Source organism: Cornus florida, unplaced genomic scaffold (assembly GCF_030987335.1).
Source record: "Cornus florida cultivar Cherokee Brave unplaced genomic scaffold, ASM3098733v1 CherokeeBrave_3.0.0_Hap2_Chr06, whole genome shotgun sequence".
NCBI lineage: Eukaryota > Viridiplantae > Streptophyta > Magnoliopsida > Cornales > Cornaceae > Cornus > Cornus florida.
The window spans coordinates 81,106,318-81,178,406 of record NW_026775576.1 but is presented as its reverse complement, the minus strand read 5'-3'; the positions used below and the strand labels follow the sequence as shown (position 1 = coordinate 81,178,406).

The 72,089-nt window shown below is 34.4% G+C and overlaps 2 protein-coding genes and 1 pseudogene across 4 annotated transcripts; 2 read left to right on the top strand and 1 right to left on the bottom strand.

The window, feature by feature from the left end:
• Positions 1-16,829: 16,829 nt before the first annotated feature.
• Positions 16,830-23,642, bottom strand: LOC132314964 (putative 4-hydroxy-4-methyl-2-oxoglutarate aldolase 3; annotated as a pseudogene).
• Positions 23,643-45,142: 21,500 nt separating this feature from the next.
• On the top strand, positions 45,143-52,565 carry LOC132312312 (receptor-like protein kinase BRI1-like 3). 2 transcript variants are annotated; one of them, XR_009483243.1, is made up of 3 exons: positions 45,143-45,590; positions 45,759-49,845; positions 51,964-52,565. XR_009483243.1 is itself a non-coding variant. In XM_059810640.1 (2 exons), exon 2 carries the CDS (start codon positions 45,977-45,979, stop codon positions 49,613-49,615), a length of 3,639 nt encoding a protein of 1,212 aa, XP_059666623.1. In that variant the 5' UTR covers positions 45,143-45,590; positions 45,759-45,976; the 3' UTR covers positions 49,616-49,916. The 2 variants fall into 2 exon arrangements, 1 of the variants encoding a protein (XP_059666623.1); XM_059810640.1 differs by lacking the exon at positions 51,964-52,565 and having other exon boundaries at positions 45,759-49,916.
• Positions 52,566-60,473: 7,908 nt separating this feature from the next.
• Positions 60,474-67,479, top strand: LOC132312311 (probable WRKY transcription factor 2). 2 transcript variants are annotated; one of them, XM_059810638.1, is made up of 6 exons: positions 60,474-60,729; positions 61,880-62,426; positions 65,082-65,270; positions 65,564-66,405; positions 66,508-66,666; positions 66,771-67,479. In XM_059810638.1, the coding sequence occupies exons 2-6, from the start codon at positions 61,971-61,973 to the stop codon at positions 67,342-67,344; spliced, it is 2,220 nt and encodes a 739-aa protein (XP_059666621.1). In that variant the 5' UTR covers positions 60,474-60,729; positions 61,880-61,970; the 3' UTR covers positions 67,345-67,479. The 2 variants fall into 2 exon arrangements, with proteins under 2 accessions (XP_059666621.1, XP_059666622.1); XM_059810639.1 differs by lacking the exon at positions 60,474-60,729 and adding an exon at positions 60,755-60,886.
• The last annotated feature ends 4,610 nt before the right edge of the window (positions 67,480-72,089 follow it).

The following is a 72,089-nucleotide window of genomic DNA, read 5'->3' as shown; positions in this document are numbered from 1 at the left end:
TATTTTTAAAAAAAATTATACATGCGGTGCACGAATAACCAAAGGAGTCACCAGTTGGCGACACATATAGTGATTGAAAAAATTGGACTCACTTTTGGCGATTTACAATGGAGTAGATTGGGTAGTCAAATTGGACCCAAATCTTGAGGACCGTTGAAGATACTCTAACACTGTTATATTAAAAATGTACACATACCAATCGATCTTAGTTCAACGCTATAACCTCTCTTCATTCAAAAAGAAAAGTGAAGAGTTCGTAAGATGAGGTTTTTGTAAATTTAGTAAGAGTAATTTTAAAATTTCATAGGTACTTGGTACAAAAAAGAGAATTTTATAAGAAGATACGAAATTATACCAATTTTTTATTTCAATGAGAGCAGTTTTCCCCTACTACCAAACAGGTATGCGCCTGTGTCTTTGTCAATTTAATAGATAAAGTGTTTCAAAGTAACGTGTTGCATCAAGCATGTGCATTAAAATAATATATTTTTTTATATACTTAAAATTTTTGAACCTCCTTTTATGCGAGAGAGGATCGTGATTTTATCACACGAATCAGAATTTTCTCATGTGCACCAGAAAATTTGTGATGTTATAAATGTGAACAAATCCATTAGCTAATAATGCATGCTCCTAGTGAGAGTACCATCGTGATAATAGCATACCTCATGAATAATTTATTATTTATTTTTATTTTTTGCATTAGAAAATATTCATGAATAATTTTAGCAAAATTAGTTGGTGGTATTCAACCAAAAAAAAAATAGTTGGTGATCTTTTAATACAGTGGTGCCAAATATTTAAAATTAGAGTTGCAAATTTGCCATGAATTATTTCTGAATAACTCTGATTAAACACAATAAAAAGTCAACCTGTATTTCATTAAAAACAAGTCCAGTTAGACTCATTATGATTCTAAATTATGTGAGAAAATTTTCACTTATTACTGAATATTTAAAATTTTGATAAGTATTAAAAGTTAAAACATTCTCAATTTATAATCTTTATTTAAAATTTCATAACTTAAAATTAACTTTTACAATTTACAATTTTATAAAACATCGTGCGTGTCTTATTTCTCATTACCTATAAACACATAAAGTAGAGAAATATGTGAATACACACATTTATTTATATATATATAGAATAGAAAAATAAAATATCAGAGTGTAAGGTCGAGATAGTGGATGCCTTAGTCAGAGAGATATATAGGACAAAAATTTTTTTTAATGGGATATGATAGTTTCTTGATGGTCTAACATTCTTGCTAATACATTATCCTTATTTTGTTCCGGATTGTAATCTCTAATGGGTATAACCATCGAAGACTTAGGAGGCGTTGAGAACAAAGAAATTGTTGGAGTTATCATTTCGATCTAGTACCAACACGTTTGATGTTAAGAAACAATAACCTAGAAAAAGGGGAAAAAAAAAAAAAAGAAAAACGAGTTTGAACTACGATTTCATCAAATTCAAATTTGATACTTACACCCACTAACTTAAAAATGTTTCCAATTCGGTAAATTGGAATAGTCTCTTATTTATGGCGGGTGATATTGGCATTCCACCAACCACGAGCCAGTTTTGGGTTGTGTAACAATTTTTTTTAAACACTTTTATTATTAATTTTATAATAATGTCTTTCATTACGATACTACGGTATGTGATAATAAACTTTATTAAAGAAGCGGCTATCATGCCAGAAGTTTGTGGAGGACCCATTACCAATCCTATGCTTGATGATATGCCTAGCATGGTGTCTTTGCTGCAGTATTTTCTTCCGGCTCGAAGAATAGTATGTGGGATACCCAATGTCCAGAAGATTTTGTTCACCTCCCCTGTTTGGAGGGTTTTTTCAAGCAAAATGCAGGTCCTTCACTCCAAATCAGGCATGGCCTGATCTAATCTCACAGTTCAGTGACCAATGCAAATCAAATTCCCCAAGAAACACGGATGGCAAGCTTTGCTTCTCTGCTCTGGTGTATCACATATGGGATGAAAGGAATGCTAGAATTTCCGAGGAAAATCTTCATATCAAATCGCGATCCTCAACAAGGTAAGTGATTCCATTACCTCAATTATCAAATTAGGTATTTTGTAGAACTCTACCGCTGCTCACCAAGTGCTCGAAGAGTGGAATCTTTCCCCTAATTGCTGCCGCCCACCTCCGGATTAAGGCCGAATGCTTATAGCAGTGTCAGCCACCCATGGCGTGGTCACCGGAATTGCTCCATAAAGCCACCACTAACGGTTGCCATCCGTCCGTTATTTTTGGCTATCTGTTTGAATTAGGTGATGTTGTATGTGCCAGTGCTTGTGGGCTTGGCCTTCTATTGCGCTTTATTTAGTTTGCCGCCCTTTAAAGGTCTTTACTGTTTTGTAATATATTTGCTTTATTTTTCGAAAGAAAAAAAAATAAAATAAAATAAAATTTATTAAATAAGGAATGTAATTGTCTTTATAACCTCTACTCAAAACGTAATTTTAAAAATTCTAAATTCATTCTAACGCTTTACTAACTAAATTTCGTAATAATAAAAAGTATTTTTAATAATTACCAAACCCATCTAAACACAATTTTTCAAAATAAAAGTGCTTTTAAGTTGTAGAGAAGTAATCCCAAACAGACTCGTCAGCTTGCTTCACACTCTAATTATTCTAAAATAATATTACAAGAAGATCCAGAGTCACACAAATCATTTTTATTATCATCTTTGCCCCTCTCTGTTAACCTAAAATTCATTTGTCAATCATCTTCTCTACCACGCTCTCTCTTCCTCTCTTGACAGAACAACACTCCATCCCTCTCATCAATATTATTTCGCATTCTTTACATCATCAAAGCTTCTCACCGAATATTCTTTACTTTTTTCACTCTAAGACTACAAGGTTACCGTATCACATCACATCTTTGGTACTCTTTTAAGTTCCAAAAATTTATTGGGTCTTCTGTTGGATGTTATGGTTACGTTGAAAGTGGGATTATTTGAATTTGTTTTTGGATATGAACAATACTTGATCTACACCATGCTGACCGCTGATATAGACTAATAATAAATAGACATTTTATTTTAATTATCAAATTATAGATGGTAATCAAGTCACCATCTCTGATTTGGTAAGTAGGTATATACTCACCATATTGAATTTGGTAATTAAAGATGACATGTCCATTTATTATTGGTTTGCATCAACAATGAGATGGTGTAAATCATCATTAGTGAGTACTTAAGTATTGTTCTTTGGATATTGTTTGTTGATTTAGAGTTTGAATCACATGGAGTAGTGTGACAGTATACTATTTTTGATAAAGTTAAAGTATTTATGAGCTCTATTGAGCAGGCTATGTGTAGCTGCTCGGGAGAAATTCGCATCGATGAAATTTCTAAAGAAAAAAAAAAGAAAAAGAATTCTATTATTCGAGGAATTCTTAGATGAGGCTTAAAGGATAAATTTGTTATTCTGGTTCATCTTGATTTATTTGGTTAGATTATCTATCCCAATTTTTTCTTTATTCTTACGCATTAATTCTCGCAATTTATTAAAATTATAGATGACGCTGAATAATTTTAAAGAGCTGTAAAATCAGAACATAAGCTATGTTATTTTTTGTCCTCCCTTCCATTCTACTTTCTACGTATGATCCTCACAAATTGAATTATAATTAAATTGCTTTGAGTCGTTTACCAATATCGGTAATTGACTATTCCACGGTTCGAACAATTTGGAATTGGCCTCAAATAAAAAATGACTAAACCTCTTGATTCAAGAGCAATTCCCAAGGGTCTTTACAATGAGCAGAACAAAAGAAAAAAAAATGCAAAAGGAAAATCAACGTAAAAGGAAAGACATTGAAAATTTTAGAAGCCAAACATTGTGTATATTAAGATTTTTTAATAATTTAATTTTAGGAAAGTAAAAAAATGGAGCGCTAAGTATAATAGTGAAACGCCAATGTCTTCTCCCTTATTTATTTACTGGTAATTTGCACTAACACTTGCACTAATACTTTCTCAGGTTTGCAATAAGGACATGTAGATACAATTTAGGGATAGTGTGATCCAATTGTTCCCTCAAGTTTTCAAACTTGAACAACACCACCACAACCGTGATAAGAGTATCTAATTGCCCTTTAACTTCTAAATTGATCCATTTAAATTATTAAAGTACAATATTAAACTTTATAGGTCTTTTTATTTGACCAAAATGACCCTTAGCAAAAAAAAAAAAAAATCAAACTCCACCACTATATCCGCCAATGCCATATGAATACAAACGGGTGGATCCAGGAATTTTTAATTGGTGGGGCTAAACTAGTAATGTTAGATTAAAATTTTAAAATAATATAAAATCATTGTAAGAAATTTTTTTTGTACAAGTTTAATGTATATTATTAAAATGTGTCTATAAATAATATGCAATAAAATTGAAGAGAAAAATTGTCAGATTGAATCATTGTTGTTGTCAAGTGAATAAATTTTTTTTTTTCTTTCTAATTCGTAACAAATAATATTTATGTTTGTGTGTGAATGTGTGCGAATAAATATAGTATGTTGTTATAAGGATTACCATAATAATTAATATATATATATTTTTACTAAATTTGATCTTTTATAGCAAGAGGTTTATTGGAATTTGAATGGGTTAAAAGTAATTTCATTATTAAACTATATTTAATATCAGGAAAACATATGGATTTTTTTTAAAAAAATTAGAGTGATCAACTTTAATTTTTATATAAAACACAACTATTAGTATTTATGATTTAGTACCATAAATAGAGTGTTACAAATTTTTTGAGGGGGCCAATTCTAATTTATTTGTAAAACATTACCATAAATAATTTTAATGTAATACTATTTTTTTTTTTTTTTTGACAAGGGTCATTTTGGTCAAATCAAAGGACTTTTAAAAGATTAATATTGTACTTTCAAAATTTAAATGGGTCAATTTAGAAGTTAAAGGGCGTACTCTTATTATGGTTGGGGTGTTGTTGTTCAAATTTGCAAACTTAAAGAGGCAATTGAATCACACCCTTCCTAAATTGTATCTACCTATCTTTATTGCAAATGTGAGGAATTGTGAGTGCAAATTACCCTTTATTTATTGTGATATTTGACCATTTTTTATTCATTTTGAATCGAATTTATCAGTATGAAATTTTGGAAATTTATTTTTGAAATTGTCCTTATCCATCTATCAAATTTAAAATATGTGATACATTGATGAAATCAAATTAATGTATGTTGAGTGTTTCATTAAATGAAACCAATCTTGATATCCAATTATTTTCCCTCTTTTTCAAATTCCATTTTTTATTGGCAAGAGTCAAGACATGTAATTTGAAATTTTGAACATGCCATGTACCTAATATCTAAGTAATTATAACAATGACAATGATGGTAGTGATATCTACCTATGAAATCGCACCAATTAATGACTTAAATTAACCAAAATCTAATCAAATCCTAAATCATAACATTTGTATTCACTACCAAATTTCAAATTTTGTCAACAATTGAAAGTCCCCCCCTTAGATTCAAACTTAGAGTAATTAACCAGTAATTGCACATGAATTGCTAGTGGATTATAGCTTTTGCTTTCACCTATTATGTGGTGGGCTAGAAATGTCAAATTTTCAAAAAAGCAAAGTAGAAAAAGAAAAGTAATCAAAAGCCTCTTGGAAGAGTTGGTGAATTAAAGTACGCAAGATTGGACCAAGACCAACTTTAAATAAAGAAAAAACGTGGTGGCCACAACATAAGTCATCCCACAAACTATACTCCACTGAACCACCAGTCTCCTCTTCCTAAGCTTATATATATATATATATATATATATATATGCAATTTATACACACAGTGACACACATGTTTACAGAGGAGCCTTCAATGTATCTCAAAAAGTGTATCCATGTCTCCATGACAGAACATATTTGTAGCTCTAAAATCAATCTGTTGACACCCATTTTGGTAATTGGGTTTGGGCTCCAATTGAGCTTGACGAACAGTGTCATAGTAGAAGTTTGGGCCGAGAGGGTATTGGACTGTAAAAGCATTGGGTTGAAGATAGGCAATAAAGGAAGATTGAGTTTTGCATGGATAATGATTGGAAATGCAACAAATATGGTTGGTTTGGATGACTGGAAGAAGCAAATATTAAGGGAGTATTTATTTAGTTACATAAATATGGGTTATAGGCAAATGAGCAATGATGTGGCAGATTTTACACAAAGGCAAAGCTACATGCAAGGGGACCACAGATCGGATAGAAGATTATTTTGAATTTTAAATACAGTAGATAAGAGTTATATATTTATCCTGTATTTGAATTTAGTTAAGAATTAGTATTCAGTTGGGATTAATTTGATTTGAATAATTATTTAGTTGTTTGATATAGTTTTGATGTAATTAGAGTGTTTGTATTTAGGAAGTTGATTTACTATTTATTCTATAAATAATAAAGGAGGCATGCTGAGATAGAGGTCCAACACCCTCAGAATCATTATTATTATTTGTTTGCTTTCTCAAGCTTTTCCAAGAATAACATCCTTATTATTTCTTCTTTCTTTTTATCCCTATCTTCTTATTCTCGTTCTCCCTCTTTCCTTCTATCTCACTTTCTCTCTCTCTCTCTCTCTTTTTGTAATATCCATTTTCCTCTCATTTCTATTCTCTCAATCTTTTACTATAATTTTTCACTGATAAAGTCCTTTTAACTAAGGCAATTCTGAACTCAAAGAGGAGTTTTTATTGTTCCCTTTTTTCCCCGCAATCACTTGAAAGTCAACTTTCTCAAAGGGACTATAGTTGACAATTTACATTTGAACCATATATTTGGTTCTGGCACGCCCGGTTTACATCAAATTAAGATCGAATCTTAGGAACTGATTTTAGCGTCAACATTTTTGGCACGCCTGGTGGGACCCATCAGGTGAGCAAGTTATAGTAAAGATGCCTCCAAAGCTAAGAAATTCGAAAGATGTGATTACATGTGACAATATTGACGAGGAGAACCAGCAACTTGGCGTTGGTGATGATGCCGACTCATCTATTCCATCCGATCTTCTTTTGGGTCGGGTACTGGAATCAATTATGCAGAAAATTGAGGCCCAGCAAGCACAAATCGGTGAAGTAAGGTCCTAAGTGGGGGAATCAAATCAAATTTTGGTTTATCAGATACATGAGATGAGGTCAATGACTGGGGAATTAAATAAAATGATGTACACTCAAATGGAGAAGATGAATCAGAAGCTTGAAACCAGTATATCGGCTAATCAAAATCGACATGATCAAGCCGAAATATCTCATATTAATGAGTCCATATTTCAGCGTATGACGGCACCGTTGATACATATATCACAAGGGCCTCGAACAAGCATCGTACTGCCAAGTGCAAGACTTGGTATTACAATTAGCAATGTGCTGAATCATACATTTGGCATGCCGATGAGGAATCCACCAATCTTATCAGATCCGCCGGTAGTAAATACTGTGCCGGTATACCAGCCACTGATGAATGATCAGCATAATCAAAATGTGCAGCGTCCACATGTGCAGCCGATTCCACCAGTGCAAGATTAGCAAGAAGTGGTAGGCAATCTAAATCAAGGTAGCGCTAATCCATTGATACCTCCAGCGGTTGCTAGAGGGCAAGTAAATGCCGATCATTAAAGGGAGTAGGTTAATCCATTCATTCCGCGGCACCCAAATGATCCTGCAGGAAGAAATGCAAGGATTGATAGGGCTCAGATTTTGGCTTTAATACAGGCTGAAGTAGCACAGGGTCGCAGACATGCTCGGCCAGTATACAGAAATCCCTATCCTGATCATGTCGATGCCCATGAGTTGCCTAGAAATTATCGGTATCCCGATTTTTCTATGTACAGTGGCAAAGAGAATTTATCTACGGTGCAGCATATTGCAAGGTTCACCGCACAATGTGGAGAAGCAGGTCCTAGCCCTTGGTTAAGGATGAGGTTATTCTCTAAATTTTTAGCCGGGGCGGCGTTTGAATGGTACAATAACTTACCGGCCAATTCTATTCAGACTTGGGATGAGATGGAGGAGGCTTTTCATACCCAATTCTACCGAGCAGAGACAGAAGCTACGCTGGCAGACATATCTTGATTATCTTAGTTGCCGAGTGAATCGGTTAAGACTTTTGTTGCCAGGTTCAGAAAGGCTAAACTCAAATGCCGAGTAAGTTTTCCAGAACCAGAATACATCAAGTTGGCATTGAATGGTCTAGACATTGAACATCGCAAGAGGTTTGATGGGGTTGAGTTTCAAGATCTCTTCGATTTAGCAGACAAGGCTTCTCGGTATGAGGAAATACTAAAAGAAGAGAAAGAGAGGAAGAATTCTTCTAAGGGTACTTGATACAAGGACCCTAATTATGAGGTATTCTCGGCAGAAGTTGGAGATGAATTAGAAGTTGACGTTGCAGAAGTCAATATCAAAAAGCCATACGTTTGTGAGGCGTTGGTTAAACCTAAACCGACCACGAGGGGTAATGCATCATCAACATCAACATCGGCAGCAAGGAAAGGTCTTGCCGATACCGGGAAAAGCTATTCTTTCGATTTGTCGAAAACAGATCAAATCTTTGATCACTTGATGGCCGATAAAATGATATCTTTGCCTAAGGAGCATAAGATTCCATCGGCAAGTGACTTGAAAGGAAAAGAGTATTGTAAGTATCATAACTCTTGGAACCATGCTACTAATGATTGTACTGTTCTACGAGGTGTATTGCAGAAAGTTATTGACAAAGATACTTTAAAATTCCCAGCGAAAACTTCAGAGACCATGAAGGTGGATACTAATCCATTTCTTACAATCACATCTACAAATGTGATAAGCTTAGCCAATCGAGAGAATCAGTAGGAAGCTGAAAAGATATCAGATGAGTTCTTATCATCAAATGGGACACCTGAAAAAGTGGCAGAGTTCCAGAAACAATTAAGGGAGGCTCAGTTGGACTTGATCGACCATGGTTGTTGCCCAAATTGCAAAGGAAAGCAAAAACCAAAGGATGATGTGCCAATGAAGGTTTAACCAAAGAGGAAAGGAATTCTTGAGAGGTTTATTTTCCCATTGAAGCATGGGGAAGAGCAAGGTGGTCCTAGCAGCAGTCATTTAAAGGCGGGAAAGCAAACTTGGCAAGCATATATATCTAGCCAATTTCATTCCAAAAATCAGCATCCTAGTTTTAAAAAGTAGTCGTCGATTCAGTCAGAAATTTGGGGATAGAAAGGAGCCAATTCATATAGAGTGCGAACTGTGAAACCAAGGACAGACTCAACTGAAGATAAATGGACTCGAGTTAATCATCCAAAATTCCCTAAAGCTCAACAATATCAGAATGAAGGCCTAACTCGATCTCAGAAATGTAGGGAACAAAGGAGAAGGGCTGAGGAAAAAAAGAAAGCCGAGGAAGGAAGCACAAAAGAGTTTACTGAGCAAGTCAGTATGGCAGATAAAAACCAACGAGATATGGAGCATCAGCCAAGGCCCAGACGAAAAAATGAGTTCAAAATTCAGTTTGGCAGTTTCCCAGATGAGATGTCATGTAACATGGCATTTGTATTACCAACGAAGTTTCAGGCCCCATCGGCCTCAGATGCAAATATTGGAAATAAGGGAGAAATAGAAGATAAAAGTAAAGCCAAGGAAAAAGAAACTCAGCCGATTCAGAATTTATCAATTCTTTCTTTAGAATCGGCAGAGAAAGTAGTTTTTGAAAAACCTTTGTTAGCAATGACTCAACAACTCAGGCCTTTGTATGTTAAGGTATGGGTAGAAGGTCAACCTATTAATCGAGTCTTGGTAGACAATGGCTCGGTTCTGAATGTTATTCCAGCAAACACATTGAAGAAACTCGGCAAGAGTATGGAAGATGTTATTCCTACTGATGTAGCAATTTGTGGTTTCAACGGAGGCTCTACTAGCACTAAAGGGATCCTTCCTTTAGAAGTAGAAGTTGGAGGTAAGACATTTTTTGCGGCATTCTTTATTATTGAATCCACGGTTTCCTATTATTTGTTATTAGGCCATGACTGAATTCATCCAAATATGTGCATCCCATCATCATTACACCAGATGCTGATTTTTTGGGATGGAGATAAGGTGAAAATAGTGAATGCCGATGATAAGCCATTTGTGGCAAAAGTGTACTCGGCAGATGTTGTTTTGTATGACGAAGAATGTGTTCCTATTCGATTTGTGGGAACAGGAGCTGATGGAAGACAAACCTCGGCAACCATGAGAAGAAGCCTTGTCGATCGTGAAATCGGCGAGTTGCAACAGGAGAATTCTAGGCCGAAGGTAGAACTCCCTCGGCTTACTATAATTGAAGAAGCAGTTGTTTATGGAAGCGAAACTTGAAATAGAAACAGCTCGGCAGCAGGCCTTTAGGGTTGCTTGCATTAGGTTACAAGCATACATAGGCGAAAAACGGCTAAAAAAAGAAGCAACAATAGAGCCAGGACCATCGTTTAATCTTACTGAGGTCGATCGATTCGATAATGAAAAGTTGGATGCAATTCAGTTGGAAGACTTGGAATTGGCACCGGCTAAGCTTGATGATCTTAAAGCAGAAACTCAGGATCCATTAAAGGAGGTGAATTTAGGCACTGACTCAAAACCTAGACCAACTTACGTTAGTGCACTGTTAAAACCATAATTACAAGCCGAGGTTATCAGCATGTTAAAGGAATACAACGACTATTTTGCTTGGAATTATGAGGAAATGCAGGGTTTATCCAGAGATCTGGTGGAACATCGGCTGCCCATTAAAGATGGCTACAAGCGGTATAAACAACCACCTCGTCGAATATCTCAAGAGTTGGTAAACAAAGTTAAAGTGGAAATCGAACAATTGTTGGATGCTGGCTTCATTCGAACTATAAGGTATGTTGAATGGTTATCCAATGTAGTCCCTGTTATCAAGAAGAATGGAAAATTACGTATATGTGTCGATTTCCGAAACATAAACCTGGCAACCTCAAAAGATGAGTATCCAATGCCGATAGCCGATCAACTGACTGATGCGGCTGCAAAACACCAAATTATATATGTCTTTTATGGATGGACACTCAGGCTATAATCAGATTTATATAGCCGAGGAGGATATTCCAAAGACAGCTTTTAGGTGTCTTGGATCGATTGGAACTTTTGAGTGGGTGATAATGCCTTTTGGTTTAAAGAATGCTGGTGCTACATATCAGCGGGCTATGAACTCTATTTTTCATAATATGCTCGGCAAGTTTCTGGAAGTGTATATTGATGATGTAGTAGTAAAATCAGCAACAAAAAAGGAGCACTTGGTTTATCTCAAAGTATCCTTTGAGAGTATGAGGGCTCATAAGCTAAAAATGAATCCAATAAAGTGTGCCTTTAGAGTATCGGCAGGAAACTTTTTGGGTTTCTTGGTTCATCAAAGAGGTATAGAGATCGATAGGAATAAAGCTAAGGCAATTATTAATGCTAGTGCGCCGAGAAGCAAAAAACAGTTACAGAGGTTACTAGGGCAAGTAAACTATCTTGTGTGATTTATTGCCAGGAAGTTACATGTGTTTTCCCCACTACTCAAGTTGAAGCCGATGGAAGAATTCAAATGGGATGATACACATCAAAGGGCATTTGACCAGATTAAGTAATACTTGTCGAGTCCTCCTGTGATGATGCCACCAAGAAAGAAATGGCCGATGAAGTTATATTTATCAGCTGCTGAAGAATCCATTGGAGCTATGCTAGCACAAGAAAATGAAGTAGGAAGTGAACAAACAATATATTATCTCAGCCGAGTTTTAACTCCAGTCGAGTGTAGATATACACCGATTGAGATATTATATTTGACTTTATATTTTACAGCAATGAAATTAAGAGTCTATATGTTGCCTGTTTTGGTTTATATTGCTTGTCAAATAGATCTTATAAAGTATATGTTATTAAGGCCATTAATCACAGGCCGGATCGGCAAATGAGCTTTGGCACTAATGGAGTTCAACTTTACATATGTTCCACAAAAGGTGATTGAGGGGAGAGTCTTGGCAGATTTTCTTGTCGATCATCCCTCGCCTGAAATTGAGTCACAAGTGTTTGATGAGCTTGACTCGGCATCCATATTCATGACTCCTTGGACTTTAATGTTCAATGGGTCGAGTACCAGTGAAGGCTTGGGAGCTGGTATAGTAATAATATCCCCAACAGGGAACCAAATTTTGTTTTCCTTCTTTTTGAATTTCAGGTGCTCAAATAATCAAGCCGAGTATGAAGCATTGATTATCGGCTTAGAAATTCTGCTAGAAATGGCAGTCAAAGACGTCCACATTGTGGGGGATTCAAGTTTGGTGATTAATCAAATCTCAGAAGACTTTAGATGCTTGAATTGGCAATTAAGACCATTTCATTCATTGGCAACCCAACTGGTTAACCAATTTCACATTGTGACGTTGGAATACAGACCAAGGGCCATGAATAAAATAGCTAATGATTTAACACAAACTGCTTCAGGAATCAGAATACTGAGTGGTATGAAGGAAAGGATAATGAAAATTACACACCGATCTCTTCCATTGGCTGAAACAAGAAATTAAATTATAAAAGAGGTTTTTGCCACTGATGTTGCCGAGTTAGATGATAACGATTGGCGGATCCCTTACATCTTGTTCTTATAACATCCAACTCCAGAAGCCGATCGAAGAATAAAAAGAGGTGCAGTCGATTATGTACTTTTGGATGGAGATCTTTATAGAAGATCGGCTGATAATGGTTTGTTATTTCAGTGCATTAGTAAGTTTGAGGTTTTAAAGATTATGGCCGAGGTACATGAAGGAATATGTAGAGCCCACCAAGCTGGCATAAAAATGAGGTGGTTGATATGCCGATATGGATATTATTGGCCTGGAATGAGAAAAAATTGTATGACCTATGCAAAAGGTTGTATAGATTGTCAAAAACATGGTCCAATGCAGTGGGTTCCAGCAATAGAGATGCAATTATTAGTTAAACCATGGCATTTCAGAGGTTGGGCCATGGATCTAATCGGCAAGATTAATCCTCCTTCATCAAAGGGTCATCATTGGAATATTTTAGTTACTGATTACTTTACCGAATGGGTAGAAGCCGATGAATATGTATTAGTAACTCATAATACTGTTATACAGTTTTTGAAGCGACATATCTTTCACCGATTTGGATTACCAGAAACAATTGTTGCTGATAATGGATCTGTTTTTCAAGCAAATGAAGTATTACAACTTGGCCGTAATATGCAAGTAAAAACGGTAACTTCAACACCCTATTATGCTCAAGGGAATGGCCAAGTAGAGGCTTCAAATAAAGTTGTTATTGAAATTATAAAGAAGATGGTAAAAGATAAGCCAAGGCGTTGGCATGAAACCCTTTCAAAAGCCTCGCGGGCTTACAGAAATTCGAAGCGAACAAGTAATGGAACTACTCCTTATCGGCTAACATTTGGCTATGATGCTGTGTTGCCGATGGAGTTAAATGTGAAATCGGCAAGGGTAGCTTTGTAGCACAATTTAATATCTGCCAATTATAATGAAGCGATGCTTACCGAGTTAGAAGACTTGGATGAGGTTCAGAAAGTTGCTTTAAACCACCTTATGGTCCATAAAGCAAAGGTAATGAAGGCTTACAACAAAAGGGTGAAGTTCAAGTCATTTGCAGAGGGCGATATGGTTTGGCAAACGATTCTTCCACCTGGAAAAGTAGATAGAACTTATGGCAAGTGGTCACCTACTTGAAAGGGACCATTCATAGTCCACCAGGTGTTGCATGGAGGTGCATATAAGTTAAAGGATTTGGATAACGAGATGCATGAAAGGCCAATAAATGGAAGGTACCTTAAAAAATATAAACCAACTATTTTTGAACTAATGGAAGAAAAGAAAATCTCCACTAAGTCAAATTAGTTTGGGTTATATTTACCCTCGGTTGCCGCAATGGGTGTTATTTGAATTTTGGAAGCCGAAGGGTTCAAACGGCTACCAAAATAGGGGGGCATTGTTAACACCCATTTTGGTAATTGGGTTTGGGCTTCAATTGGGCTTGACGAACAATGTCATAGTAGAAGTTTGGGCCGAGAGGATACTGCGCTGTAAAAGTATTGGGTTGAAGATAGGCAGTAATGAATTTGGGCTACGCAACGGACTTGGGTTGTGATTGGGATTGCATTGATGCAGTTAAAGGAAAATTGAGTTTTGCATGGATAATGATTGGAAATGCAACAGATATGGTTGGTTTGGATGACTGGAAGTAGCAAATATTAAGGGAGTATTTATTTAGTTACATAAATATGGGTTACAGGCAAATGAGCAATGATGTGGCAGATTTTACACAAAGGCAAAGCTACAAGCAAAGGGACCACAGATCGGATAGAAGATTATTTTGAATTTTAAATACAGTAGATAAGAGTTATATATTTATCCTGTATTTGAATTTAATTAAGAATTAGTATTCAGTTAAGATTAGTTTGATTTGAATAATTATTTAGTTGTTTGATAGAGTTTTGATGTAATTAGAGTGTTTGTATTTAGGAAGTTGATTTACCATTTATTCTATAAATAATAAAGGAGGCATGCTGAGATAGAGGTCCAACACTCTCAGAATCATTATTATTATTTGTTTGCTTTCTCAAGCTTTTCCAAGAATAGCATCTTTGCTATTTCTTCTTTCTCTTTATCCATTTTCCTCATTCTCGTTCTCCCTCTTTCCTTCTATCTCAATTTCCATTTTCCTCCCATTTCTATTCTCTCAATCTTTTACTATAATTTTTAACTGATAAAGTCCTTTTAACTAAGGCAATTCTGAACTCAAAGAGGAGTTTTTATTGTTCCCTTTTTTCCTTGCAATCACCTAAAAGTCAACTTTCTCAAAGGGACTATAGTTGACAATTTACATTTGAACCATATATTTGGTTCTGGCACGCCCAGTTTACATCAAATTAAGATCGGATTTTAGGAACCGATTTTAGCGTCAACACAATCATATCTAATCTCATTATTTTCTTCTTAGATGTGTGTATATATATTGAAGACGGTACAACTTTTGATATTCGGCCATGAAGTCTTTGCCTAAGGTACCTATAATTAGCCTATTAGATCTCTCTCTAACGTTGGACAACTTTTGGTTTAATATAATTTACTCTCCAAATATATTTATTTTGATGATCCATATATATATATATATATATATATATATATATATATATATATATTGTAGTGCTTTTTTACAAAATTTGCATAAAAATTGTAAAAAGTTGATTAATTTATTTAAACTAGCATATTTTTCCCCCTAGTTTTTAAACTAATATACTCCTTATTAACAATTAAAAAGTGCGTATATAGAATTTTGGGTAAATTACACTCACTTCTATTGAAATTTGGATAAATTACACGCACGTTACTTTAATCTTCCGTAAGATTTGGCAAGTGTGATTAACGACATCTTTACATTTCGTTTTATATTAATTATACAATTTTGCTATTAGGACTTTTAAAGGAGACATGCAATTAATGCATTGTCTTTTTTTAAAATTACTAAGTTATTATTAGGTTTTAAATTTTTGAAAAACTTGAAGGGTAAGTATGAAAATATTGTTTTGTTTTTTTTTTTGCTTTAATTTTTCAAATGGGATAACTAAGTATGGAACGTTCCTAAAGATAGATTATTAATATAGGATAGAGAGTATATTATCAAAATATAAAGGTATTACTGACTTTTCATGTTCAAAGTCATTTTTTTAGTAAACGGATTTAGAGATAATTAAAGTAATAAATGTTGAACGATTTTATCACTAAAATTTTATTTTACACCACAATTTATATTCAGCGAACCCTAATCAAAGATCAAAATCAATTTAACCAAATTCCACAGGCTAAAGCTAAAAACTTCCATAATTTTTCCTTCCTCATCTTTATTTATTTATTATTTTCTTTTTGCAAAGTGAATGTTATATCCAACTGGCAATAAGTGTTATATATAACAATACCCGTGATTTGAATAGAGTTAGTTGGGTCCCACTCGTGGGAGGAGTGGTCTATTTGTGATTGGGTAATGAGTTTGCAGTGGTCTTCGTGACATGAACTAATGAGTATCGATCCTCTCAACATATCACATATTATGTGTAGAATATTTTACATAAAATAATGTTAGAGATGTTAAAATTCAAATTAATATTATCTAATTACTACGTAACAAAGAGTTCATGAATAGTTATTTGTTATAATTATATTTTGTATAATTTACTAGTAGTATTATCATGAGTATTTTAGCACGATGAATTTGCGTTTTTATTTGTTTCGATTAATTGTGTGACATTATTACTAGACCTATAATGGATTGGATTCGAATTTAGACTAATCGTATCGATGAATATTTTGAGAATGAATCCACATGCGGTTAAGCAGATATTTGAATCTGAAAAATATAAAGGAAATTAGGCCTTTTAATCTGTGTTACAGAATTACCACTTCGGGAGTAAGAAAAAGTATAGAGATGGAAGACGAAGATAACATAATGATAAGAGTCGCTTGATAATATGATGTTATATTATCCGAGTATTATCAAATTAGATTGACTATTATTATTTATGTTTGATTCAAATTGTTAACCATTATCAAATTAAGTATTTAATTTATATCTAAGTTATCAAATTAAATTTAGATTAAAATTTAATTAATTAACAAGTCTACTTATTACATGCTTCATTTAATAGATTAGGGTTAAGTGCATTATAACATACTTACAGTGTACATGCATAAAACACACTTATAGTGTACTTAGAGCGTATAGCATACTTTCAGTGCATATCACACCTTGCAAAAAATACACCTAAAGTTTCAATTTGTACAAATAGATCACTACTGATGTTTAACACCTGCAATCACTAACAAAAGGTAGCAAATGTCCCAATTACATTTCACTTGTTCAATACGCATATTGACCCTGCTACAATTACTGGATAGATTGAATTGAACTCATAACAGCTATGGTTCAATTGCTGGTTCAAATAGACAGCTCGGTTTTTGAAACCAGAATGCCATCACTATCTGCGTACAACCATTCCCCTTCGTATATGAAGGTTCCTCCAACATTGATGGGAACGTGTTTTTCGGCAATGCCTCTTTTGCCCGGTTTCCGGGGATGGGATGCCAAAGCTCTAACCCCGATATCACAGCCGTTAATATCATCTACATCTCTAATGCAGCCATTGACCACAACACCAGCCCACCCCATATTCTGGGCCAACTGTCCCAAAGTCCCTCCTAACAAGGCACATCTCATGCTCCCTCCACCATCTATAACTAGAATTCTGCCTTCACCTTTGGTTTCAAGTAGCTCCCTAACAAAAACGTTGTTATCAAATACCTTAAGGGTGACGATGGGTCGAGATGGGCCCCGAGAACGCTCGACGCTGCCCATAAATCTGGAAGATAGGTTGCAGGACACGCACATCACCACTTGCCAGAAGTGCGTCATTTGTATCACAAGCATCAGCAGTAGCAAAGGAAGCCATATATTGTCCTGCAAGTACAGTTGTCTAAATATCACGAAAAATAATAACAATTATTGAGCGTGAGATTTCCTAGCCCCTAGTGATGCTTTCAACATTGTAGGGCGTTAGTGCTTGTGGCCAAACGGAAACAAATGTCCAGAGGGCTGACTGCTGAGACAAACACTAAAAGAAAATCAAAGGTAAAGAAAATCCAATATAGCATACAAACGTCTCCCCAACACCATCATGCGGGCATTTACATAAATATATATATTTGAATTTCTTCCCAATGTTTTCATTAAAACTAAGGAAAAAGGAATACAAAATTTAACTATGTTAATTTAAAGCAACCTTAAGCACCATGGTGGATCAATCCCTTTTTTTTTTTTTTTTTTTCTTTTCCGGAATGGCTTTCTGGTGAATTGCAGACTAGAACGGTAAAATTATTTATTAATTGTGTACCCCCACATAATTTGGACATGTGATATATTTCATTAATTAGTGATTAATTAAATAAATATCAGGTTAATATTATATTATTTGGTCAACTTATAAATTACTTTTTTAGTAATTAATTATTGAAGAAGTGTTTTCCTATTTAAGGATCTCAATGTTTGGCTTGATCTGGCTTTGTTTGGTTAGGATGAAACAGATAGAAAAGAAAGGAAAGATAAAATTTTTTAATTTTTTTAAGGTCCATTTGGTTAGATAGAAATGTATGATGGAAAGTGAAAGTAAAAGAAAGGAAAGTAAAAGAAAGGAAAATCAAGTTTTCAGCATGTATTTGGTTAGTATGAAAAATTTTCATGGAAGTTGTGGGAAAATATTATTTTATTAGTTTGGATAGCATGAAAGAAGAAAGAAAATGATTTACTTACCAGAACTACCCTGATAATTTCAAATACTTAAAAATAAATTAATTTTGTGTTAGATGAATCCTCTTTATATCTAATTATTTATATTAATTTTAACAAATAAATAGTAAAATTATGGATTATTAATAGTAATAATTATTATTTATATTCATATTTAAATTAGAAAAGACGGAGGGGGACTGGATTTTAGTTATCAAATATTTTGTGTTTTAAATAATAATTATTTATATTCTTATGTAAAATGTAGTTCATTTATCATAACATAATCATATTTTTATTGGAATATATATCATTTTTGCAAGCACCTAGAAGAAACACTAAATGGCAATACTCTAGGATAAAAATGGTCATGCAAACATATTTTATAGTTAATGCATAAAATGATGAAAACTAACAAATTAATATTTTTCTACAATTTTCTTGAATAAATTTTCATGCTAACCAAATGCATACTAGAAAATCTTTTTTCTTTTCATTTACTTCATTTTTCTTTCACTTTCCATTTCTTTTCTTTTCTAACTTATTTCCATCTAATCAAACGGTTATCTCTCTGCCTTTATAAAAGTGCATATATTCTATTAATTATATACGCTAATAAAAACAATACCGATAATTTTTATATTTAAAAAATGGCCAAGGGAGAGAAATCAGTTTCCACGCTTTGACTATTGTTTAGACTTGCAGTTTAGCACGTTGTTCGTTTCGCAGAAAGGATCTCGATTTTTGGTTTGATCTCTATGAGATTTGCAATTATATATCGAGATATTTATATCTAACTATCTATTTATGCATTATAGGAATGTGAAAATAATGAAGTTCTAAGATCTTGGGATTCATGTTTATTTGTGATTAATGCTTAACACGAATAATTATACTTTACATGTAGTATCAGAGCATGGTTTAAGAACTTGTGATTTTCCTCTAAAGTTGCATAAATAAAAGTAAAATTAAATGATTGTATAATATATTCTTTTAGAATTCACACACACACACACACAATATGTCTTGAGTTCTTGAAATCAGGGATCAAATCAATTGAGTTAATCCTGAATCAATGAACTCATAGAGTTTAAATGATTTTTAAAAGCCAAGAACCTTGCCGAGTTAAGCCCAGGGGACAGGAGTTAATCAAGAACTACACTTATTAGTTGGAGCTTCACATGGATTTTCCCTAGATTAAAGCTGGCACGTGACCTTAGGGCCTACCACATATCTGGAGGGGATTAGTTTCGTCCAAAAGATGGGAACACCCCTCTAGTCACCCAAAAAAAGGGAGGGGGAACCTGGAGTCCATTTGGAGTGTTACGAGTGTATGCGCTTCAAGCAAATGAATAATAGATTTCTGCATATACAGCATATCAAATTGACTTTCTCATTACTTCAGTCCTGGAATTTATGTTTGCCTCACTCACATTTACCCAATCACTGGAAACCAGAAGGGTAAAAGAATCCAACCAACATCAATGCACTAATGCAATATCAGAGATATTTCAACAGTTACGATTTGAAGTGTTCCCTAAATCATGGCACTGTTGGCAAATAAAAAAGTTATATAACTACTGGCATGTCCGTTGTCTTAGTTTTGAGTCACAAAAAGGCTTGGAGCATAGTATAAGTTGCCTCCCAAAAATGTACATAGCTATCTGCTATCAGAGAGTGAATCACCATGGAGAATTTGATTAAGAGAGAGTTACTTGGAAAGAAGAGTTTGAGATTTTCCTCGCTGCCAGAAAGAGAAGCATGGAGAGGACGAGAGTGTTACTTGGACTAGAAAGGTGTCGGCTTCCCAAAAAAAAAAAAGTTCTCTAAGATGACATATATAACGAAAGTAACCAAAATCAAATATGGAAGCATGATGGTATGCTAAAATCCCAAATAATTAAGAGGGCCTTGAATAGGTGTGTTGTACCTGCCTTTGGGATTTTGGCTACATTGGTCGAGGTTTGTAATTTTGAGTAGATTGTGAGTATTCCCAAAGGAAAAACAAGAAATGTGCCACCATGTAACAATAGGACTGCAAATGAGTCGAGCCGAGCCGAGCTTTACCTTGCTCGGGCTCGGCTCGCCAGTTTCAGGAGGGTGCTAGGACTCGGCTCGGGCGAGCTTGGCCAAATTAGGCTCGGGCTCGACTCACCAATATTTTGGCAAACTCGGGCTCGGCTCGGCTCGAGCTCGCCTTCAAGCCAAAATGAAAAAAAAAAAGAAAAAAAGAAAAAAGAAAAAAACCGAAAAGCTTCAGATCTGGTACTGTTTTGATGATGGATCAAAAGAGCTCTCCAATCATTCTTTAGATCTTCCCTACATTAAAATGGGATTGAGACATCGAAACCCAAAAAGAGATTTTGAGAGAGAGATCTAATGGAAACCCTCCATGATGCTGTATTGATGTTGAAAGGGATGGGATTAGAGGAGCAGTGACGGATCCAAGGGGGGGCTTGGGTGGGCTTAAGCCCCCCCTAATTTTATTTTATTATTATTATTATTATTATTATTTTTTAATATAAGTATATTTAGCCCAATGTTTTAAAAAAGAAAAAATTAGTAGTAATATTAGCCCCCTAATTTTAACCCATCCAAACAAGCCCAATATCTAAGCCACAATTTTAAAACAAAGACCCAACCAAATATGTTCAAGTTAAACAAGTCCAAAACAATCACTAAGGCAAAGCACAGAAAACTCCTAAATTCCTAATCTTGCACAAATCAGAAAGCTCACTCATTCTCTCCTCCTAAAGTCTAACCCTATTTCCTCTAAAATTTTTCAACACTTTAATCTTTCGATCCCCAATTCTCTCTTATTTAATATTAGCCCTCTATTAACAATTCATGGATTCGCCCTTGTAGAAGAGTGATGTTGCAAGATTTGTTTAGGGTTTAATAGCAGATATTACAGAGATTTGTTGGAGACAGTCGATGGCGTGTTAGAGAGGAGGAAGCGATGTTGCGACGGCGTGATAGAGAGGAAGAAGCGATGTTGCAGTTGCTGTTAAGACAAACCCCTGATATAAAGATAGATAATATATATATATATATATATATATATAATGATGATAGGGTAATAGGTTAAGTAGATTTGGGCTTAAGGTGAGTTGGGCTTAAGTTAAATGAAATTGGGCTAATGAATAGGTATTTAGATTGACATTATATTAAATGGGACACACAATTATATATTAGTATAAAATAAAATAAAAATTAATCATTTTACTAATCGAGCTTGTTCACGAGCCGAGCTTAGCGTTGCTCAAGCTCAGCTCGTTTACTTCATTAACGAGACCAAGCCGAGCTTTTAACGCAGAGAGAGAACTGGCCCGGAGAGGGCAACCTAAGAGAGGTTACAAAGAACAGAAACTATAGGTAGAACTAGTGTGAGCGGTCTAAACTTTGACCCTTGTTTCTTTCTTCATATTGTAAAGGGGATCAAAGCCGTGCGCACGACTCCTTTATATGGCCATTGAGATAGCACTCCCTTCTGTAACAACTATTGATCTCACATTGGAACAGACAGCCACTATGGGAAGGTTAGTCTTCCCAAGAGGGAGAAGGAGCTAGAGTGAAGTAGTCTAGACAAAAATCCACAGAAAAATATGCTAGTTTAAATAAAATAGAGGGAAAAATATGTTAGTTTACACCTCGGACTCTGACTCATCTCTTTCTACCAGTTCTGAGGACTATGGTATTTTAGTCAAGATTCACACGACACAAAACTACCTATGCACAGATTATTGCAAAAGTTTTTATAATTGTCAAATTAAATTCTGACACTATTTTTCAGAAGGAACACCTACATGTTAAACTCTTTCCTAACAACAGAAGATAACAAAGCTATAGAAATAACTACCCATAATGCCTATAAAATGGGCAAAGGAAGCAACTTGTGATTATAACTTGAACAATTATCCAATTGGCCATTAGCCCAATGGTAACCTCTCCTCCTTCAAAACAGAGGTGAGGGGTTCGATCTATGCAGTGGACAATTTGTGAATGTGTGTGAGTACTTTCCTAACCCCCTCCCAAAAAAAAAAAAAAAAAAAAAAAGCACATTGGAACCCAGCATGCATTATTGTTGAAAAGTTCAATTTACCAGTGAGTAACAGACCTTGATTAAATAAATAGCAGAAGCCAAATACCCAATTCATTAAGAAGATTACAAACATAGAGCTTTAAGGCTAGTCACCAATGTGTTTAGTAACTCCATCCATTGGCAATTCAAATTACTAATTAATAAAAGGCAGAGAACCTAACAAACATCTCTAATCCAAGATTAAATTAATATGTAATAATCAAACAAATACTAAGATTCTGTCCTCCAAGCACATTCAATATGATAATAGCATGTTTAATAACTCTGAACTTGACTAAAAGCCATAAACAAACAGGATTATATGTATTAACACATATACCAATATTCAGAGTAACAAAAATAAAAGCTTACAAGTTCAGAGAGTGAGAGATGAACCCAATTTCAACAATATCCAATTTCAGAGAGCTGCTATGGTTCTTGAATTCTCGGAGCTCAATCTAAGTGGAGAGAGGTACATTTTGTATATACAAAAGGTGATATATACAAAATGTATAGATACACCGACACATATATGTATGTGATATGAAAAGGTGATTTCATCCTACAAAATGTATAGATACACCGACACATATATGTATGTGATATGAAAAGGTGATTTCATCCTCATCCCTTATCTCGTTGGTTTGTGTGACACTCTCCAGCCTCTCCGTACAACGCAAACTGTGAGCAAAGCCTGCATAGGCGTTGGATTTTTCATGTTTGTTGTTGTGGACGAGAGAGGTCGTCGATTCAATCAAAATGGCGTCGTTTTAATATACACGCAATTGGTTAGACCGTTTACATTCATGTGGACATATATAACATCGCCAGACCCATACTTCCCAGAAAAACTTTTCACCTCCTATGGCTCAGCAACGGACATATTAATAATACACAGACAGACGGTCTGAATGCACCTGTTATATGATGTAATCGGTAAAAAATAAAAAAAAAAATTTCCATACTTTGCGACGAGAGGTCATGGGTTCGGACTTTAGTGAAGATTGTGTGTGTATGTGAATTACTTTACTGTAAAAAAGAAAAAATTAAGGAAAAAAAAAAAACAGAAAAGAAAAACACACACACACACAAGTAACATTAGTATTATCAGGATTTGGCAGGAGAGAAATGCCAGACTCCATGGGACTTGCTCTAGACCTCCAGAGCCTGTAGGCTGTAGCTAGACACATGTTTTATGTTCTTGATGTTCATCACTTATCAATTTTTGAGCTTCTATAGAGTTTTACAGGTCACTTTCCTTGGTTTGTACTGGAAGTAGACTTTACCATTAAGTGTAATCTTATTCTTTTATTACTAGGGTACGCCATCTGTGCACCTATAATTCTTTATCTTTTACTATAGAAAATAAAAATATAGTATAGAGAAGAACATCTCCAATGACTTTTGTCAAATTTTGGCAATTCATCAAATCCACGTTAACATTTTTTAAGAATTTTTTAAATTTTAATTATTGCATTTACTCCGATGATGATCTTAAAAAATGTTAATATTTTAATATTTTTAATAAAAAAAAATTTATGAATTTTTTCTAACAATTTCTTATTTTTTTATTTTTATCTCATATAAACAGTCATTTGCTTATTTCATCATCACTACATTCATCTTTATCATTCTAGCAAAATAATTTTTTCTAACAATTTCTTACTTTTTTTATTTTTTTCTCATATAAACAGTCATTTGCTTATTTCATCATCACTACATTCATCTTTATCATTCTAGCAAAATATCAATCCACATCTTCTTCAATCTAAATATTCTAATGATTTCCTCATCACAATCTTTTAATAATTAAATTGTTTCTTGATTAAAATGTTTAGTAAATTATTTTTTTGATGTATACAATACTATATCCATTATCATTTGATGTATTTATTTATAAATTTCATTTTGTTAGGGAAAAACAAAAAAAAAAAAATTGAAAAAATATTTTTCTGGGCCAATATAGTCGTTAAGATACTATTTTGGTCAGCAGGTGTGCGAAAAATAAAGTTTCAAAAAGCAAATTGATTTTTTTTTTTTTTTTTTTTTTTTTTTGGATCCAAAAAAGCCGTTAAAGCACTAATCTAAATACTGCCTTAAGTGCTCTTTTGGTTCAATTGTGTTGAGGAAAAAAAAAAGAGAGAAGAAAGTAATTACTGGCAATTATTTCTCCCAAACATGCCCAGAGACCCCATTCCGCTTGGATTGAGCTGACTTTTAAAAAAATTATACATGCGGGCCCAAGAATCGCTAAATGGATCGTCAGAGAGTGATTGATAAAATTGGGCCCACATTTAGCGACCCACAATGGAGCAGATTGGACCCAAATCTCCAGAACCATTAGAGATGCTCTAACACTATTATATTAAAAATGTGCACGTACTGATTGATCTTAGTTCAACGCTATAACCTCTCATCATTCAAAAAGAAAAGTCAAGAGTTCGTAAAGTGGGGTTTATTGTAATTTTAGTAAGAGAACTTAAAATTTTATGGATACTTAGTACAAAAATGAGAATTTTATAAGTACATATATATGACTAATACCAATTTTTTATTTCAGTGAAAGCAATTGTCCCCACGACTACTAAATAGGAATGTGCCTGTGTAAAACATTATGTATTATATGCTTGTCAAATTAATAGATAAATCGTCTCAATGTAATGAGTTGCATGTGCATTAAAACTATATATTTTTTATACATAATAGGATCTTGATTTTAATAACACGAATCAGAATTTTCTCTCAGAGTACTTTCAAATGCACCAAACATTTGACAGGTGTTAAAATTACGAATCGTGCATGTAATGAACTCAAAATACAATTAGAAATTAAACATTAAGATTTTTATAATGTTAAAATTTCAGTTTTTGTATTTTTTCAATTCCTTGTATTTTTTAAAACATACACACACAAATAACATTATTATCATCATTTGGGGGATTTGGCGGGAGATAAATGCCAGACTCCATGGGACTTGCTCTAGACCTCTGGGGGCTGTAGGCTGTAGCTAAACACATGTTTTATGAAGTTCCTGATGTTCATCACTAATCAATTTTCGAGCTTCTATAGAGTTTTTCAGGTCACTTTTTTTAGTTTGTACTGGAAGAAGGGTTTATCATTAAGTATAATCTTACTATGTTATTACGAGGGTATCATCTCTGTGCACCTGTAAGTCTAACTCTTGATCTTTTATTATAATATCATACCAATTATGAAAAAAAAAAAAAAATTTATTATATAGAAAACGAAAATATAGTATAGAGAAGAGCATCTCCAATGACTTTGTCCAATTTTGGCTATTCAACAAATCCACGTTAGCATTTTTCAAGAGCAGTATCAGTCTTTTCAAGAGTCACGTTAGCATTTTGAAATTTTGAAATTTTATTTATTGCATGTAGTTCAAAGGTGATTTTAAAAAATGTTAATATTTTAATATTTTTATTAAAAAAACTTTTATGATTTTTTTCTAACAGTTATTTTTTTTTATTTTATTTTTATTTTTTTATATATATAGAAATAGTTATTTGCTTATCTCATCATCACTACATTCATCTTTATCATTCTAACAAAATATCAATTCCCATCTTCTTCAATCTAAATAATCTAATGGTTTCCTCATCAAGATCTTTTAATAATTAAATTGTTTGTTGATTAAAATGTTTAGTAAATTATTTTTTTGATGTATACAATACTATATCCATTATCATTTGATGAATTTATTTATAAATTTCATTTTGTTAGGGAAAAACAAGCCAATGTAGTCCTTAAGATACTGTTTTGGTCAGCAGGTGTGCAAAAAATAAAGTTTTAAAAAACAAATTGAATTTTTTCCTTTTTTTTTAATCCAAAAAAGTCTTTAAAACACTATTCCTGCCAAATGGTGCCTTAACTGCTTTTTGGTTCAATTGTGTTGAGGAAGAAAAAAAAAATAAGAAAAAGCCAAAAAAGTAATTTCTGGCAATTGTTTATCCTAAACATGCTCTGAGACCCAATTCTGCTTGGATTGAGCTGATTTTTAAAAAAAATTATATATGCGGGCCAAAGAATCGCTAAATGGGTCGTCAGAGTGTGATTGATAAAATTGGGCCCACATTTGGTGATCCACAATGAAGCAGATTGGGCCCAAATACGATCTTAATTCAACCCTATAACCTCTCATCATTCAAAAAGAAAAGTGAAGATTTCGTAAAATGAGGTTTATTGTAATTTTAGTAAGAGAAACTTAAAATTTTATGATACTTCGTAGAAAAAAGAGAATTTTATACGTACATATGACTAATACCAATTTTTTGTTTCAGTGAGAGCAATTGCCTCCCAGGACTACCAAATAGGAATGCGCCTGTGTACAATATTATATATTATATGCTTGTCAAATTAATAGATAAATAGTCTCAATGTAATTAGTTGCATGTGGATTAAAACTGTTAAAACATACTTTTTATGTACTTAAAAATTTTGACCCTCCTTTTATACGAGAGAGGATCATGATTTTATCACACGAATGAGAATTTTCTCTCAAGTATCAAGTACATCAAACAATTGATAGGTGTTAAAATTACGAACCATGCATGTAATTAACTCAAAATACAATTAGGAGTTAACAATAAGATTTTTATAATGTTTAAATTTCACGAACAAGGGTGCAAAATAATACCAATTATTGAGTGTTCCTAGCCCCCAGTGATGCTTTCAACATTTTATTATCTTCTCAATCTTTGACGTTTCTGGTCCGCCAAAGGGCTGACACAAACACTAAAAGAAAATCAAAGGTAAAGAAGAATCCAATATAGCATACAAAAAAAAATGTCTTCCCAACAACATCATGCAGGCATTTACATAAATATATCTTTTTGAATTTCTTCCCAATGTTTTCATTAAAACTAAGGAAAAAGGAATTCAAAATTTCACTCTGTTAATTCAAAGCGACCATATACTTTAAGCACCATGGTGGATCAATCAGTTTTTTTTTTTTTTTTGGTAATGGCTTTCTGGTGAACAGGAGACTAGAACTTCCAAACCGTTAATTTGTCACCTTGGTTCAAACAGCCAAGAACATTTTTAAATAGCAAATTAAATCTACAAATTCACATAAGGATGTATGTGCTACACGTGATGAGCTGAAAGAGCATCGTGTGGAGGATCCAATTTTTATTGTGTTTGGGTTTCTGTGCAAGTGTGTTTGTGTGCATGCATGTTTTGCTGCTATTCAACAAAGGGCTATACACTCTGAACAAATGAATTGCTTCACAAACAGGTAGTCAACGGATAGTCCTCATCAGAAATACAATCTCAGTTGAACAAGTACAAAAGGGTAATTTAGTTAAAATTCCTCTCCACTGTCGAAAAATAAAGCAACAAAAGAAGACAAAATTAATGTCTTTAAGAAACATGATGCACAAATGTACCAAATACTAACGCTAAAACGTGAAAGGAAAAAGGAAATGCAACATCATACGAGCACTCAAATTCAAACACAGTAACGGGCTTGAATCAGATTCTACTAGTTTGACTGCTCAACTTGGCTTTAAAATACTTGGAATCCTATTGGACCTTAAATATGTCTTGAGTTCTTGAAATCAGGGATCAGTTCAATTGAGTTAATCCTGAATCAATGTACTCATAAAGTTTAAATGATTTTTAAAAGCCAAGAACCTTGTCATGTTAAGCCCAAGGGACGGAAGGTTAATTAAGAACTACGCTTGTTAGTTAAAGCTGGCATGTGGCCTTAGGCCCTACCACATGTCTAAAGGGATTAGTCTCGTCCAAAAGATGGGACACCCCTCTAGTCACCCAAAAAAAGGGAGGGGGAACCTGGAGTCCATTTGGAGTGTATGCACTTAAAGCAAATGAAAAATAGATTTATGCATATACAGTATATCAAATTGACTTTCTCATTACTTAAATCCTGGAATTTATGTTTGCCTCGCTCACATTGACCCCATCACTGGAAACCAGAAGGGTAAAAGAATCCAACCAACATCAATGCACTAATGCAATATCAGAGATATTTCAACAGCTACGATTTGAAGTGTTCCCTAAATCATGGCACCGTTGGCAAATAAAAAATTTATATAACTACTGGCATATCTGTTGTCTTAGTTTTGAGTCACAAAAAAGGCATGGAGCAGAGTATAAGTTGCCTCCCAAAAATGTACATAGCTGTCTGCTATCAGAGAGTGAATCACCATAGAGAATTTGATTAGGAGATAGTTAATTGGAAAGAAGAGTTTGAGATTTTCCTCGCTGCCAGAAAGAAAAGCATGGAGAGGATAATTGAGAGTGTTACTTGGACTAGAAGGTGTCAGCTTCCCGATAAGAAAAAAAGTTCTCCAAGATGACATATATAACGAAGTAACTGAAATCAAATATGGAAGCATGATGGTATGCTAAAATCCCAAATAATTAAGATGGCCTTGAATAGGTGTGTTGCACCTGCCTTTGGGATTTTGGCTACATTGGTCGAGGTTTGTAATTTTGAGTAGATTGTGAGTTTCCCAAAGGAAAAACAAGAAATGTGCCACGAAGAGGGCAACCTAAGAGAGGTTACATAGAACAGAAACTATAGGTAGAACTACTGTGAGCGGTCTAAAATTTGACCCTTGTTTCTTTCTTCATATTGTAAAGAGGATCAAAGCCCGTGCGCACGATTCCTTTCCTTATATGGCCATTGAGATAGCACTCCCTTCTGTAACAACTATTGATCTCACATTGGAACAGACAATCACAATGGGAAGGTTAGTCTTCGCAAGAGGGAAAAGGAGCTAGAGTGAAGTAGTCTAGACAAAAATCCACAGAAAAATATGTTAGTTTAAATAAACTAGAGGGAAAAATATGTTTGTTTACAGCTCAGACTCTGACTCATCTCTTTCTACCAGTTCTGAGGCTTTTGGTATTTTAGTCGAGATTCACAACACAAAACTACCTATGCACAGATTATTGCAAAAGTTTTTATAATTGTCAATTAAAATTCTGATCCTATTTTTCAGAAGGAGCACCTACATGTGAAACTCTTTCTTAACAATAGAAGAAAACAAAGCTATAGAAATAACTACCCATAATGCCTATAAAATGGGCAAAGGAAGTGTTGATAGTAGTTCTTAGAGATGAGGAGACAATTCCACGTTGGTCAAGAATGCTGAAGTTAGAGTCCAAATGGGAACCCAAGCAACACGAGAGATTCTTCTTTGAGATTGAGAGAGGGAAGGCAGAAATAAATACCCAAGTAACTCGAGCTCCAGGGTAGTTGGTCCTGCTTTTAATAACTAACCTTCCTATATTTATACTAGTTCCTCTGGTCAAGAACCTCCGGTTACGAGGGCGGACCCTCCGTTATCTGCAGGCTCTTCGACCGTGCCTCTGTCTGATGGGACACAGCTTGGTGGCCCAAGGCGATTATTATAGTGGTTCGAGGAAGGGGTCACTTCCCACATTAAATGCGGGTCAAGTCAGAAAGTTGGCAAAATTAATGCGCCATTGTGATATGAGCTCGAGCTTTGGGTAGTGAAAATCCTCTCCCTCTCGTGCTGGCCTCCTCTCGAGGCGTCACCTTGGGTTCTAGCCGCCTGTCCACTATGCCTCAGATTCCCGAAGCCAAAGATGGGTGAGAGAGGTCCTTCAGGAGTCTGCCTTCTAGGCTCCTTAAGACTATGGTCCCTGCTCGACCCAGGGTCAGGCGACCAAGCCAGCTCGAGGCGAGCTGCTCCTTTACAGTTGAAACTCTATTATGCAAGATAGAGCTTCATATCCAGTGTGTAAGAAGGTACTTATCCTACTAGAGAAGGGTAGCTCCACAGAGGAGAGAAGGGTAGCGACCCCTTCCTCGCATCAGGTTCTCAGCTTGAGGGGATAAGTAGCTCGAGATCACTTAGTGGGATGCCAGGCAGATATTGGCGTGGTCCAATTAGGAGCAACCAAGTGTAATCCTTTTATAGCTATGATACGTGGCATGCGGCCGTGGCAGAGCTCGTCAACAGGAAGTAACTTGTGATTATAACTTGAACAAGTATGCAATTGGCCATTAGCCCAATGGTATAAGCTCTCCTCCCTCAAAAGGAAGGTGAGGGTTGCAGTGTGCTATTTGTGAATGTGTGTGAGTACTTACCTAACCCGAAAAAAAAAAAAAAAAAAATGACCAAAACCCAAATACTTCTAAACCCTCATTGAAACGCCTTTTCTTTAATATAGGTGAGGTTTTAAAAACTCTCATTGGAACCCAGCATGCATTATTGTTGAAAGGTTAAATTTCCCAGTGAGTAACAGGCCTTGATTAAATAAATAGCACAAGCCAAATACCCAATTCATCAAGAAGATTACAAACATAGAGCTTTTGGGCTAGTCACCAATGTGTTAGTAACTCCATCCATTGGCAATTCAAATTACTACTAATTAATAAATGGCAGAGAACCCAACAAGCATCTCTAATCCAAGATTAAATTAATATATAATAATCAAACAATTACTAAGATTCTGTCCTCCAAGCACATTCAATATGATAATAGCATGTCTAAGAACTCTGAAATTGTTCAGAAAATGGGTACTAAACTAAAAGCCAAAAATAAACAAGATTATATGTAATGTATAACACATATACCAATATTCAGAGTCACAAAAGTAAAAGCTAATGAGTTCAGAAAGTGAGAGACGAACCCAATTTCAAAAATATCCAATTTCAGAGAGCTGCTATGGTTCTTGAATTCTCGGAGCTCAATCTAAGTGGAGAGAGGTGTATTTTGTATATACAAAATGTATAGATATACCAACACATATATGTATGTATTATGAAAAGGTAATTCATCCTCATCCCACTGTTCGCGTTATATTTAAACTAACATATTTTTTTCCTAGTTTTTAAACTAAAATATTAACAATCAAAAAGTTCACACATAGAATTTTGGATATATTACTCACTTCTCTTTATATTTGGACAAATAATAGATGGGTAAACCTTTCAATATTTATCACTATAATCTCCCGAGATTTGCTGGTTGTACTCAACGACACTTCTAGTAACGTTTATTAGTTTGATCTCCTTGAGATTTGCTGGGGTGTGCTCAACGACACTTCTAGTATTTTCTTTCTGATGAACGTGTTCACCAGATTTATAAAATGATAATTTTGCCCTTCCATTGTATAAAATGTAATATATCATTTGGTCCCATATTAGTTGTCTATTTTTGCTATTAGGAAATTTTAAAAAGGACATGCAATTAATGCATTGTCCCCTTTCAAAATTACCAAGTTATCCTCTAAAGTTTAAATAGGTAAGTATATAATTAGGTTTTGAAATTTTGAAAAACTTGAAGGGTAATTATGAAAAGATTGTTTTGTTTTGATTTACAGTAATTTTTTTTTTTATAATACTTATGCTACGTTTGGTGTGCAGGAATGGAATGGAATGGAATGTCCATTCCAACCAATCGTTTGTTTGGTGTGCAAGAATGGAATGGAATGACCATTCCAATTAAATGAAAATTGATTCCAGGGAATGAAAATCCATTCCATTACTAAACTTATGGAATGGTCATTCTATTCCATAGTAAGATTAAATATTTTTGTAATATTTCCAATAAGCCCTTCATCATATTCCAAAAAGGCAATAGACCAAAAATCTTTCACATTCCATTTTTTACATTTCTCGAGCTTCTTTATTAGACATGGTAAAGGTCTTTCACCTTCACTCTCTTCTGAATATACCCAGAACTGACATTGACAAAAAGTTACAGAACCTTCAACCATGTTATATATTATTGAGATTGATATATCATTAAATATATGTATATATATATTTTTCCTAGTTGGTACTTCATACACACTTGTTTCTTCTGAGACTTGAACCCCTAATCTCTCTTTGGGAGGTAAAAAACTGATACCGCTAGGTCACTGCCTGTATATATATATTATATATTATTGAGATTGATATCAATCTTAATATATATATATATATATATATATATATATATATATATATATATTAGTCTTTCCATCAGCTTCTTAAGTTAAGTATTCAACCCATTTTTGTATAAAATTGTAGTGATAAAATATTCATTAGATTGATTTTATTAAAAAATAATGAAAAGGGTATTTTTGAGAAAAATCATTCCATTCCATATTTAATGATAGTCAACCAAACAATAGAATGGTAATAATCATTCCATTTCATAACGATTCACCGTGTCACACCAAATATTAGAATGGTAATACTCATTCCATTCCATTTTCATTATCATTCCATTCAAAGTTGCATTTCATTTCATTCCTGCACACCAAATGTTGCCTTAGGTCCTACAATATATAATAAAGGGTTAAGTGCATTAAACACCCCTGGACTTTTTTCTCTGTTTCAGAAAACCCCCCTGAACTATCAAAAAGACATTTAACCCCCCAAACTATTATATTAGTTGCAAACTGTTAGTTACCGTCCAAAATTTAACGCCCAGAAAGCGCGTGAGATAGACGCGATTAAGCAAAATTTTAGAATGGCCAAAATATCCTTATGACTATTAAATAAATATTATATACAAATATACATCACTCTCTTCCATTTCCATATATATATATATATATATATAAAGCTGCATCTGCCGTCCTCTCCTCTCTCCAACTACCTTCACCATTTGTCCATGGCCAACACCACCATCGACCGTCCATGGCGCCACCACCACCGCTCTCCCTTCCCCCACAAAGATGCCTCATCCCTCAGAACCACCTCCAACTCCACCATATATGGCTGCCGCCACTCCCTCTCTCTCCAATCTACCTCTTTCTCTTTTTTTATTTCACTTTTTGACCTCCAACTCCGACAATGACAAGAACGATGAAGAGGTGAAAAATCAGTCAGTGATCTGAAAGTCGTCTTCAAGCCGAAACATCGCTAGTTGGAGCAGCTCATCGGCGCGGCCTAGGCAGCAGGCAACGGGCTTCGCAGCGGCCAATTCTGTGTCGAGGAAGGCAGAGGTGTCGGTGAATTTGCAATATTATCTCTGATTTGAATTTGCCTGATTGTACACAGAGAGAGCTACTATAATATACATATATAGTCCTCTCTTAAACCTCCACTCTTCTTGTGAATCTCCATTTTTTGTTCCTGTTCTATGTTCCTCATCATTGCTTATTTGAATCACTTTCTCTCTCTACTCTCTCTCTTTCTAGGATCTCTCTCTATTTTGGTTGATTTTGGTTGGTAGTCAATATGCCCTTCCCTTAATTGCTTTTCCAATCATGTTATAAAAATACGAAGCTTGAATTTTTGAGTTGATTGAAGTTGTTAATGATATGGGTATCCTTCAATTGGGTTGGATCTGTTGATAAATGTGTTTAATTTTCATTTTAAGCGCCGCCATGGGAGATGACGGTGATGGCGTCCATGGATGGGGAAGAGGCAAGAAGAAAATTTGTTATATATATATATATATACACACAAGTATTTTTACTTATCAAAATATATATACATACGAGTACTACAGTTTTTTTAATACATTTAAATTAGTACTAATTGAGTTGTCATCCTTTAATTGGAGGGAATTATTTTTTGTTTGGTCAGCAAAATTATTGATTAAGATAGGATGACTTGTCAAATTTTGATTTGATAGAGGGATTACAAATGCCACATCAACACCCAAAGTAATGAAAGGAGTAGTTTCATTAATGGACAGAATGGTAATTTCATTTCTTTCTTAACGGTTGTTTGACAGTGTGGGGTAAATTGCAACACTCTTAGGGGGTGTTTTTTTTTAATTCAGGGGGGTTTGGTGCAATCTGATCATAGTTGAGGGAGGTTTAATGCACTTAACCCTATAATAAATGAACAAATCCTATTTTATATTAATTAAATTTCTGTATCTGATTTGGTAAATGATTATTACCCATCATCTTTGATTTAGTAATTAAAAATGATGTGTCCATTTTTTTAAATGGGAACAGTCCTAAATGTAAGGATGGATTATTAATAGGCAAAAGAGCAAAAAAATACGCCTAAACTATATCATTTTTGCATAATATCCTGAACTATTTTTAGAAGTAAGTTTCTCTACTCAACTATTAAAAGCAAACAAAACGCCCCCTTTAAGGCCATCAGATATAACTTTCCGACAGGCAAAGTGATACAATTACTAATTTACCCTTATTTATTTATTTATTTAAAAAAAACATAAAATTGACGAATGTGAAATATCAATAATACCCTTAATAGTTAATACCGGAAAATAAACAAAAACTTCAAAACTTTATAACAAGTTGGGACAGGAAGCAAAGAATCAAAGTTCCAAGTATTGAACAGTGAAACCAAGAACAAGAAATAATTCGTATCTTTATAATTGATAAAGACTTTTTTAATGCATTTAAAGGACCGAATAGTGCTTTGAATATCTAACCCAATGTATGCATATCACATACGTAGTATCACCAACCATGGGCTCAAGATTTCTCTAACTATAAATCAAAACCTAATTAATCATCCTACAAGATACAATAAGATCTCAGATTCGGTCAGACGTGAACTGGATCGAGAATAAATGAACAAAAAGTCATCTAAGCAATCAATTGAAAAAAATTAAAAATATATAGTCTAAAGAGAAACATCAAGAAAGAAACGCAAGAAATCAAGAACATACCAACGTCTTCATCGGAAGAATCCCAGGGATAGAATCCAAACGGATAGTCGCGGAGGAAATTGCCGGAATTGGGAGCTTTTGCTTTGAAATGGACGAAGGAAGAGAGCGATTGAGGGCGAAGAAGAGAGAAATTGGCGAGCGAAGTGAGAGGTGAGGGAGAGAGAGAGAGAGGGAAAGGTTTCTTTAGAGCGATAAGTAGAAGTGAGAGAAGAAGAAAGAGTGGAGAAACAGAGGGCACCGGTTTTTGCCGTTGTAGAGAGAGTGTGTGTAACTGTGTTTAGAAAGAGAGAGAGAGGGGGGGTGTTTGGCTCTTTTTAAAAAACAAATTGAATTTTTTTTCCTTTTTTTAAGCACTATTCCTGCCAAATAGTGCCTTTAACGGCTCTTTTTGTTCAACTGTGTTGATGAAGGAAAAAAGAAAAAAGCCAAAAGCCAAAAAAGTAATTTCTGGCAATTGTTTCTCCCAAACATGCCCTGGGACCCAATTCTGCTGGGATTGAGCTGATTTTTTTAAAAAAAAATTATACATTCGGCCCGGAAATCGCCGAATGGGTCGTGAGAGAGTGATGGATAAATTTGGGCTCACATTTGGCGACCCACAATGTAACAGATTGGGCCTAAATTTCTAGGACCGTTGGAGATGCTCTAACACTATTATATTAAAAATGTGCACGTACCAATCAATCTTCGTTTCATTCAAAAAGAAAATGGAAGAGTTTATTGTAATTTTAGTAAGAGTAACTTAAAATTTTATGGATAATTAGTACAAAAAAGAGAATTTTATAACTATATATGACTAATACCAATTTTTTGTTTTAGTGAGAGCAAATGCCCCCACGACTACTAAATAGGAATGTGCCTACATACAACATTATATATTATATGCTTATCAAATTAATAGATAAATGTCTCAGTGTAATGAGTTGCATGTGCATTAAAACGACATATTTTTTATGCACTTAAAAATTTTGGACCTCTTTTTATACACGAGAGGATCGTGATTTTAATAACACGAATCAAAATTTTCTCTGAATACATTCAACTGTTTGGGTGTTAAAATTACGAATCATGCATGTAATGAACTCAAAATACAATTAGGAGTTAACATTAAGATTTTTATAATGTTTAAATTTCAGTTTTTGACTAAATAGGAGTATAATCTAAATATATAAATAATTAAGTTGTGAGCTTTTTTTCATGTGAGTTCGGTTGTGCTCTCAACCATCAAATAAGATTGATGATGTTATAAATGTGACCAAATCCATTAGCTAATAATGCATTGTCCTAGTGAGAGAGTACCATCGTGATAATAGCAGACCTCATGAATAATTTATTATTTATTTTTATTTTTTGCATTAGAAAACATTCCTGAATAATGTTAGCAAAATTAGGTGGTGATAGTCAACCAAAAAAAAAAATTAGTTGGTGATCTTTTAATATAGTGGTGCCACATATTTAAAAATAGAGTTGCAAATTTGCCATGAATTATTTATGAATAACTCTGATTAAACAGAATAGAATGTCAACCAGTATTCATTAAAGCAAGTCAAGTTAGACTCATTATGATTCTAAATTTATGTGAGAAAAAACTTCACTTATTACTGAATATTTAAAATTTTAATAAGTATTAAAACATTCTCAATTTATAATCTTTATTTAAAATTTCATAACTTAAAATTAAATTTTAAAATTTACAATTTTATCAAACATCGTGCAAGTCGTATTTCTCATTACCTATGAACACATATAGTAGAGAAATATGTTCACACACACACACACATATATATATATATGAATATATAGAATAGAAAAATAAAATATCAGAGTGTAAGGTCAAGATAGTGGATGTCTTAGCCAGAGGGAGAGAAACGAAATGGAGGATACCTTATATATAGGATAAAAAAAAATGTAACTACCTTCTTCTTCTTTTATTATTTAAAAATTGATACTTACACCCCCAACTTAAAAATGTTTCCAATTCCGTAAATTGGAATAGTCTTATTTATGACTGGTTAATGGCATTCCACCAACCTCGAGCCCGTTTTGGGTCGTTGTTCGAATTAAAATTTTGAATTTATTATTAGAGTTGTCAAAAAATTATGATTTGCTGTGAGTAAAAAACGTGTTGAGTTTGATAATTACATTATTTTTTAATTTATTTGGTAACAATTTTTTTAAAATACTTCTATTACTAATTTTACAATAATTTCCTAGGATATGATGTTACCATATTTAATAATAACAACTTTATTAAAAAAGGGGTTTAATTGTTTTTTATAAAAAATGAAAATGACAAAATTGTCTAATAATTATCCAAAATTTTCAACCTAAAAAATTATAAATTGTAATTTCATTCAAATGCTCTACTAACTAAATTTGGTAATCATAAATAATACTTCAAATAAAAACATTTTTAAATCGTAGAAAAGCAATCCCAAACAGACTCCTAGGTCCACACTCTAATTATTCTAAAATAAAATTACAAAAAGGTCCAGGAGTCACACAAATAATTTTTATTGTCATGTTTGCCTCTCTCTATTAACCTAAAATTTCTTTGTCTGTCATCTTCTCTACCACGCTCTCTGTTCTCATCAATATTATTTCACATTCTTTATATCATCAAAGCTCTCCGAATATTCTTTACTTTTTTTCTCTCACTCTAAGACTACAAGCTTACCAAATCACCAACATCACATCTCTGTTACTTATAAATTCCAAAAAATTTATGGTGTTCTGTTGGATGCTATGGTTATGTTAAAAGTGGGATTATTTGAATTTGTTTTTGGATATTGTTTGTTGGTTTAGAGTTTGAATCACATGGCGTAGTTTGAGAGTATACTATTTTTGAGAAAGTTAAAGTATTTATGAGCTCTCTTGAACGGCTATGTGTAGCTGCTGGGGAGAAATTCGTATCGACGAAAATTCTAAAGAAAAAAAGAAAAGAATTCTATTGTTCGAGGAATTCGAGCAGAGCGTTCGATTATGTTTAAAGGATAAATTTGTTGTTCCGTTTTAATCTCAATCTCGATTCATCTTGATTTATTTGTTTGGATTTTCTATCCCAATTTTTTATTTATTCCTACACATTCATTGAGCTTTAAAATCATAACATAAGCTATGTTATTTTTTTGTCTTCTCTTTCATTATTGGTCTTTACAATGAGTAGAGCGAAAGAAAAAAAAACGCAAACATAGAGCGTTAAGTATAATAGTGAAACGCCAATATCATCTCCCTTATTTATTTATTGTGATATTTGACTACTCTTAATTCATTTTGAATCGAATTTCTTTGTATGAAATTTTGGAGAACTATAATAATCTATTTTTTAAATTGTCTTTATCCATCAATCAAATTTATAATATGTGATACACTAATGAAATCAAATTAATGTATGTCAAGAGTTTCATTAAATGAAACCAAACTTAATATCCAATTATTTTTCCTCTTTTTTGTTGACAAGACATGTAATTTGAAAATTTAAACATGCCATGTACCTAATATCGAAGTAATTATAACAATGACAATGATGGTAGTGACATGTACCTATGAAATTGTAGCAATTAATGACTTAAATTAACCAAAATCTAATCAAATCCTAAATCATAGTGCATGGTCCCATAACATTTATATTCACAACCAAATTTCAAATTTTGTCAACAATTGAAAGTCCCCCCTTCCCATCATAAGATTCAAACTTAGGGTAATTAAGTAGTAATTACACGTGAATTGCTAGTGGATTATAGCTATTGCTTTCACCTATTATGTGGTGGGTTAGACAATGTCAAATTTTCAAAAAAGCAAAGTCGGAAAAGAAAAGTAATCAAAAGTCTCTTGGAAGAGTTGGTGAATTAAAGTAGGCAAGATTGGACCAAGAACAACAACTTTGAATAAAGAAAAAACGTGGTGCCCACAACATAAGTCATCCCCCCAAACTATACTCCACTGAACCACCAGGTCTCCTCTTCCTAAGCTTATAATAAAGATATATATAAATATGCAACATATACACACAGTGACACACATAGGTTTACAGAGGAGCCTTCAATATATTTCGACAAGTATATCATGATTACAACTGTTGTAATCATAACGTGGTATAATTCATAGGTACAAATAATTCATTAAAGTAAAGTGGATTTACAGTACAATTAAAAAGTTAGTAATTCACTTGTTTTGGTGAATTATTTGTAATCGTAAGTTATACCAAGTCGGTATTACAATCGTTGCAACATATAATTTCTCTTATTTGTAACTCTAAAATCGACCATTTTTAATCTCTTTAATATCTTATTAAATGTGTGTATGTATATTGAAGACAGTACAGCTTTTGATATTAGGCCGTGAAGTCTTTGCCTAAGGTGCCTATAATAAGCCAATTATATCTCTCTATAACGTTGGACAACTTTTGGTTTAATATAATTTACTCTCCAAATATATTTATTTTGATGATCCTTTTTTTTTTCTTTTTTGAGTGCTTTTTTATAAATTTTGCATCAAAATTGTAAAAAGTTGATTAATTTATTTAAACTAGCATATTTTTCCCCCTAGTTTTTAAACTAATATACTCCTTATTAACAATTAGAAAGTTTACATATAGAATTTTAGATAAATTACACTCATCTCTATTGAGATTTGGACAAATTATACATAGGTTACTTTAATCTCCTGTAAAATTTGACGAGTGTGCCTAACAACTTCTCTAATATTTTCTTTATGGTAGACCTGTTGACTAGATTTATAAAATGACAATTTTGCCATTCCATTATATAAAATGTAATATATCATTTTGTTCCATATTAGTTGTACAATTTTACTATTAGGGCTTTTAAAGGGAACATGCAATTAATGCATTGTCTCTTTTTAAAATTACCAAATTATTATTAGGTTTTGAATTTTTGAAAAACTTGAAAGGTAAGTATGAAAATATTGTTTTGTTTCGTTTTGTTTTGCTCTAATTTTTCAAATGGGATAATTAGTATGGAACGCACCTAAAGATGGATCATTAATATAGAACGGAGAGAGTATATTATTATAATATAAAGATATTACTTACTTTTTATGTTCAAAGTCGGTTTTTTTTAGTGGCAGATGAACAAATTTAGAAATAGTTAAAATAATAAACATTGAATGATTTTATTATTAAAATTTTATTTTAAACCACAATTTATATTTAGCGGACCCTAATCAAAGATCAAAATCAATATAACCAAATTCCACGGGCTAAAGCTAAAAACTTCCATGATTTTTCCTTTCTCATCTTTATTTATTTATTAATTTCTTTTTGCAAAGTGAATATTATATCCAACTAGCAATAAGTGTATATATAACAATACCCGTGATTTAAATAGAGTTAGTTGGGTCCCACTCGTGGGAGGAGTGGTCTATTTGTGATTGGGTAATGAGTTAGCAGTGGTCCTCATGACATAAACTAATGGGTTTGTTTTAATAGGAAATACACACACACACAGATACAAAGGTCGGTCCAAAAATCAGCCCGATTTCCTTGCGAGGATTCCGCTATTTTATGGTGAGACATATAATATAATATGTAGAAGTGTAATTTTTATTTTTTTTCCTATTTCAATGATAAAGCTGTTCTAACAACACAGAAAAAGACAACACTCCTCTCTCTCTCTCTCTCTCTCTCTCTATATATATATATATATATAATACGGAGTATATAAATGTATATATAATAAATACTATGAGGAAAGCTATATTGGAGTTGATCTTGAACTCTTCACTTTTTTGATCTTATCATGCACAGGAAGAGAATGATAACATATACTAATTATTTTCACATCAAATTTTATTTACATTAACCCTTACACATTTCTAAAACTTTTTCTATCTCCTCAGTCCTTTGAAATAAATTGTTGGACTCGAACTTGTTGTAAATTGTTATATATAAATAATAAAAATTATTTTATAATCCTATGCATTATTTTTTTTAAAATAGGATTCTGCGATTGAGTTATACTTGTTAATTTGATAATCTAATTGGAAATATGGTTGTACACCGTTGAATGGTGGTTTTCAAACTTATTTAGTGTGATTTAATTTTAACTATATCTAAGTTTTCAAAATATGAAGAAAGATTGAGATATGTTTATTTATAGAGAAGTCGTACTTGTTGTTGTTGTTGTTGTTGTTATTTTATATAAGAGTTTTAAAACCCTTAGTTAGTCCTATCGAATGACAATTCTTAATCGGAATAAAGCAACCTAATATTTTACACGATCACAAAGAATTTTAAGGTTATTGTCCAAAATTTAAAGGTATCTATGTTTTAATCATCTATCAGATACGATGTCTAAATTACTCTTTAATTAATTAAAAATATTTTTGATTTTTACATGAATTATTGAATTAAAGTCCAACATAACTATCTGACCAACTTTGCTTTAAACTATTGAATTGATTTTTCTTTTTCTTTTTTAAAGTAGGACCATTTATTTATTTATTTAACATGATTGGCAATGTCATTAACTCATATACTACAAATTTTTTTTTTTTTTTTTTTAATAAAACTAAAAATCAAGATCTAAAGATTTAAAAAAAAAACTGAATTTTAAGTAGCGAAACTTTTAAGTGTTAATGAATTGGGATAGAAGCTCAGATGGAAGCAACCTCATGTGATTATTTTGGTTAGTTTTGTCTTGTTGTTAGTGGTGGTATGTTGGGAATCTAGTGAAGGTGTGAAAGTGGAGTGGGAATAGGATGCGCTCGTGTGGAGTGCATACTGACAAAAGTGTGCCCCAACACGCGTACATTTTTTTGACAAAGATTTTAGAGAGACAAAGTCAGATCCCGAACCCCAAACCAAGCTCCCAAACCCCCAAGTCCCGCGCTCCGTGCCTCTTGTCGCTTCTGCCTTTCCACTTCCTTCCAAAAATTCTACTATATATATAAATATATATATAAAATCCAAGTTTATTTTAATCCATTTGTCTAATTTGGAGGAAAAAAAATAATAATAATAATAGTTTTAGTTACAAAAGATAAGAAAAAAAAAAAAAAAATCTTAGGCCTACTTACTCTGTCACCTAATAAACAACTACTTAGTATTAAGAACTCAAAAAAAAAAAAAAAAAAAACAAAAAAAAAAGATAATTATTTAAAAATATATATACTGTGCTTTCATATGTAAGTCATGTTTGCCAAGAGTGTTTTCATAAAATAATTTTTAGAAATTGTTATTTTTAATCTCATAAAATAAAAAATTATTATCAAAATAAAATAAAATAAAATAAAAGTTTACTTGTAATTTAAAAATAAATATAAAATTGATAATTAGTAATTATTCTCATCTTCCATTTGTGTAACATTTATATTTTGAATGACAGTAAGATATCCTTCTTTTTCCCTATATTTTTTATATTAATCCAATTTTTGTTATATTTTGACACGCTTTAATAACATAATTAATCATACAAAGATATTTTAATATTTTTAAGCTCCTTAACAAGAATCAACCCACAGGTGATAATTATTGAAGTGTGGGAGTATTTATCTATCAAAAAGGAAGAAAAAAACGAAAAAAACAATACAGACAAAACATTTATTTGACTGAACAAAAATCTTTTGATTGAATTTGAGACAAAATACTTCTTTTCATTGAACAAAAAAAAAATCTTTGATTGGCAATTTGAGAGTTGTGTCCTTTCATGGACTTTACAAGAGTGGCTTGTTCTCTCATTTGTTGTCAAAAGTGTGACGTTGTTATTGTTGAGGATTAGTTTAATACTGTGTTGACGTGTGAGTGAATAGAGGGATAAGGTACAGAAACAAAGTACTACTTGTGAATACAAAGGTGAGAAAAACTATCCTAGAATTGCCTCGCGTGCACTCAACAAACTCCAACTACTACTGTTACTTCTACTATTTTTTCTCTCTCCCTCTTCTTGCATTGAAAATGCTTTCTTTGATATTGTCATGGAAAGACGTACTTGACCAGTAACCAGGGACAGTGAGAGTTTTAGAGAGATAAGAGTCACAAAGTTTGACTCCACTCAAGAAAAGTGTTAAAACTACATACTGCTCTGCTCTTTCAGGTTCTGAAATTAAACTAAGATGAGTGGGAAAAAAAAAAAGGATTTTGATTGGTTGTGAGATGAAAATTAAATTCGAATAAAAAAAATGAAATGAGTATATATGAATTCGAGGTTAATCATACCTAATAGTTTAGGATTTGCTTGGTTTATAATTATGAAAATAGTTTTTTGTTTTCGAAAAACAGAGACTGTACAAGAAAACTTTATCTGGTTCAGTTTTCTGAAAACTCAATTATAAAAAGGTCTATTTTCAGATAAGTCTTTCATAGTTATTTGAAAACTATTATCTGTTTTCTAAATTTGTGAGAACTGTTTTCATAATTACAAACAAAACAGACATTAAGTTTGTGAAATATACTCCCTCTGTCCCAATTTAGATGTCGCTTTTAGGGAATAGGAGTTTGTAAGGGGACATGTGGGACATGCCTTATCTCCCTGAAAAGTTATTAACCCTTCTAAGTTTTGAATATTCAAGTTTGAAATTTTAAACTCCAAGGACATATATGGAAACTATTAACTATATATATTGTTTGAAAAAGGAAAGTGACAATTATTTTGGGATAGACCAAAAAAGCAAGCATGATATTTTTTTTGGGACAGGAGTATATATTTATATATATTTTGGATTGTCTAATTTCGTTGTCAAAATAAGTCCGATCGAATTGTAATATTTTGGTTCAAAATTTCAAAATTGAAGATCAGAAGTGGATTTGAAGAAGTTTAAGTGTTCAACTCGGGAATAATGAGAACAATGCTTTAGAAATATATGTGAGTGTGTTAGAACACTTTAGTAAATTGTTTCCCACCTAGGACACTATACATACATGGTATGTTTCTTTAAAGTTTCCAAAATAAAATTTTTCCAAATTGTTAAAGGTTTCACGTGCTGATATAGTTTAGGTAATTTGTTTCATGTTCGGTCTAAACTTCCTATTTGATGTAGAATTTTTTCCAAAAGTCTTTGGTATGAAATTTATCTTCTTTTGCATATGTAAGTCTTTGAAAGTCAAGAAAGCCTTTTGAGAGTAAAATCGGATCTGATTTTTCTGATTTTATTTTTGAGAGCACACATATAAACATAATAATGATTTAGTAGTGTTGTTTCTCTATTTCATTGGAATTGGAGTATAATTGAATATTTAGAAATTCCGAATTCATTCATTCATCATCAAATTCAGATTTAGAAGAAAGGTGTTTAGATCACACTTTAAAAAAGTCAAAATATTCGTGGAGTGTTATTTGATCTACCTGCAACTCTTCTACAAAAATCTTGCCTGGGGTTTGGACAGGGAAATCGCAAAACTAGGTAGTGTCGGCGATTAGTTTTTGGTAAAAAAAATAGGGCATTTTATATTTGTTTTGTGGGTTTGATTTTAGTTTTATTTTAGTAAAATTAAAATAAGTAAAAATTAGTTAAAGGAATAAATAAAATTTATTCACCACCCTTTTAGATTATTTATTTATATTATATTTCATAATTATTTCAAATTGGATCGTGAAGTACTCAAATCGTTATTGTTCTTAACACTGGGTTTGTAGGCATTTAAATTCCCTACTCAAGTAAACAGATCCAACTACGCCACTAATAATATCTATTTTACAGACTTATTTTGAGGTTGTCTAATATTTTGTTTCATAATGTATGACGGATTTAAAAATTGTTTGTATAATTCAGCTTTAGGTTTAAAATGAATAAACACAGTTAAGACAAAAACATTCCACCATGTGAAAATCTGTCATAACTATATAAATCAATATCTAATCATAAATAGTGAAGTTATTATTGATCTTTTCGTATCTAACAATTCTTACTTTCACTATCATTATAGCTTTGATAAAGTTAAATGGACATCATCAACCCATAACCAAAATTTTAATTTGTCATCATTTACAAAAATTAATATATTATTAAAAAGTTAATTTGATTGCTTTTTAAAGAAATTGGGAAGAAATGGACTCTGTTTACCCCCAGGAATCACGAGTCAAAGTCCTAAACGTGCAAGGAACAAAAGAACAAAAGTAGAACTCTCTCTCTCTCTCCTCTATTTCTCTCTGTATGTGGTCCTATTTGTCTCCTATTCTATTCTTCTTTCAATAGTAAAAATGGAAAATATTGTGACTTTACTTCATCTGCTACCTATCATCCCTTCCATTTTAATACCACACGCAGTCACACAGTTAATGTCCTCTCTCTCCTCTCTCTCTCAGTAAATCAAAACCAAGTACTACATATACCCTGTGAGGACTTTGATTCTGTGTGTAATATATGTGTGTGTATGTATATATATATATTTTTATAAATTCACTTCACCCATTTCTTGTGACGGCCGACAACTCTGAACATCGTACCCAACGGGTCTAACCCCACAAAATTACCACCTCTGTTGTGTAGTGTAAACTCATAACAGACTCTGCTTCTTGCTCTTTCTTTGATTGATTGCTCACTTATATACAAACAAAACACCTGGTACTTTGTTCTTCTCTTTACAATCTCCTCCTATTCTAATCACCCTTTAAAAAGTTTTGATTTTTTCAATTATGATCTCAATCTTTGATTTTACTTAATTTTTGAAGTGATTGATTTTTTGTACTTTCTATTCATGTTTATTTATTTTTGACTATTTGTGTGAATCAGGTTTTGCAGCAAAGAAACGGAAGAGAGAACTACAACTGAGAGAGGAAAGATCAATCACAAATGTGAAAATATATATAGAGAGAGAGATTTAGAGAGAGTAGTGAAAGATTCTGCAAAAAAAATTGGATTTTTTTGATATGGTGGGATGCGTTCACATTACAATTGCAAGATGAAGAGACAGTGAAGGGTTTAAATCTCTTTAATCATCAGAACAAGTGATGGGTTCGATTTGCTATTATTTGATTATCTTCAATCAGATTATTGGGTATCTCTGTTTCTTGATTCTGGTTTCAAATGCCAGAAAATTAGCTTCACACAGCGATGTGGCGGCTCTGATGGCTTTCAAGAAATCCTCCATTGATGAAGACCCTAATGGGTTTTTGAATGATTGGAGTCCCAATTCTTCGAGCCCCTGTTCGTGGAGAGGTGTTTCTTGCTCCGTCGACGGCAGAGTCACCGCCCTCAATCTCACCGGCGCCGCCATCACCGGCCGTTTACAGCTCTCTGACCTCATGGCCTTGTCCGGTCTGACCCACCTCCATTTCAGTGGCAATTCCTTCTCAGGAGACCTATCTTCTTCTACTTCCAAGTATTGCCCATTTGAGACCCTTGATTTGTCTTCCAACAACTTCTCTGATTCTCTCTCTGCAGAGTCCCTATTTCTCTCCTGTGATCGTCTCATCTCTCTCAACCTCTCTCGCAATTCGATCCCCGGTGGGAATCTAAAATTTGGGTCCTCTCTGTTGCAGCTTGATCTCTCTCGAAATCGGATTTCGGATTGGTCTCTTTTGGAAAATTCTCTCTCTAACTGCCAGAGCTTGACTCTGCTGAATTTCTCCGATAATAAGCTGGCCGGAGAACTGGGTAGTACTGTCTTGTCTTGCCGGAGTCTATGGACTCTTGACCTCTCTTGCAATCGCATCTCCGGTGAGAATCCGGTGGCGGCTTTTGTGGCCAACTATCCGACTTCTCTCAACTTTCTCGATCTCTCACACAATAACTTTACTGGGAACTTCTCTAGTATGCAGTTTGGGAGCTGCCAAAACCTCACAGCACTCAATCTCTCGCATAACGGCCTATCTGGTGTAGGGTTTCCGGCGAGCCTGACTAATTGCCAGCTGCTTGAGAGTCTTGACATTGGCCACAATGTGGTTAGTCTGAAGATTCCAGGGGTGTTGTTAGGGAAGCTCAAGAGCTTGAGGTATTTGTATTTAGACCACAATAAGTTTTTTGGGGACATTCCACCAGAGCTAGGACAAACTTGTGGTACTCTTGAAGTGCTTGATCTTTCCGGAAACCGGCTTAGCGGGGGGCTTCCTTCGACGTTTGCATCGTGCTCTTTGCTGAACAGCCTCAACCTCGGTGGCAATCAGCTGTCGGGCGATTTTCTGAGCACCATTGTCAGCTCTCTTCCAAGTCTGAGGTATCTCTATGTGCCTTTCAATAACATAACTGGTCCTGTGCCATTGTCATTGACAAACAACACCGAGCTTCGAGTGTTGGACCTCAGTTCTAATGCCTTTACAGGGAATGTACCTTATGGTTTCTGCTCCTCGAGGACATCATCCTCAGCTTTGGAAAAGCTATTATTGTCGAACAATTATCTCAAGGGTACATTGCCTTCAGAGCTTGGAAACTGCAGGAACCTTAGAACAATTGATCTTAGTTTCAACAATCTTGTTGGTTCGATTCCCTCGGAAATTTGGACCTTGCCAAATCTTTCAGATTTGATAATGTGGGCTAATAACCTCACGGGGGGAATCCCGGAAGGCATTTGTGTCAAAGGAGGAAATCTGCAGACCCTGATTCTCAATAACAATCTTATTAATGGAACTATTCCACTGTCCATCACCAATTGTACTAATATGATTTGGGTATCGCTCTCCAGCAACCGTCTCACTGGAGAAATCCCTTCAGGTATTGGGAATCTCCTTAACCTGGCTGTCCTCCAATTGGGTAACAACTCACTTACTGGAGCTATCCCTCTGGAGCTTGGTAAGTGCCGGAGCCTTATTTGGCTCGACTTGAATAGCAACAACCTGACTGGTGCAATACCACCAGAGCTTGCCAATGAAACTGGCCTAGTTGTTCCTGGACTTGTTTCTGGGAAGCAGTTTGCATTTGTGAGAAATGAGGGTGGAACAGCTTGCAGAGGTGCTGGAGGACTAGTTGAATTTGAGGGAATTCGATCAGAAAGGCTAGAAAACTTTCCTATGATTCATTCTTGCCCTTCAACTCGAATATACTCTGGTGTGACGGTTTATACATTCACAAGCAACGGCACCATGATTTACCTTGACCTCTCCTACAATTCCTTGTCAGGAACTATTCCTGAAAACTTTGGTTCAATGAGCTTTTTGAATGTCTTGAATTTGGGACACAACAATTTAACTGGAAACATTCCATACAGCTTTGGAGGCTTGAAGAATGTTGGAGTTTTGGATCTCTCTCACAATAATCTTCAGGGAATCATCCCTGGATCATTAGTGGGTCTCTCATTTCTCAGTGACCTTGATGTATCAAACAACAACTTAACAGGACCTATCCCTTCAGGCGGTCAGCTGACTACTTTCCCGGCTTCTAGATATGAGAACAATACAGGCCTTTGTGGGGTTCCATTGCCTCCTTGTGGCTCTGGAAAGGGACATCCACCGGGCTTTTACCAGAGGAAGAAGAAGTCTTTGGCATCAGAGATGGTCATTGGAATTGCTGTCTCTCTTTTCTGTATCTTCGTGCTAACATTGGCTCTTTACAGGATTATACTGAACCAGGAAAAAGAGGAAAAGAGAGACAAATACATTGAAAGCCTTCCAACTTCTGGTAGCAGCAGCTGGAAACTCTCTGGTGTTCCTGAGCCTCTGAGCATTAATGTCGCTACATTTGAGAAACCTCTACGGAAGCTGACCTTTTCCCATCTACTTGAAGCTACCAATGGTTTTAGTGCTGACAGCTTGATTGGGTCTGGAGGGTTTGGTGAGGTATACAAGGCGCAATTGAAAGATGGTTGTGTTGTTGCGATCAAGAAGCTTATTCATGTCACTGGACAAGGAGACAGAGAATTTGTAGCAGAAATAGAAACCATTGGGAAGATCAAACACAGAAACCTAGTTCCGTTGTTGGGATACTGCAAGATTGGAGAGGAGAGACTTCTCGTGTATGAGTACATGAAGTGGGGAAGTCTGGAAGATGTTCTTCATGACAGGGCCAAAGGACGGGACTCAGAGCTTGACTGGGCAGCAAGAAAGAAGATTGCCATTGGGTCAGCGAGAGGACTAGCATTCCTTCATCATAGCTGCTTACCTCACATTATTCATCGGGACTTCAAGTCCAGCAATGTTCTTATAGATGAGAATTTCGAAGCCAGAGTCTCTGATTTTGGCATGGCAAGATTGGTGAATGCCCTTGACACTCATCTTAGTGTGAGCACCCTCGCTGGGACCCCGGGATATGTTCCACCAGAGTATTACCAAAGTTTTAGGTGCACAACTAAAGGGGATGTTTACAGCTATGGCGTTGTATTACTGGAGCTTCTCTCAGGAAAAAGGCCAATAGATCCTTTGGTGTTTGGCGACGACAACAATCTTGTTGGGTGGGCAAAACAGCTTCTAAAAGAAAAGAGAAGCCTTGAAATACTGGATTCTGAATTATTAACACATCATTCCACTGAGGCTGAACTATATCAATGTCTAAACATTGCCTTTCAATGCCTAGATGACAAGCCTTTCCGGAGACCAACAATGATTCAGGTGATGGCCATGTTTAAAGAGCTTCACGTAGATTCAGAAAGTGATAGCCTTGATGGCTTCTCGGCAAAAGATATAGTAATAGAGGAATCACAAGAAAAAGAATCAAGTTGATATACATCTGAGCCTAATTGGACATGGAAGATTCTGATCTTGTCAGCTTGCACGTGACCAGGCCATGATTGCACGGATGTGCCTACAGTGAGAAGAACTTCTTATATTGCAGTAGGGTTTGGTCTTCAAATTTTTCTTACTGTAAATAATAGAGCACTGAAGGAGACAGAAGTTATGGGAAAGAGTGAGGAAAACAAGCAAATGGGGTGTTCTCAATTGCTTTTGTTGGGGTAACTCCATTTTATTTTCTTTGGTCATCATGTCTTTTAGTCAATACTTAAAAACCTTTGTTCCTTTGCCATTTGCTTCTGTTTCCTGTCACAGTTTTGCTGACTGAAGTGTTGCAATTTGTTTGTTACGGTTCCTAATTGTTATTGTTAATAGAAGTCCGAGAATTTGAGAAATGAGAATAGCTTTAATTATGTAAAATTGTAGGCTTGTAAGCAACAACTTTTCTTTATAAAATGAATCACAAATTTATCAATTGCAATTAGGTTTTTGTGCCCGTGTGACTGCAAACGATTATTGAATGCCGTCGGTCAGACTTATGAGAGCGATTCAAAATTATGATTTACATACCCAACTATTAGGGAGCATCACGACGCTCATTTTTAACTTATTTATGTTTCGTAATTTCTTTTTATGTTGGTGAAGGTAATTCGGAAACAGTCACGTCTTGCTCCAGCCTGGTTTCCTAATTTTTGCAGGGCCCTCTGCCCTTTACCTTGCACAATAGAAGAAGACAAAAGGGAAATGCTATTTGGCTAACATAGATTGTAGAAGAGAGTCTCTGATTGTTATGGATTTCAGATTTGTGGTTATTTTGATTTGCAATCAAGGTTTAATTGGTTGGGATTTCAGATATTATGCGATCACGATTTGATTTGGACTGTTAAAAAAATTCAGTAGGAAGGGTGTTGGGAATTAGGTTTTAGCTGCAACTTGATTTAGTGAAGTACATGTTGAATTGTATATAAGTTTGGTAAGTTTAGTCATATCTTGTCAGACTGGCTTATAGTTGATTTCATTTTTTATTACAATGTGATGTCACTTGTTCTTGTTCTACTTCTAATTCTGTTTGGGTGGGTAGCCTAGGATGGTTATCAAACCTATAATATATGGCTCTTTGGAAGACCTTAACTCAGGACTAGGGTTTGTCATGTACTAGACCTTCAGATTTTTGAACAAAAAAGCATCATATAACTGCTATGTTATTGACGTGAGATAACTTAAAACTTTGATGATCGCCTTAAATAACAGAGAAATTGTGGTGGATTTACCCTTTGTTGATTGTTGGAAATCTTCACCCTGTTGTCTCAATAAGAAGCATGCTGATTCTTGTAAAGCTTTTAGTTGTTGTTTTTAAATTTTTTTTTTTTTACTCCTTTTTTTGGGTTTAGCAATTTGGTTCCTAGAAATTAAAAAGTGGCATCATGTTCACTTACATCAACATTGCGCTATAATTAATTAACGAACAAAGATGGTTTATTATATTATATGGAAATTATAGAATTTATTTGGAGTTACTAGATATTTAATTGCTGGAACATGATATGGGTGCAGCCTGGAAGTTGGTCTTTGTTTATGTGCCAACAATGCTTTATTGCATGCTAGTGTTGCGAATTTTTATTCATTTATTTATTATATTATCTTGTGGGAACACCTTTTGTGTGGCACATTAGATCAATCACTCTTGATGGCATCATTGGACATTGCCCTCACTCCCTTTTTCAAGGAAAAAAATGGTGCACACTATGATCGCTAATAGCTCTCTACAGAACATATTACAACCGACAAGTGCGTGTATCACTTGATGTCACCTATTTAGATGTTAATATCCCTTCTTCTTCTTCTTTTTTAATATGTAGCACTAATACTTTAAAGATAATATACTGAAATTTTATTTATTGTTATGTGAGCTGATAGCTTCGCTTTACAAAAGATCATGAGGAAATAGCAGGTAAAAAATAAGGGTTTTATAAATCGCAACGTGTTCTTGCTCCACTGAGATTGTGTTCTTTCGGTTTTTATTTATTTATATTTTTTATTCCTGTTACTCCCATCTTACATTAAGATATTTATTTATGGAGTGTTGTCAAATATTCTGGAAACAATATTAGGGTCACATTTTATATCATCCAATTTGCAGAAAAGCATATTCCTGTTCTTAGCTATATGCCCATATCCTAAATTTAGTCTGATCTTGCTGCGCCAAGAAAGGTTCTGATACAGATTTCTGCAACTCAAGTGATGGCACTTTCTTGAATGTGCAAATTGTTGTGTACATTGTACAGTTTATACTTTGTATACAAGGGATATGCATTTATTACTTATTCTTGTGTATACAGGTGAACTCGGAAAATGATGAGTAACTATTCCTATACTATCTACCAGGTTAGCCAAAGACATGCTGCCCAATTTGACTCTCTATTGCACAAAACAAAATTTAGATTCTGATTGCTTATCAACCAAAAAAGGGCAAAATTCTCTTGATGTTGTTTAATCCCAGTTTGTGAGTGTGGTTCTATTCCTCTTTTGTTTGTTGGGATGTCTATCATCTCAAGATGTGAGAGGCTTCTTTTGGCGTGTTTGTTAGCCAATCCTCTCGGGCTGTGAAAGGAAGTAGGTCTGTGCGTGCATCCTTCGCCTTTTAAGTGAGATATTTGGTTGATATTTTTGAGCTCTGTCGTACATCCTTTTTTTTTCTTCAGTTTGTAAAACTTAAATCTACCATGGATATGTTACATTGTACAGAATGGTTATAAATTTCATGACTCCTTCCACGCACTTCAATTTGTCTGCCCGCCCCATCTTCATTATAAAAATGCACATGATTTGAGAAAGTGCAAATGTTACCCCCTTCTTTGGTTTCTTCTTTCAAACCTGCTAAATTATGTAGTAATTTGTTAAACATGACTGCATGTTGATCCTAAAATTAAGAGATCCCTCTATGAAGTGTGATGGGATGTGGCTCGAAATTGGTAAGATTAAAAGTTTGTGTAATCTCTACCTATTTGATGGTTAACAGCTTTATGTTGTGTAGGGATGAATAATGTATTGGTAAAGATAGCGAATCTCGTGGAGTCACCTTCAGGAACTCTTTTCCCTCCTTATTGGCATTTCAGCTCTTGGAACTTGTTTTATATGCATCCAACACTAAGGTTATCAGTGAAACGTTCCGAAGCTGTCTTGCCCTTGCCAGAGAGCTCTAGCAGGGTGTTGACAGTATCGAGACTGAGCCGACCATGGGGCAGAGGTGCTAACCTTTCACAAGAGAAGAAGCCAAGGAAGCAAGCTTTCAGAGGGGATCTCTCAAAGCACTTTTCCCTGATGGCCTTCCAGGTAAATTTTGATCCTTTCATTTAACATTTTCAAATTCTGTGTTCCTTTTCTGAATGTGGTAGAGCCTTAAAAAAATGATATAAAATTAGGAAGGTGTTTGACAATAGGTTGAAGGAGGTTGTAAGTTGTCTCATCTTCCCTTTTTAAATGGGGAGGCAATTTACAGACATTGTCATTATGTATCATAAATTCTACATAATTTGTAAGATGGAAATAGGTATGATGTATGAGGCTGTGCCCCCTCAAGCTAGATATGCAGAAAGCATATGATAATGTTGAGTGGGACTTTCTTGCGGCTGTCTTGATGAAAATAAGTTCCCATATTCAGCATCGATTAATGGTTCTCCGGGTGAGTGGTTAATTCTGAAAATGGGGCTTCAAGCTAGAACTTGTTATTCAAAATTTTAACATCTCAGCCTTGGGAGGTTTTAATGACATGGTTTTCTCATGCACACTTTGGAATGAGAAATAGATTCTGTAACCTAGATTTCAATTGCATTCCCATGGAATATCTGAAAATGAATGAAACAGTTAAAGGATTACTCTTGGTTGACTGGATTGTGTTTTGGAATGCTGTGTTTTTCTTAGGGGAAGACCGGCCACCTGTTTTCTGGCACTTCTCAAGCTGATGGAGTGTTTTAGAATTCAAAGGGAAGCAGTTCCAAGCTAGATCACCAAAGCAAGCTGAAGCATCCGGGATCATTTAGACTAGTCTTGTGGATGGCTATGGAATTTGAGTGCCAGGAAGCGATCTAAGTGATGCAACAGGTACTGTTCAAGACATTCAGAACAGATAGTTTGAGGACTGTCAAGTGAATTTGATATTAAAGCATAACCTCTTGTTTCAGTCTAGATTGTCATCGACTAAATTTTGGCATCACCTAGAAAGCATAATAACATCATTGCTCATACAGCAGCTAGAGCTGCAAATGCTGTTTAACTGCCCCTTTCAGCTGGGAGCTGCATTTTCCCAGCTTTTGGTGGATGTTAGAAAAGTCTATAGGGAAGGCTTGATCAAAGGACAGCTTGACTGTAGGTTCTTTGTAGTTTATTTCCTCTTCTGTTCAATGGAATTCTTAATTACCTGCAAATGCTGTTTAATTATTCAGACTTTTTATTATTATTAGGAAGGATCATTGCTTGAATGACGTAAAATTTTAGTTTGACAAGTGTGAGGACACAACGTTGGGCTATACTGTAGTCATTTTTTGCAAAAATATTGTTAAATGTTTGATTTATCTCAGTCATTACCCAATAGCTCCCCGAACGAGTGTGCCCATATTCGAATCCCCCTCCCCCTAGTTTGCCAAAAAAAAAAAAAAAAATGGTTTATCTCTAATCTTTTGCTCCCAAGACTCCACATATAGGAGGAGACTAACACTAGTTAATGCCTTTTCTTTTACTCTCATCATTAGTAAGACTATACCTTTGGTGCCTCTTGGTGAAATAAAGTCATTAAGACCAGAGTGTCTTCCACACCCAAATATATATATATATATTTTGTTGTAGGTATGTGAAGATTCACTATTTTATTTTCATTTGCTTTTCTTATGTGTTCTAAGTTTTAGGCTTTGGTAAATGGCAAACAATGATTATATGGTATTGCTTATTGTTGTTTGTCTTTGATTAGAAGTTTTGTTTGTTTATATTTCTCTGTCCTTCAGTCCAGTTTTTAAAGTTTGAGCAGTTGTCTGCTGTTTGGCTGAACAGCTCCTAGAGAGCTTTTCGAATTCATTTTAATGTCATTTCTAATCAAGCTTTCTTGATAATGACCAACTCAATATTACAAACAATTATTTATTGATAATGACCAAACATCATATGAGAAACAATTATTCTTGAAGCATATAATGGGGGGTACTTTTCGAAATGAGGCACTACTTGATTTTCTCAAATCTTGCACTAAGTCTCAATCAAAAACACCTCACCCTATTTTGGTGCTTGGCCATGGTGTGTAGAAATAGATATTTATTGCGCAAGGTATTTGGTGCACTGGTTCATCTGAATCGTACGATGCACAACACGTACCGGTGCACTGGGCGCACCCAATACCTTCTCCATGTACAGAGTACTGCTTGATTTGCAGTACACAAATGCTCATGGTTATTGTTGATGCGTAAATCCTCACGACTCAGAATGACGGCGTTTACCTGCAAAACAAAGGGACGTCACTTCGAATGGCATCGGTGGGGTGCCAGCCAAGGACCCTCCGATGATCAAGTTAGTACTTGTAATCGTATCACATAATAATTATGTATTTTTTGTTTAGGAGTTTTTTCTCATACCTTTTTAACGGCTTGGTGCCCTATTTATGGCTGTCGATTGGAATTCAATTGGTTCCTCCAATGTTGGTTGATCTTATCTCCCGCTTGTGCGAGATCATAGGAGATTTGTTGCCAGATTTGTCGGGGATATGAATAATCCTTTTGACCTCCTCCAACTATGATAGGATTATTCTTACCCTGTAGATTTCATTATCTTTGATAATGAAATATAATCAATCTTATCGAGGGTAGGTTTATATTTTTCCCTATCAGTTATCAAAACGCGTCTATACTCGAGCATTTTAAAACGTGGGCCATTACAAGTTTTAGCTCATCAAATTTAGCAAACCAAGCATGAAAGTTGCAATACTAGGCTTAACCCAGTTTAATTATTTGCTGTTTAGTAGTTGCAAATTTTCCAAGCTTGGACAGCAAGAATTTGTGTTTGCAGTGGTTCAGTGTAGCCACTATTCACCAACCACCATTACAATAGTCCATAAATTAAATCCTAATGTAGAACCAACAGGCATGTGGTCTAGCGGTACCTTTCCCAAAGGAAGGTTAGGGGTTCGAACATAAGTGAAGACGTGTATGTGTAAGTACGAACTAAAAAAAATAATAATAATAATTCCTAATGCAGCAACATCAGGTAAACATTAATGGGCCTCCCCACCAAGGCCTCATCTCTGGGGTAAGTCCGAAACCTTAATAATAATTCCTAATGCAGCAACATCAGGTAAACATTAATGGGCCTCCCCACCAAGGCCTCATCTCTGGGGTAAGTCCGAAACCTTATAATTCATGGGCCATGGCCCAGCAAATGGCTTGAAACCTTCCCTAGTTCCTGAGTCTGAAACCCGGGCCAGGTATACCATGTGTTTTGGGGGCCCATCAGGCCCATATTCTGTGTTGAAGGATGGTCCCATTGACTGGAAGACCAGTTAATTACAAAGTTTGGAACCTGGAACCTGGCCTTCCCTTTATTTCCGGAATTCCCCAAGAAGGTGAGACCCTTTCGTAGTATATTTTTGACTAAGATGACAGCGATAGGCTGTTTTGGCTCTCTCTCTCTCTCTCTCTCTCTCTCTCTCTCTCACACACACACACACACACACAAACAAAAACATAAGCCTACTTTCTATTTTTTCTACATTTGCTTGTCATTATTTTTCTTTCGGTGGTTGTTTCATTTTTTCAAGCATGAAAAGCAAAATATTGTATTATGTATTATATACCTATAAACAGTAAACACACATAAACATATATAGCCTAGTGACTCTTCGTTGTCTTTTAAAGTGAAAGGACGAGCGCACAATTATAAATTACTCTTAAAATCATACTATTTGGAGCAATGCTTATTAATAACACATATGCATATTACATACATGCACACCTCGAGTGTACTACGTACATATATATCAAATTTTTATACAAATAAATACATATATATATCGATCACAAAGAAATTTATAAGAAATGTCTTATTATATAAAACATTTTGAAACTAGCATAGTGAAAAAAAAGAAAAGAAAAAGAAAAAGAAAAAAGAAAAGAGTACACATAATAAAAGAAGAAGAGATTAGACACCATTAAGAAAGATTAATACATTATAAATCTCACATGGTTTTATGATATTTTGTACCTTTTACTTGCTCCACCCTTATTTGGTAACAGCACTGTGAAGAGAGAATAGCTAGAGACAAAGACTTAGTCAAGGCATCTTTTTTGACTGGGTCGGTGATAAGAAAAAATAAATACTAAAAGAAAAGGGATGAAAAAAGACAATTAAAAACTGTCTGTTCTGTGGATATACTCGTATATATATATATATATATATACAATTTCAGTGTGTGTCACATGGAGAGGAGACTGATAATGTGTTTGTTACCTGTCAATGATAATGGTACTTCTTTTTCTTCATAATACAGGTAGGGATTATGTTCGTGCGTCATACTCTCAATTGGCAGATTGCTAGCAACTTCTTATCCTTTGATGCCACATTTTGGATCTGTCGTGACTTTGAACATATATTTGTGTATATGTGTATATCTACTTATATATATCATATGATTATACTTTTTATGTTCATATGTGAAATATTAGAATAAATAAATATAAATTATATATTTTCTTTTAAAATTCTAGAAGAGAAAATAAGTTTGAGTGAATTATCTTATTTAGAGAAAAATTCTGAGTTTATTTATTTAATGTATATATATTGTCGAGAAAGTCACAGTTTTACTCTTACGAGATTTGAATCCTTGATTTTCTACTTAAAATATGAGAAAGTATGTATTTGATATATAATTGTAACTCTTTATTCAACTCAAAATTATGTATTTCCATCTAGTTTATGAATTTAAGAATGTATATATAAAAAATAAAACATTTACATAATATTAGATGGTAAAAATAAATGTGACATTTGTTTAATTTCAAACCGATTGAGCAATCTTACTATTGCGACAAAATAAATTTTTAAAAAATAAAGTATTAATAAATTAACATTAAAAATGACTTATATAAGTAGCTAAGTAATTCATGGAACAACAACAAATTGAAAATGCTAAACTAACTAGCAATTCGAAATCTTCGTCGTCATCATCGCTGAATAACGATCTCCTTATGAAGAAAAAAAGTACAAAAGAATAATAACTCAGTAAATTAATATTTAAAAAGGTAATTTATGTAAGTAACTTAAAATTTTAAAAAATGTATTTAAAAAGTAAAAATTTATATATAAAAATATTTCTAATATAATACTATGTAGTAGTATATATATATATATAGATTTTGCCTTTTATAATGGTGGGTGAATAGACACCATTAAATACATTAAACAGTAATCCATGGGACAACTGTACATAGTAGGCAACACGCATTCAAGTCCAGAAAAACAAAAAGAAAAATATCATAGCAAGAGACTAACATAGACTTTGGAAGATACGATTAGTATTCCAAATTACTTTTTTATTATAAAAATAAATACAACTTTATTAAAGAAAAACCAAACTAATATAAATTAATCCCATTCTAATTCCACATGCATTCTTCCAAATGAATGGTCTCAATTAAGTTGTTTCTCTTTTTGTCCTTTTCAATCTACACGTAATATAGCTAGACACCTATATACTGTTCAATGTTTCCTTGTTTCTCTCTCTATAATATATATATATATATATATATATATTATATCTATCTTGGAGGCTCCGAATCATCCACAATGTAGAACCGTCTAACGGACTTGACTGACTCCTAAATCTCTGACCGATTGATTGGTTTATTCATTGTTGGTTAAGAATTTAAGACTATGTTGCCAAGTGGAGTCTTAATTTGATATTATGCAGTGTGTACAGTTCATCAGGTTCTCAATAAATTCGATTATATATATATATATATATAAATTCGATTATATCTTTCTGTGAATTATTCAAACAAAATAGAGGCACATTCTTGTCTAAGTTGTCTTTATAATATTTTAATAAAATGAATGGATGATATGAAGTGACTTTTTTAGAGCATCAAAATAAAAATATAATTGGTGAATATGATAGACTGATACTTCACTTTTTGTTACTCTTGGACGACATTTTGACAAATGAAATGACAATCTTGTCCCCCTCAAAGGTGGACTAATGAGTATTTATGAAGGACAGTTGTGTCATTTTGTTTTTCTAAAAAGGTGGTATGAAAGTGTATAGCGAAGGGCAATATTATTTTCTTGGATTGAAAATTGAAATCTTGGTACAGATGGATCTAAGAATTTATACGAGGGAGGGGGTAATTTATATAGAGGGTTTTTTTCATAATTTCAGTTGGGGCAATTTTAAAATTATATGGGTATAAATGTAAAAAAAATAATAAATAAATAATAAATTAAGGGTATAAAATATAATAATAAAAAATTTTAGTGGGGGATATATATATATATATATACAAGGTAAGAAATGTTAGAATTTAGATTAATAGATGTAGAGACATTCTAAAATTCACCAAAAGTATTAATCCACTGAATTATCAAGGTATTTACAAATCTTGAGTATGTTACTATGGTAAATTAATAGTGTATATATTATTATATTTGTGCTTACATTATATCAAATTTTAGGTATGTCTTTTATTTCTACAACGTAAACTGAGTAACGATAATGACATCATACAATTAATACACTAAAAGTGAGAAGATTTAATTTGAAATTTGAATCGGCTAACTATTTCTCCACTTTATTATGGTCCTACATTAAATGGGGGAGACAAGAAAAAAATGAACCTAGACTTAATTTTATCATTTTTTATTATTTCATACTACTACTATTACCTTATTATGGTCCTACATTAAATGGGGTGACATTAAAAAAAAAAAAAAAAAAAAAAAAAAAAAAAAAAAAAAAAAAATTGGACCTAGACTTAAATTTTATCATCATTTAATCAACAAGAAGAATTACTAATATAATAATATATAATTAACTAATATGATATAAATTTAATAAATAAGTATATTCTAATTAATATTATAGTATAATATCCATAATAAATACTTGAGTCACACAATTATTCTCAACAATACCGCTCTCATATTCCGAACGCGTTTTCTCTTGCACAATGCGCGTGTGCTGATACTCATTCTTTCATTATTTATGACTTAATTTTGTCGTTTTCGTATTCCTACTTTCGAATTCGCTCTTGTTCCTATTCCCATTTTATGTGACATAAATGAATATTAGATATTTTATATTATAAAATTAAGTTTTAATATTATTAAATAATAAAATTAAAATTTTATATGAATTAATTACACGCACAGGTCAAGCCTAATTAGTAGTGGTGGTGTGAACTTGTTAGTTTTATGAAGTATACGTGGTTGGCAGTTAGAGCTGACACCCTAATGTTACACTTGTATTTATTTTTGCTATAAAAGTTTGTTTCATGGAGTTAATTACCTGCAATTTATACAGTTACCATATATGAAACAAATCATATCCAACACAATTCTAAGACAAAACTGCCCATGTCAGTCAACATAAGAGGGACCATATGACAGCTTTTCATTGGCTGGTCAAAATGGCAGGAGGGCCCAATGATGCCAAATGGGCTTTAGTATAAAAAGCCCAGCCCAAAAACATCTGCTTGATTAGTAACTAAAATGAAAATTATTAAATCAAATGAACGGAGAGATAAAATCATAAATGTGTGTGTTTTTTTTCTTTTTCTCTCTCTTCTCTCTTCAAAGATTCCATCCATTTCTGGTCCACCATAACCCACAAACCCACCCCCACTTTCTCTTTTCATTTTGTTTCTTTCGCAATTTTCCCATCATCAATCATATTCCGCTAAGCAATCTAGAGAGAGAAAGGGTAGAGAGAGAAAGGTGGACGTTTTTTCTTTTTCATTGAAGAAAGTCTACAAGGAAGAAAACCCATTAAGCAGAAATTAATCAGAGGAGGTCAGAGAAGGGTCTCCTTCATATCATCCTAGCTTTGACTGTCCCTCTTTGTGGGTTTTTTTCAGGTACATACCTAATAATATTGGTCATCATTTTTTTAATGATGAGTCCTGTATTGGGTTTTCTTTTCTTGCTCTCATTCACTACTACTTTTTTGTTTTTGTGTATTAATATGGGAATTTTATTATCTGGATCATCAATAGATTGCATCTCCAATTTCAGGTATCGCCTTTTGTATGTTTGTTTGTTGGCCCATGTAAAGAAATTTTGGGTTCTGTTTATCTCCAATTTGGTGATTTCGAATTCTATTCATATAGATCTTTAATGGGTTCTAGGATATTTTTGTAAATGGGAGTCATTGATTTGACCCCCTAAATTAAAAGGATAAATGGGTTTCACTTTGTTGATGAGTTGCTATTTTAGATCTTTTTAACATTGTTGATAATCTTCAGTTGTATACTCCATTTGGCCCTGATACAAATTTTGTTTTGCAAAGGAAACTAGACAATTTGGAAAAGTTTATTTGATCATTTAATTTTTTTTATGGGATTGCCCTAAATTGTGCTTAATGAATCTAGAGTCTTACATGTTTGTGAAGGTGGAGGTGGAGGTGAGTGTTCTGTTGTAAATTTGTAATATAGATGCACATGTGTTTCTAGAAACTAGCCAATTAGTTTAGTTACTGCCTTAAATGAGTTCATGTGGAAAAAGATCCTTGTTTGGTTGAGGAAGGAGGAGAATTGATTGATAGGGTATCTTTTGAGAAAATTCTTTTATGTGTTGCAGCAGATATTACTTCTGTCAGTTCTCATGCAATTTTCGAACTCGTCAGTTTTGGTTGAGAATGTTACTTGAAATATTTCCAGGAAAAAAGTTTTTCCTTGAAGATTCCAATTTTATTAATGAATATTCTATTACAAAACACAATCAAAATCTGTCTTGTGTATTCTACTAGCTTTGGAAAGAAATTCGTCACTAAAGATAAAATTTTGTTTCTTTGTCGTTGCTTTCTTTTGTTTGAAATTTTTAGATCAAAATAAACGATTCTTTGAAAGATTGGAATCTTTTGATCTCCTCAGGGCAAGATTTTTGCTGTAACCCTAAAGTGTGATTCTGTTGTTCTCTCTCTCTTTATTTATTTTTATGTCTTATTCTAAAATCATTGAGCTCAAAGTTGATCTGGATATCTTTTTGCTTATAATCCCAATCTTTCAGGATTTCATCTACTCTGCACGTCACCTTGATTTCATAGTTGGCCTGAATTTAAAAGCTCATAACAGCTGAGGGGAGGGCACTTCAGGTTGTCATGAGTGGGTTTGATGATCATGGCGCTATAATTGGAGATTGGGCTCCTAGTCCAAGCCCGAGAACATTTTTCTCATCAATGCTGGGTGATGATATTGGCGCAAGATCAATTTCAGAACCTCACATGGAAAATAAGAACGCCACATTCTTTCCAGGATTTGACGAGCAGATTGTGTCAGGAAAGGCGGATGAAAAAGACGAGTTACGAGCCGATGTAGATGGTGATCACTTGACGAAATTAGGTGCATTTTCTGAGCAGAAATTGTGCTCACGTGGAGGACTTTCGGAAAGGATAGCAGCCAGAGCTGGTTTCAATGCTCCGAGATTGAATACGGAAAGTGTCCGATCTGCTGACCTTTCACTAAACTCGGATGTACGGTCTCCTTACTTCACAATTTCCCCTGGTCTTAGTCCAACAGCCCTGCTAGAATCTCCTGTTTTTCTCTCAAATTCACTGGTAAGCTTAATTTATGGGTATCATTTGGTTTACATTTTTAAAGTACTCGCCCATCAAAAGTTTCTTTTGTGGGGTGTCCTGTATCAAGTCTCTATGTCTTGGCAGTATATACAAGCAGTCGGAGTTGGCTAACGCAATGGGCTAGTCTTAGGGTTACCTTACTGAAATTAAGATCATAGGGTAATGGGATTTATATAAAGATATGCTGACAAAGGAGCTGAAAAAGGGTCAACGAACAAAAACCAATGCATATTTGTTGTGTGGGAAGCAATTTATGGGTTTTGCGATTATAGTCGGGCATCCAACATTTTTGTTTGATTTATACTTGGATGTATTAGAAAGAAACATATTACCGAGATGCTCTTTCTAGCATATTCAGGTAGCTTGTTCTTTCTTGTCCTTGTTCCTTGTAAGTGAGCGAGAATTTTTTAGTTAGAAACATCAAACTAAACCTGAACTTTGACTTGTAATTTGAGATAATACTTTTAATAACAATGATCTATTTTCTAGGTTAAGCTTAGAAAATCAATCACTAATCACCATACAAGGCCAATTAATTGATTATTAGAAAAAGAGTTCTCAATGAGAAAAGGAATTGGGTCATTTTAGTGTAACAAAAAAAAAAAGGTTCCGGAGTATGTCTTCCTTTTTTTTTTCCTAGTTGGTACTTACACACACATGCCTCCACTGAGGTTCAAACCCCTGACCTTCCTTTGGAAAGTAGGAGCGTGGTACCGCTAGGCCACAGGCCTGTTGGTGAGTATGTCTTTCTTATTTGGGGTCATTAAAGAAAATGGTGCTATTGTCTAAATTATTATAATTAATTAAAGCAATTTATTCAAAACCCACATATAGTTCTATGATGTGGCTCCATCTTCTTTATTTGAGCCCATTTTGGTTGATGTAACTGACCGTCAAATTCTATTTGAAGTGCAATAAAGCCATTTAATTTCAAGGGATATATAAATTCTCCCTTACCAATGCTTGCCACCTTATCTTATTGTCATTGAGAGTTTTATAGGAAATTTGGTCATGACAAGCTCCAAGGAATTGGTTTGACAAGTTCGTTTGTTTTTGTGTAATTTTCATCTCCCCCTTGCGATGTTCTTTTCTTTTTTCTTTTAATAAAAGAAAGGATTAGTCAAACCTCCTTTTTTGTGTTTTTTCCTCTCTTCATGCTAGAGCTGGAGTTGTATTTCAGTTGAGAAAGTTAGTCTTTGAACTAGTCAAATACAGCATCACATCTTTTCAGTCGAGTTGTTTTCTCAATTTGTGCCACAGGCCCAGTTACCAAGTACTATTAAGAAGCTGTAATGTAACTAGATTTAGGGAGAGAGATAAAGTTGATAAAACAATTCAGTTTGGTCGATCCTATTTGGAGGACAAAATGGACCTTCAACTGCTATCTAAATGGAGACATTTAATTTCAATTGGAGATATAAATGTGCCCTTTACCAGTTCTTGCCATCTTCTTTTATTGAGAGCTTCTTGAGAAGTTTAGTTTTGACAAGCTCCAAGGAATGCGTGGATGTTTTCTCTCTTGTGATGGTCAGAACCTGCAATTTTTCATTCGACCAAGGAACTTTTTGAATTGGACCACGGAGTGTGCTTCCTTCAAGCTCTTGGATGCAGTTGAAAATTGATACCAAGTGAGGTCTAATATTTTCCAATTGCGTGGAAGCTTGAATTTTGAAGTCTTAAATTAGATGTTGCTTGCCATGCTACTCTCTAATGCTTGTGTGATGACCCTGTGGGCGGGTGTGCCGTGAGCGGGTGCGAGACACTGGCAGGCTACCACACTGAGCGAACTACAGGTGCACAATCCCACATCGCTTGGGAAAGGGAAAGCTGAAGTTCTTATATGTGGTGGTATTATCTCCAATTGGTATGAGGCCTTTTGGGATAAAGCTCAAGAGCAAAACCGTGCAGGCTCTGGCCCAAAGCGGACAATATCATACCATGTGGTGGAGTGAGTCGTTACAAATGGTATCAGAGCCTGACCCAACCGGAAGTGTGCCGACGGGAACGTCGGGCCTTAAGGGGGTTGGATTGTGATGACCCTGTGGGCGGGTGTGCCGTGGGCGGGTGCGAGACACTGGCAGGCTACCACACTGGGCGAGCTATGGGTGCACAATCTCACATCGCCTGGGAAAGGGAAAGGTGAAGTGCTTATATGTGGTGGTGTTATTTCTAATTGGTATGAGGCTTTTTGGGGTAAAGTCCAAAAGCAAAACCGTGCGGGCTCAGGTCCAAAGCGGACAATATCATACCATGTGGTGAAGTGGGTCGTTGCAGCTCATGTTAGCATAAACATATTATGTTATTGGTGGAAAGACGGTTTTGTATTTTTAGCTTCTTAATAGTAGTGTGCCAGTTGTTTATGAGAGGATTTTGCGCGTCATATAGAAGATTTTGTTTCTATAGTTATTGCATCATGGAATATTGGCCGAGCTGGTTATGTGAAATGATATTCAAAAATTAGTTCAGGATGTTTGGGTCCTTGAATGTCTCATTAATACTTTTCCTCAAGTTTGGATAAATTTTAATTCAGATTGCATGGACCAGGACAAATGGTTATACTGAAAGTTGAAGGAGCTCAGTTGTATTGTTCTCGTCTTTACTATTTTTTTTTTTTCTGAAACTTGTTACTTGCAGGTTCAACCATCTCCAACGACAGGAAAATTCTCATTTGTCCCAAATGGTAGCGGCAGAAGCTCTATGTTCATGACAGAGACTTCTGATAAAAGCAAAGATAATTTCCTTGAGGATATAAATAACTCATCCTTTGCATTCAAGCCTGTTGCTGAATCTGTTCCATCTCTATTTCTTGGTGCAGCAAGCAAAGTAATTTTCTCCCAATTTATTTTTTTCTGCATTTCAAATTGTGAAAGGCACTTATCAAAATAAATAAATAAAATAATTGTGGAAGGAAAATACTATACCATCAACCCATCATAGAATCCACACACACACTCACGCAGTACACAAACTCCAATGTATTGTGGTACTAATCAAGACTATATTTGCTGCACTCAATGAGAAGCTCAGATTGAGCTGCATTGAAATATAGAGGGGAAAAAAACCAAAAAGTTACCCGTTCTTCTGTTCTCTAAGTGCTTTTTTCCTTTCTTCCTCAGCAATCCTTTCCCAATATTGAGGTTTCTGTTCAGGCAGATAGTTCTCTTCAGTCTCAAAGAGTTGAACCTGCCAAGGTTCACTCTCAAAATGGAACCACGCTTCATCTTCAGGCTGACTTTACTAGATCATCCGCAGAGAAAGATGCCAGGGGTAATACTATCATGTCAGAACCAAGGGCCTCTGACACCGTGGGTGGAAGTGCAGAACATTCTCCACCACTTGATGAGCAACACGAGGAGGAAGCGGATCAAAGAGGCATTGGAGATACCATGGTTGGTGGTGCCCCATCTGAGGATGGGTATAACTGGAGAAAATATGGACAGAAACAAGTGAAAGGTAGTGAGTATCCACGAAGTTATTACAAGTGCACTCATCCAAATTGTCCAGTTAAGAAGAAAGTGGAACGATCTCATGAGGGCCATATTACAGAGATCATATACAAGGGGGCCCACAACCACTCCAAACCTCAACCCAATCGCAGATCAGCCATTGGATCCTCAAATCCACTAAGTGATATGCAACTTGACATGCCTGATCAAACTGGGGGTCAGATTGGGGTTGGTGGTGATCCAATGTGGGCAACCATGCAAAAAGGAACTGCTGGTGGAGCCCGTGATTGGAGGCAGGACAACCTTGAGGTGACATCGTTAGCATCAGCGGACCCTGACTACCATGATGCATCCCCTTTGCAAGCTCAGAATGGCACGCAATTTGAATCGGGTGATGCAGTGGATGGTTCATCTACTTTTTCTAATGATGATGATGAGGATGACCGTGGGACGCATGGTAGTGTATCGTTAGGTTATGATGGTGAAGAGGATGAATCTGACTCAAAGAGAAGGTTGCTATTCCTCTCTTTTATATATATGCTTTTGAATGATTTCTATTAAATAGTGATGAAATAATCAGAGAATACTTTTATGTTTTTTTTTTTATGTTGTAGGAAAATTGAAGCATATGCAACAGAGATGAGTGGGGCCAGCAGAGCTATTAGGGAGCCTAGAGTAGTGGTCCAAACAACCAGTGAGGTGGATATCCTTGATGATGGGTATCGCTGGCGCAAGTACGGGCAGAAAGTTGTGAAAGGAAATCCAAATCCAAGGTCATCCTGAGCTTCTTTTTGTGTCTTTCATACAAGCATACTGCGAGGTAATATCATAAATTGTATGGCTGAATTAGGAATGATTTGTTGTGGTTATAATGCAGGAGTTACTACAAGTGCACCAGTGCAGGCTGCACAGTAAGAAAGCATGTGGAGAGGGCATCGCATGACCTCAAGTCGGTGATCACTACTTACGAGGGGAAGCACAACCATGATGTTCCTGCTGCTCGTAACAACAGTCACCTGAACTCTGGAGGCCAGAGCAGTGGCCCTACCCAGGCCGGTGGTGCTGCATCTTCTGCTCAAACCCATCTTCACAGGCCAGAGCCATCTCAAGTTCCTAACAGCATGGCAAGGTTCGAAAGGCCTCCCATGCTCGGTTCATTTGGGCTGGCTTCAAGGCAGCAGCAGCTAGGACCTTCCCATGGCTTCTCTTTCGGAATGAACCAACCAGGGCTGGCCAATCTGGCAATGGCAGGGTTTGGTCCCAACCAAGGCAAGTTGCCGGTTCAGTCCTATTATTTAGGACAGCAACGTCCGGTGAATGAAATGGGGTTCATGTTGCCAAAAGGAGAACCAAAGTTGGAGCCTCTGTCAGAACCTGGTGTGAACCTCTCCAATGGATCATCTGTTTATCATCAAATTATGAATAGGCTGCCTCTTGGACCTCAGATGTAATATTTTTCTTTTAAAGAAAAGAAAGTAGAAAGATTAACTTCTCTATATCTTAAATGAATATTTTTATGGGTGATGAATCTTTGTCATGATTCATTTAATTTTTTTGGGAGTGACAGCTTTCAATTTTTATTCAAACATGTGTTCTCTGTTATACTTAAATATTCCCAGATCTCTCTCTCTCTACCTGTTCAAGATGCTTGATTTCCCTTGGTCCAATTTTGCACCAGAGGAAGCTTAAGCAATAGCATATAGTATATGATCTGCCCGAAAGAAAAAAAAAAAAAAAAAAAACGAAAAAAAAGAATGAAGAGTAGTTTTTAATCTTAAATTTCACCTTCTGGTGCCAAAATTTTGTTTGCTGGTTTAAATTACTAAAAAGACCACTGCATTGTTGCTCCCCATTAAACACCGTTAAAGAGTGTAGAGCCAAATGGGTTGAAAGTGCATGTCACATCGTCTTATAGCATATAACAAAAAAAGTTGCAGAAATTTTTGAAGGGTGCTTGGTTGCATGGAATTTGAGAAAAAATTTGTTCAGTTTTCTAAGTTGTTTTTTTTTAAATTTCACCAATTTCAATTTCAAAACTTAAAAATTCAAATTCATACAACCGAACAGTAAAAGTACATCTATATACAACATTTTTTACCTTTCTAAGAAACTACAGTGAGGTGAGGGTATTCTTGCAGAACATTTGCAAGATCAAAAGTCATGGCCTAGTACTTACAGAATATGATTAGTCATTGGGAGCTTAAAAACACTAAAATCATAATGATTTCCCGTTATTTTTCAAATGTTCACTACAGTAAAAAATTGTTAAATTCTCTCTCATAATGATTTCCCGTTATTTTTCACGGTTAGTAAATTTTACCATAGTAAAAAATTGTTACGAGAAAGGATTCGGTCCTTTAAAGACCTCGATGTTGTTTTCAAATCGCTCTCTTTTTTCTCTCTATTGATCCAATGATGTTATAATTATTATTATTATTATTTGAAAGAAAAAAAAAAATATTTGACTAATTATGCGGATTTTCTACCCATATGAGGTAAGAGCCTCACCAGTCACCACACATGAAAGATCTCACACCCGATATGTGAGAGGGTAGGTTTGGTCCACTTGGTTTACTTTTACTATTATCTTTTACTATTTAAATTATTTTAGATATCCAATCCAACAAATGAAAACCTAAAAGGAAAAAATTGAAAGAAACCTGTCACCACAACTCCTAAAAAGGAACAAAAGATAATGCTTGCTTATCTTTTTGATATTACGTTACATATTTTTAGATATACAGTCCAACCAATGAAGACCTAAAAGGAAAAAATTGAATGAAACCTAGCACCAAAACTCATATAAAGGAACATAAGACAATGCATACTTATCTTTTTAATACAGCACAATATTCAAACCTATTAGTTGTCTGAAACTAGACGTGTTTAATTTTTTTACTTTGATAAATAAATTTAATTAGTGAATCTGAATATCATGATTATTTATATATAAATATATATTTATACACTTCTCAAGAAAAGAAACACATATAATCATTGTGATATATATATATAAATAAAGATAAAATATATGTATAAACATCATCACCAATCAGATTGTTTATATAATTTTATTTTATATATATATATATATATATATATATATAAATATATTTATTGATATATGTGTTTGAATATAAATTTTTAATAGGAGTATTATATTTTGGACAAATGATTGAATTGAGATAAATACATAAATTCACGAAAGATAATATTCTATGGACATTCAAATTGTTAAATCTGGCGTGGTTGAATTTTGACGATCATTTAAACTCTGAAAGATGGGATTTGAGAATTTTGATTAGTTTTCTGGTATAGGAATTCTAACAATTCCATTTGCTAAAGTTTCAAACTTTTACACTCGATATATATATATATATATATATATATATATGTGTGTGTGTGTGTGTGTGTGTGTGTGTGTGTGGATATAATTTTCTAAAATTATATATTGGACAAATGATTGAACGAAAATGAATATCTGAGTTCACAATGGTAACACTTTATGAACATTCAAATTGTTAAATATGTCCTAGTTGAATTTTGAAGATAGTGTTACTGCTTGATATTTTGATTGCAACTTCCGACTATCTTCAAGAAGCAATCACAAGCCTCTAGACCGATATTTAAAATTATGTGTAATTTCTTTATTTGTATCTACGGAATATTATTGTTTATCGCATATTGTTATTTGTGTGTTAACTATTTTTGATAGTCCAGTTCCAACTTCATAAATTTGTTGAATTCAGGATTTAATGGTGTTACAACAACATTACAGTACCATTTAATATGTTGCATGAGTGTTATGTTTTTTTACCTGATGCCATGTGTTAAATCAACATTTATGCAACATATTAAGCACAAAAGCTTCAATTTTAAGAATAGAACTTCATCATCTTTACGTAAGTAACCTTGCAATTTAGTGTGCGAATCATGCGGGCCATAAAAATTTTATATTCAAGTCTCATCATACATACCTGATGAAATTTTAACAAGTAAAATTTGACGGTACCGTGTGTATGTTTACAAATATATATATATATATATATATATATATATATTTATATTAATTAGATGATTTTGGAGAATGTGTTTCAGAATAAATACAAGGATTAAGTGCAAAAATTCGCTGATATATAAACTTTGTGCAAAATTAGTCCCTATTTTTTGAAAATGTGGTTGCAAATCCGTAAAATTCAAAAAAGGTGCATAACGATCCCTCTGACAACTTTTTATAAAAAGTAAAACTGAAAATCTCATTTTACCCTCTTATTTCCCATTTTGCCCTTCACCATTTGTGCATAAAAGACCCTCAACATTTGTGCATAAAAGACCCTCTCTCTCTCTCTCTCTCTCTCTCTCTCTCTACACACGTACACATGATGTAACTTGTTAAAGATTGTTTCACCCAAGTCGGATGGCGACTCTAAGTCCGGTGAAGTTCAATTCAGTCAGGCAAAGCTCGTAAAGGAGGACGGCGGCTATGATAAGAACCCGTGTCATCCATAGCTGCACATCGTCGATCTGAAAATCGACAAAATGTCTCCGCACGAAATTTTCAACCCAAGCTAACATTTCTTTAAATTCAGTAAAAATCAAAATCTATAAGCTCGAACTAATGATGCATTTGAACTACAACTTGTTTCCATTGAAGTCTCTGATTGTAGCATGAACCAATATTTGACTCATTCTATGGTAATAACTAGCTTAAGCAGTAAAAGAAAAAGAATGCTAGGCATATTACATCTCAGCATTTTTTGAACAAAGCAAAAGCTTGATGATGAATGATCATAAAATTGAGAAGCTTTTTACTTCAATTAAACCAAGCATTCGCCAATAGATTAGGCATTAAGCAAATTGCCATGGAATAATTTCATCTAAATGATTAATCTTAAATGTTCTATGTAATAAGGAAAACTTACACCAGTGCAACATTGTTTTGGTGAATACTGGAGACAACACGACAAGAAGCTCCGACGACGACGACTCCTACGACATTAACTTTTGCCGTAACACCACCGTCCTCTTCGACCAAACCCAGTTCAGTCCGGCGAGCATCTGCCCGCCTCTAGATGTCTTTTTTTTCTTACTCCCAGACCCGGAAAGAGAGATGAAGAGACGGAGACACCATCACTGCCGATGCTTGCGACTTAAGCATAGTCACCGTAACCAACACAGTTGCTTGAAAGCTTGTCGGAGTATGTGTGTTTTCCCGTTGGTTTAGCGATGTTGCCGAAGTGGGTTGAGTTCTCTTGGGACATTGCTGAACTGAAATTGGGTTGCTCTTAATTCAGTTGTCGCCAACGTCATGGCTCAATCGCCAGAATCAGTTTTGAGCTTTGCGGTTTGTCATCCAAGTGGGTCTCGTGAGCTTATTCCTTATTACCGTCTAGGGACATGAAGCATACCGGTGTACAGCTCACAGGAGCAGTGACTGAAACACTGTTGAGATTTTATTTTTTGTAATCCGAGATTATACAGATTGTACAGCTGTAGGATTACATTATTTTCTCCTTAATTTAGGACCAATTGGTAGATAATTAGTTTCCCGATTATTGTATATTTAGTTACCTATTTTAGCTAGATATGACTCTATAAATTGAATGTAACACCATCGTGAATAATAATTGAATTGAGTTTTGATTCTCATATTCTTTCCTTGAATTTCAAGATGGTATCAGAGCCATCCTTGAATCGTATTGTTTGAATCCCTTTGAATTTATCTTTTAAATTCATTGAATCATACAACATAACCATACTCATACACATACACATACACATACACATCAAGTCACAGACCCATACAGATACACATACAATCACCATTGATGCACCTATCACAAGTCGCTGCCAAACCACTGTATATCTCGCCGAACCAATCTCCATCACAAGCCGCAGCCACTACCTGCACCTCGCTGTCGTCACAAGCCACAGCCGTAACCAAACCGCTGTACCTCGACAGATCTACTTTGCTGCCTGCCGGCAACGAACCGCTGCACCTCGCCATTGCATCGCCGGATCGTCGCATCGCATCGTCGGCTCACGTCAAACCACTGCCTCGCCGGATCTAGTCAAACCGCTACCTCGCCGGATCTCATTGTGGCATCGAATCTCCATCATCGCCGTCGCATCGTGGTGATACTCGTTCTCTGCCACTGCCCCTCTCATCCAGTTTTTCCTTCTTGTTTTGTTAGTG

What these genes read in the sequence shown, in the direction of transcription:
- LOC132312312 (XM_059810640.1), top strand. Translation starts at nt 45,977, where the DNA reads ATGGGTTCGATTTGCTATTATTTGATTATCTTCAATCAGATTATTGGG.
- LOC132312311 (XM_059810638.1), top strand. Translation starts at nt 61,971, where the DNA reads ATGAGTGGGTTTGATGATCATGGCGCTATAATTGGAGATTGGGCTCCT. An exon ending in TTTTTCTCTCAAATTCACTG is followed by an intron (nt 62,427 to 65,081) that starts GTAAGCTTAATT and finishes TGTTACTTGCAG; the next exon opens with GTTCAACCATCTCCAACGAC. An exon ending in GAATCTGACTCAAAGAGAAG is followed by an intron (nt 66,406 to 66,507) that starts GTTGCTATTCCT and finishes TTTATGTTGTAG; the next exon opens with GAAAATTGAAGCATATGCAA.